The sequence below is a fragment of the Jaculus jaculus genome, chromosome 8 (genome assembly GCF_020740685.1).
Source record: "Jaculus jaculus isolate mJacJac1 chromosome 8, mJacJac1.mat.Y.cur, whole genome shotgun sequence".
NCBI classification, from domain to species: Eukaryota; Metazoa; Chordata; class Mammalia; order Rodentia; family Dipodidae; genus Jaculus; species Jaculus jaculus.
Window position 1 is genome coordinate 52,052,575 of NC_059109.1, and position 72,089 is coordinate 52,124,663.

The following is a 72,089-nucleotide window of genomic DNA, read 5'->3' on the forward strand; positions in this document are numbered from 1 at the left end:
AAAAAGGGGGGGGGCTAACTATAAGCAACCAGTAAATCAGTTTACAAATGTTTATTGCATCATTATTAAAGTGTACTCCAAATCTTAGGCTTACATCAACAACTATTTTAGAGGCTAAGATGGTACCTCATTCAGTAAAGTTATTGCCTTACAAATATAAAAAACTGAGTTTGATCCTCAGACCCTACATTAAAAAAAATTGACAAGGTGGCAACATTATTGCAATTCCAGAGCTGGTGAGGTAAAGATAATTGGGTCCTGAGGCTCCCTGGACAGGCAGTCTAGCCTATTCGGTAAGTTCCAGGCCAGTGAGAGACCATTTCTCAAAAAAGCGTAGATGAAACACCCACAGAATTATACCCCAGGATACCTCTGGCCTCCCCAAGCATGAATACACACATATACACATACATGACATACATATATACAAGAACTCACATAAAACACCTTACATATGATACATTTGTAGATTTAGAATTAAGGTACACCTCCCAAGGTGGCATTGACGGAGTCACTTAAGTGTCCTTCAGCTGGTGGCTTGGCTTGTCTGGAGGACCCAAGACAGTTTAGTCACCTGCCCATTTTCTCATCAGGGCAAACTAGAGGTGAGACCAGGTAGAACTTCTCCATCTCCATGTAGTCTCATGGTTTCCACACATTGTATCTCCAAGACCACAGTAGTTGACTTTGCATGGTGTCTAGCATGTAAGAAGATCAAGTGTTTCATGAGAAAGAGAGAGGAACTTAGGAGTTTTTAAAGCCTGAGACCCATAAACTGGCACAATGATCCTCTTGCTATTGTCTACTGGTGAAATCAGTCACAGAGCCCACCTGGACTTGGAGAAGATATGCATAGACCACACCTCTTGATGACAGAATTAGTAAGAGATCTGCAGTCAACTAACCTATGCCAAATGCTAAATCTATTGAAGAAAATTTCATGGGAATAGGGAGGAAGATAATTTGCCAGTTTGAAATCTGTATGTGTTTGCAGAACTGCCAAAATATAGATTACCCCTGGGATGGCTGCAACAGCAGAATTTTCATTTTCTTGTAGTTCTGGAGACAGCTTCTTGGAGATTTCCTTTCCTCTGAGGCTTCTTGCCATGGATTTCACATGACTGTCCTTTCACTGTCTCCTCACATGTTCTTGCCATCGTACATGCACACCTGGAGTCTCTCTCCCTCAATCCCTCTCTCTCTCTCTCTCTCTCTGTCTCACACACACACACACACACATATATATATACATATATATATATATACACATATATACATATATATATATACACACACATATATATACATGTCTATACACATATGTGGATGCATATGTTACATGCTAGTATGCTTGTGAGTGTACATGCACCTGTGTGTGAAGGCTATGGAGGCCAAAGGCCAATGTCAGATGTCTCCCTCTATTGTTTCTCTTGTTCTCTGAGACATGTCTCATTATTCTCCTGAACGCAGAGCTCACCATTAGGCTAGGCAAGCCAGCCAGTGAGCTTCAGAGGTGTCTTGTTTCTTCTTTCCTGTTGCTAGGATTCCTGATTGATACCACTATATCCAGCATGTATATGGGTGCTTGGGATCTGAACTCAGGTCTTCCCACTTGAATAGCTAATGCTTTACCCACTGAGCCACTTCCCCAGTCCCAAGTCTCTCTTCTTATAAAAGGTCACACTAACATCCTTATTTTAAACTTAAACCCCAGCTCGACTTATTGATTACATTCTGAGACACTAGCGATTAAGGCTTCAAAACACAAAATTGGAGGGGAGTGGAAAGCCCAATGTAAAACACATACACACACAGAGACAGAGAGAGACAAACTGAATGCTATTAGGAAAAACTCATTGCCTAAGAGGAAATATTTTGCCAAGATCAAACAATGAAACCTTCAGCAGTTAGAATAAGAATTACTTCTCCCTGAGAACAGATTTAATAATTTTTCCCAAGGCTTATAACTTATCTGACAGGAGGCAGAAAACAAAGGGAGGCTCAACATGGAGGCCAAAGATGTCCCCTTTACTCTTAAATTGTCAGGCTTCTCAGTCATCTTCATTAGATGTCACTGACTTCATGGGCCTCTCTCAACACCTCAGATCTCTCCTCTGTGCATTTATTTGCCCATTTCTTGGCTGACATTTGTGGTGTTCAGGTCACTATTTGGATTCTGAATCACAGTAATATTGGAGAATATGATGTCCTTGTTTCTGCCTTAGCACAGATCTGTCAAGACTTTGGGAACGTCTCCACACTAATTCTCAAGCTCAGACCCATTTTAGGACTCTGAGTCATCACATTAGTGTCCCCTAATTTGCAGTGTATCCCCCACCTTTGATTAACAGTTCTTGAATTTCAAGAATAACCTGCATGTTAGAAAGGAATTGACTTATATTCATCTAGGCCTCTTCTGGGATGCATCTGCTACCTTCTACAATGGAGGTGGCGGAAGAGAGAGTTCTCAGGGTGGTTTAAGTACTCACATGCTCCTTCTGTAACCTCTCTATATATTGCAGTCTGTTTTTGTGCTGTGTGAGATTCAAAAACAGGCCTTCCTGAAGATAAAACATGTGGTTTAATTCCAGCACATCTAATAAATATTAAGCTTCAATTATATAATACTCATAGTGTTAAGGAGAAAGAAGCAATATAGCCAAGTGAGACCATCTTTCTCAATACTCAACACAAAATGAGCATCACCCAAAGCAAGAACATATGGATTCAGGGAAGGAAAAGGCAAGAAAGGTTTAATATGGCCTGCTGCTCAAAATTACAAACTGTGGAGTGGTACAGATAACTCAGTTAATAAAGTGCTTGCTGTGTAAATATGAGAACCTGAATTCAATCTTCAGGATTCATGTTAAAAACACCCAAGTATGTGTGAGGTGGGGGAGGGTGCATACCTGCAAGCCCAGTACTGGGAGGCAGAGACACTCAGATCCTTTGAACTCACTGGATAGACAGTCTAGTCTACTTAGCAAGTTCTAGGCCATGAGAGGCTCTGGCTCCTTCACTCCCCAAAAACTGTCAACAGTACTCCTGAGGAAAAGCAGCAACCATTCCCCTGGTCTTCATTCCTTGCCAGAACCACTTACTCTTGTTTCCATAGGGCACTCTTGTCATTGTCTTCTAGCCTCCACATGCATGAGCACACATGTGCATGCACACACACTGTACAAACAGTGGTAACTAAAGCTGCTGGATTTTGATTCTTACTTTAACTCTTACAGACTATGTGATCCATGCTTTAGTCATAATAGTCATATTATTTAGTGAATTAAATAGAAAGAAGCATATAGATAATACATTCAAAAAAGAGTCTGGGGCTGGAGAGATGGCTTAGGGGCTAAGCACTTGCCTGTGAAGCCTAAGGACCCTGGTTCGAGGCTCAATTCTCCAAGACCCACCTTAGCCAGATGCACAATGGGGCGCACATGTGTGGAGTTCGTTTGCAGTGGCTGGAAGCCCTGGTGTGCCAATTCTCTCTCTCTCTCTCCCTCTTTATCTGCCTCTTTCTCTCTCTTTCACTTTCAAATAAATAAATAAAAATGAACAAAAACAATTTTAAAAAAAGAGTCTGGCACAAGTTAGCAACCAGTGGAAAGTAGCTGTCATCCTGTCTCCCAACATGGCTGTAAGAAGTAAATGACCTAGTCTTTGAGTCTTTCCTACCCCTTACCAACATTGTAACTCTAATTTTTCTTCACTCTTCTCCACACACTCAATTATTTCTTAAATATGCTGTTGTTGTGCCTGGACCAGTCCTTTCTTCTCCATGAGTCAAGTCTTGCACTTTATCTTCAAACCATCCTTTTCCCTCAATTTCATCCTCTGTTATTTTTTTACGTGGCACAGATATCACTCTTACCAGTTTCCTAACCTAGACTCAGCAAAGCCTGATTTCCCAGGTAGTCAGTCAAGTCTACTTTTTTTTTTTTTTTGCAGCCATGGCTATGCCTTGATTTCAACATTGTGAGAGGACAGCTTTCCTCCTCCATGATCCAGAAATGCTGAGATGAGCTGGTCCAGAATTACCTCACCAATGGAAAATATGAGCAATGAATGGGTGGTTTTATTTATGCCAAGTTTGGAATGATTTGTTACATACCAGTAGCAAACTAGCATATTACCTGGGGAGCTTCACACTGGCTACTTTTTTCTCCTCTGCCCTCAGAAGGCAAGGTTATATGAAAGTTAAGATGCACAGCTCCATGTTGCTTGGGTTCGCAGAGGCAGTTTGAAACAATATGACACATATGAGCAGCAGGTATTTCTAAGGAGACATTGGAAAGAGCTCTCTCTCTTCCACTTGCTCCTTGGATTGTCAGCCAACTACAGCAACCTGAGACTAGTGAAAGCAGTGGACCTGCAGCAATTCTTTCCAAGGTTGTCTTACTGAAAAGATCTGCTGAAATGAATTCTCAAAGAAGACTAGAGTCCTGTGCTAACTCCTGGTGTGATTGACACTTTCCAGAGAGCTAACTGGGGAATTTCCAATTTCTACAATGTGTTCATATCCAATACCATACAAATAACATTTAATTATTATCAATTCTATGAACTCCATATTTTCCTGATGTAAAATTTGCAGGATGGCCTGCAAATCTTTCCATCTGTGTGCTTCACAGAATATATGAAGATAATAGGATTTCATACACAAAGTCATGAATAATACTTTTCTATAAGTAAAAAGAAATTTTAAAAGGCCATTTTCCCAGACTGATGGGAAAGAAGACAACTTAATGGATGATTGCTGCATACTGTAGCTATTTACATTTCTTTGCTGAATTGAAGGAAAATAAATACTATTTAGGGATGAAGAAGAAATGTGTTGTGTTACAGAAACAGAATCCTTCAGCCTGAGGAATGTTGGTAAAGTTCACCATATGCTATAAGTTCAGGGTTTCTATAGGATTAATAAATGCCCACTTGAAAATGCTCTCTCAGTGAGCAAAGAGATACTTCCTAATTTTCTGTCTCTCACTTCCTCAGCAGTCCCCTTTGTGAACAATGGAGTTTTGCCAACAGGAACACTGCTAACTGAGGTCCTTTAGAAAAGCTAGCCATTCTTCTGCTCTTCGCTCCTTGCCAGAACCCTGGACTCTTGTTTCCGTAAGGCATTCTTGTCGTGTCCTATTACTTCCACTACTTCTGGAATGATGGCATCTCAGTGAGGTACCGTCTTCTCTCTTCTTACAAGAGAAAACAGACCTAGTTTCTTTAACCTTTCAACAGAAGCAAATTCCCCAAATCCCTCTGTCATTCTGGTGCCTTCTGCTATGCCTTCTCGAGTTCCAAAATGTCCTATTTATAGAAGGAAACCCAGAATGAGCTCAGGACTCATGATATGACCTAAACAATTCTCTTTGCATGACTAAAACAGTTTTCACTGACTTCCCTTTTACAATTTGCTCAACATATGTCAAATGGATACCCTTGAATTTATTTCAGCACATATGAAATGATAAATATTCAGACTACAGCCAGTGTTATTGATAATAAGAAATTGATGTTCACTGTGTTCAGAGACTTCCTAGAACTAAAAAGTTCAGGAATAAGTTAGTCTGAGGTTTGTGCAACATAATGATTAAAAGAACAAGTGTTTTTGAACCTGGAACAGATCATTCTCAGTGAACTTACCCAATCACAGAAAAAAATCGCCACATACTCTCACTCATCTATAGCACCTAACTTGAATGTACCCAAGATACCTTACATACCCAGTAAGCATCTCATGGACTAGACACTAGGATGTTTTTTCTTTTTAAAAAATTATATGACATTCAGTTCAGTGACTAACGAGATTGCTTAGCTGCCAATGATGCCATAAAGCAAGTGAAACCACAGCCCAGAAGAGCATGCCTTAACACCCAGCATGCCCAGTGCCAATCAGTCACTTGGAAATTTGTTGAAAATACATAAGTTTGGTCCCTACCACAGATACAGAATCTTCTTGTTAACAAATCACATAGGATACTCATGTGTACAATAAATTTTGAGTAGCATACCTTAGCACCTGTGGAAGTTTCTCTCCAGGTGCTGTAGGCAGATTAGGTCTGAAATGTCTCTGTTGCTAGGCCTTCTCTATTGTAGACACTCTATAATTTCCATTATTTGCTTTTCCCTGTGTTGGTGGTTTCTCAGAGAAATGATTAATTTTATCCAACTTCTAAGATGATCTTACATTTATTTACTTTGAAAGTCCAGACACGACATGGTTTTGACTTGTTTCACTCTCCTTTCAGCGTTTCATATTAACAAAGTTGCTTGCCACCATGTTTTTCTCTTATTCATCTTTTATTAAGATAGTTTAGAAAGATCCATTCAGTTCTTTCTCAACACTCTATGTGGTCTGGTTCAGCCTCATTATAATATGGTCTGGTTTTCTGAAATTGAGTTAACTTTTGTCCAGATCTTCTGTCTCTTGTTTAGTTGTCAAGCTCAGGAATTCACAGAAGTTATTGCAGACTAACTCAGGAGATTCCTCAGGCTTTCTCTCACTTTTCCCTTTCTTATGCTCTGATTGTTTTCTTTCTCACCAAACTGTGTTTGGTAGATGGAAGATTTCTTGAGTTCTTTTTAAATATGAGCTCAACACAAGGTTCTTGGCAATCATTGCCCATTCTTGTTCTCAGAAAGCATTCCAAATTGTGCATCGTGATTCTTTGCCTCTCCTCCTATTGCCTGTGGAGAACCATTAGAGATCAGGAAATGACTAAGAGAGCCAATCTTTCTTCCTACCTGGTCATTTCTTATGTTGTAAATAGAAAATTTTAGTTACCTGTTTTATTTAGTATCCAAAACAGTAACTATGCTAACACTATCTTTCATTCATTGTAATAACAGAGGTAATGATTAGGGGAAGGGAACATTGAAGGGAAGAGAGAAAAAAAAAACACAATAAATATCTTACAATAATGAATCAAGTGTTCAACTCTGAGATATGAGGATGCTCTAGGGAATTAGGAATGTATGGATCACTAGGCCTTATAAATCTGCCTGGCATAGAATAAATACAAGAAAGAAAGAAAGAAAGCTAGAGAAAAAGAAAAAAAAATAAGATAGCAAACACAAGTGAGATGGAAAACTATAAACAAGCTGATTTTGTAAGAATAACTGGGAGGAAGACAGGCGTGGTGGTGCACGCCTTTAATCCCAGCATTTGGGAGGCAGAGGTAGGAGGATCGCTGTGAGTTCTAGGGCACCCTGAAAGTACACAGTTAATTCCAAGTCAGCGTGAGCTAGAGTGAGACCCTACCTTGAAAAAACAAAATAATAATAATAACAAAAGAAAAACTGGGAGAAGAAAGGAGGAGTGCTATCCATCCATGTTTACATTGATATGCTGAAAAGAGTTCCCAAACCATTATTTTGGATATGATGTGCTAAGTGTTCATTTAGAAATCAGAGGAGTAGGTTATTTGAAAAGATATCTATTGTAGTTGCCTTCTCTTTGCTGAGACAAAACACTCAACCAAAAGCAGCTTATGAAAAGAAAGTTTATTTCAGTCTGCAGTCTCCAGGGAATGCATTTTCATGGCATGGAAAAGCATAGCATGAGTAGGAATCTAGCCCACATCTCTTGGTGGAAATCATCTCTGTACTGGACTTGCAGCTGGGCTAATAAACCTCAAGTCCACCCCCAGTGACACACCTTTCCCAGCCACCTCCCAAACTGCCATCAGTCGGGAATCAAGTATGAGGCTTAATCACAAAGACACGAGGCTATAGGGGACACTCTACATTCAAACTCCCACAAAATGTAGGCACCTTTTAATTTGCTAAGATAAAAAGGAAGTTCTTTTTTTTTTGATTTTTGAATTTATAGGCTCTTGTGTTATCCCTCTCTTCCCAAGGGTTCAAACATGTCTTTAGCTATATACCTGTGCTTATGCTTTCTCACCTATTTTCATAAAATTGGTGGAAAACAAGTTTTATAATTATGACATTGGGAGAAAACTGCACGTGACCATCAAACAAAGTAAAATCTTTCCTTCTAAGTATGTTAGTACATTTTTCCTTTAAGTTTGGATCTATTATTGGGTAGTGATCTTTAAGAAACATCTGCTTGTTAAATTCTCTTTGAAATGACCTTACCATTGCTAAAACTGAATGGAGTCAGATGAACCTGGAGAAGTGTAATATTCATATCACAGCTGACTAGAGTTGTGTGTGGGGAAAAAAATGACATGACCTTAAGATTAAAACTGTTGCAGGTACACTGGATGGCATCTATTTTGACAAATAAAATGACTGCAACCAGGCACTGGGTTTCAGCAGACGGATGACAAAAAGGAAATACGTTCATGAGCTTGTGAAGGTAAAAAGTCTGCAGAACTGATTGCCAGCAAGGAGATAACAATAAAACATGCACATGAGTGTGTCATTCATACACATATGACATGTGTACAAGACAAATAACACCTTCACTTTGGTCCACAAGTCACTACAGCAAATTTTATTCGCCCTCACCTCCGTCCATAAGTTTATTCTTTAGGAAAATCTCTAAGATGTAAATACTTTGGGTACAATCATGTGTTGTCTAAGTAATTCTAATCTAATCACCCATTTATATTCTAAAAATAAGCCAACAATTCAGGGTATTTACCTAAAATCATGACATTAATTTCAGAATAAAGATCTGTCAGAGAAGAAGCTAATAGTCCCTAAGAGGCCACAGACTGTTGACTATGTTAGTCAAATAGATCACATAGATGAACACGTGAAATAAGAATGTTCTAGTCAGTACTGAAGTCACTGAAGTTGTCAACAGGCAGGAGGACTTATTAACAGCATCATGAAGTGCATTCTCAGAAAACCAGCTTTGCCCACAAAACCTGTACCCCCAGACCTCGGAGGATGGTTTATGCCAGCTGTCCCAGTCTTAGGGCAGCATCTGCTGGCTAATTCATGGATGGACAAAAAGTGGCGATTTGTGAACAATATGAACTATTCTTTTGGTTGGTGTTAACTGTTGCCTCGGTGACCGACCACAAGGATGCCTAGTATTCTGTGATGATGATCCACCTCAAGTCTCCAGGAGCCTGGCAAGTCTAGAACTGTCCCTAATGAGGTCGAGGAAGGTTTTGTATGCATGTACCTTGGCTAGAGCCCAGGATGAGCTGGGTTGACTTGGGGAACATCTCTACAGAGATATGTATGAACTCAACAAGAGATTCCTGCTAATACTAATAATCCAGTACCAATAGGGGTTCCAAGGAATAGAGAGACCCTGGTAGAGAATCCGGAAGTTAAGAGTTTTTGGCCTCCATTAGGGAGGCATTCTAGGATGGGAGGGGGAGGGGAGCAGACCTTGAAGCAGCAGCCTCTGAATGTTCTAAGTCATTCTGTCTTGTAATTCTTGGTTTAATACATCATCAGGAAGCACGAATTACATTGAAATAAAGCGCATCTGCTTGGAATAAAGACTGGATGCTGGAAAGGGCTGGGTGGTCTAAAACTTAAGCGTATTCACCATATTCTGCAGCATTGCTGTGCCTCATCCCCGCAGTCAATAGCGCCACACCAGGGCCTGTGACGCGGTTGGTGGGTTCTCTTTGGTGGGAACTCTAGGAGAGTGAAATCAAGGTATTGCGCCAAAACGGACGAAACCTGAAAAGCGTCTGGGGACTTCCCAGGGCACTGGCGCTCCTCACAACGACGGGCATCTCCATAACAACTGATTTACATCCATCTTCCGGGCCTCTGCTCGGTGGCCAGCGGTGCGGGTCACGGCTGAGGGCGGGCAGCGGCCAGCTTCAGTGGAAAGATACCTTGAGCTAGCGCCTCCCCACGACCGGGGCGTTGCTGGCGCTCGGCTCGCGGCCGCCGCGCAGAGATTTCCGGAGTTGTCCCCGGACTTGGACCGAGCGCGGGCCCCTCCCCCAGCGCGCCCGCCTTCCCCTCTATGTTACACGCGCGCGCACACGCACGCACGCGGGGAGCGCAGTGGGGGAGCTGCTCGGTTGTGCCTTTCTCTTCTTGAACTTCATCTTTCCCCCTTCCAACTTACTTTCCTTCAACACGTGACCTCTTCACTTCCCAGCCTGCGCAACCACTGCTGGGGGAGCGCGGGGCCCACCGCGGGGCTTCCTGGGAGAATCCTCTCGGGATGCTAGCGGACGCAGCCCGGCTCCCGGCTAGCGCCACCGGTGCCGGGCACGGCGTCCTGGCGCCCCGAGGCCCCTACCCCACCCCGGTGGTGCGCAGGAGACTGAGAGGAAGGAAGCCAGCCCGGAGAGGACGTGGAGCCTGGAGCCTGCCTCTCCTCCCTGCTCGGCGGGCTGGCTGGCCGACCTAGCTGCGCACAGGGGCTGTTAACTCACATCTGAGAAGCCAACCCCATCAGAGCACACGCAGTCATAACTTCATTCAAGTCAGCCACTAGAGAGCTCGGCTTACACAGGTTCCTGTGGGCAACTAGTGGCTCGCCCCGTGCCTCTTTCGCCTAGTCATCAGTCCCTAAGAGGAAAAGGGAGAGTTGCCGGGCTGTTGCGCGCTTCGACGCATGCAGTTGTTCCGAAGGACCAGTCACTCACTGACTACCCCCCTCCCTCCATCCTCCACCGCCCATCCCCCACCTCACCCCCATTTGATCATCATTCACGACCTCATAGGCTGGAGACCCTTAGTCATGGTGGGGGGAGGGGAAGGGCATGAACTTTTCTAAGAAGTTTCCTTTTTACCACGGAGTCACAGTGAGTTGGTCACGTAAGCAGCTCGGGGAGCCGTCGTCTTTGTCCCCCTCCCTTCGCCCCCTCCCCGCTGAGCTTTTCTGGTTTTCTTATTAAAGCAGAAGCCTGCAGATGCTGGCGAGCAACAAGTCCCCCAGCGGTCTTCCCGCCCTAGCCTGCCTGACAGGGCGAAGGCTTCCTTACCTGGCGACAGGGAAATTTCCTGAGCAGAGCTCGTCTCTGCCAGAGCCCAGGGTGTGACCTGAGAAGTGGACCAGGGAGCAGTGTTCTGGCTGGGTTTTTTTGGGGGGGAAGGGTACCCTGAAACTCCTCACTTTCTCTGGGAACTTTCTGTGCCAGGACCTAGTGACTGGCAGTGAGGAGGCAGCCTCAGGAGCCACCGCTATATAGAGGGCAGTTGGACAGTCATTGGTAACCTCGCTCATTCACGTAAGAACTCAGAGGGAACCGTGTCTCTCAGAGTAAGGGCGTTTGTGTAAACCTATAGGTTTTTCAACATCGGTGCCAGGTTGCTTTGTCTTCTGTAGTCGCCAAGGTGGTTGAGAGTTTAAGCTTGCGGATATTGCAAAGGGTTATTAGATTCATAAGTCACACCAAGTGGTGGGCGATCCACTGAGCAAAGCCGAACTTCTCACATGATGACTTCAAACAAGACACATTACCTTCCAGCATCTGTTGGAGAGACGAGATTTTAAGACACTTGAGTCTCCAGGACAGCAAAGGCACAATGGTGAGTAGCAATCAACCCTGCATTATAATTGAAAAACCTTGACAAACGGCATATCTAGGCTCTCCCTGGCACTTCACACGCCAAAGAGCAGCAGCTACTCGGGCCAGGGGAATCGGGTTTTTTTACATAGTGCAACTTTAATTAGAATCATTTGAGATTTAACACAGCAGTGTGGAACTGCGTGGAACAAACTTGGAACTGGAGGGGGGTGTTATATGGGCTGTTCAAAGCCGATGTCTGTCTGCCAGCCGTCCTGCATTGCATTCTTTGCCGTTACGTGTATGTGTATGAGCATATTGTGTGATTTATACGTGGGCATGTCATCGACATCCGCAAGGGCATTAATTTCCATCTTAAAAAAATGCTGTTCGAGGTTGGGGTTGGGGGTAATGGCGAGGTAGAGACGACGGAGAGTTTAGGTGAGGATGGGGGTGGGGCTGGGGGAAAGAGAAATTAAGTCAGAAGTGCACATCAGCGATAACGAAATGGGTAATCCTCTCGTAGATGAGAAGGGTCTCATCAACATGTGATCAACTATTAACAGGATGGCTCTGGAAAAGCCATCCGCACGTGACAAAACGTAAGGAAGTGGAAGAAACCGTCTAGAGCAATATCAAGTATCACTTAATTAGAGATTTTTTTAGTCTTTTCCTCCTGCTGCGCCGGGTGTGTGATCCGGGCGAGCACAGTCCATTCAGCACCTTGGACAGAGCCACCGGGTTTGTCCGAGGTGGGACTACTCCAGGTATTCTTCTCCCCCCCCCAACCCCCCTTCCCGCTGCCAAGCCAACCTCGAGTCGCCCTTAAAAAGCGTCTTTCCCGAGGTTTGGCTCACACTGAGATCGGGGCTGGAGCGGAGCGTTTGGAGAGCAATCCCCAGTTTGGTCCCCTCATTGAGCTCGCTGAAGTTGGCTTCCTAGCGGTGTAGGCTGGAATAGACTCTTGGCAAGCTCCGGGTTGGTATACTGGGTTAACTTTGGGAAATGCAAGTGTTTATCTCCAGGATCTAGCCACCGGGGTGGTGTAAGCCGCAAAGAAGGTAAGCACTGGGGCGGGGACCCTGCATCCCCAATTCCTGAGCTATTTTGATACTCGATCTTCCGGAAAGGGCGCGTGGTGAAGGGGAGGAAGTGGAGGGAGAGCATGAGAAGGGGTTGTTTCTTGGTATTTGCACAGTTGAAATTGCCCTAGGTGAGAACCCTGGGGCAGAGCGAGAGGGGGAGGGTAGCTTCGTCTTCCTGCGGATATAATGAGTTTAGTTAACTTGGACCTGCAAATGCCTGATTCAAATGTAAGATTTCTCTCATTTTCTCCTCTTTCCCTCCCTCTTTCCGTGCTTTTTGCTTGTGTGTAAGATATGTGTGTGTGCGCGTACAGTAGATGCATTACTAATTATGAAGCTTTCACACAATACTCGATTTTCTAAAATTTGACTTTGTATCATTTAGAATTAGACGATGGAGGTAGTGTGTAGTGGGGAAAGAGGAGGTGGAGGCTGGGGAAGAGGGAAGGAGGTACCGCTAAATCTCCAACACAAAATGAATCAAGGTAATTTCAGCTCTTCTAGTGAGGAGGATTCATTCTCTCAGTATCCCTCCCTCCCTCTCTTTTCCCCTCCCTCCCTCCTTCCCGCCCCCCTTCTTCCACCCCGCCCCCTCCTCCTGCCTCCATCCCTCCCTCGTTTCATCTCCCTCTCCATCGCCCTCCTTCCTCGCTGGATGTTTCTTCTCTCTCTCTCTCTCTCTCTCTCTCTCTCTCTCTCTCTCTCTCTCTCCGTCTCTCTCTCCCTCCCTCTCTTTCTGCCTCTCCCCCCCACACACACACACTCCCCGTGAGTTTTCGGGCGCTGGCTTTGAGGGCTCCCGCTTTCTCAAGGGAAGGGGAGCTTCCGACACCGCGCTCCACTCCCTGCCGGGCCGGATGCCTCACTGAGCCCAGGTCCGAGTCAGTCGGGGTAACTCTGGGAAAGGGGAGGAAGGTCCTTCCGGACGGAAGAGCCGGGGCGGGGGCCTGAGCGGCTGGAGAAGAACCCTGGCAGCTCCGCGCGGCGGCTGGACAGAGCCGCTAATCAGCGGGGCACGCAGTCCACCCAGCCGGGCGAGGTCGCGTCCACGGGCGCGGGTGGAGGGCGACCGCTCTCCTGTAGCCCAGCATGGCGTGGAGATGGGGGTCTTGAAGGATGAGACAGAAGCCGGTGGGGACCCGCCCAGCCTTCCTGTCCAAGTCCACTGCCCCCGCCTGCGCCCCCCGGGGACTCAGAGGCGCCTGGAGCGCAGAGTTGCGTCGTCCTCCGGCTTCTCTTCTGGGAGTCCTGGGACCTGTGCGCCCCTGAGCGAGGGGCCCCAACCTCTCCACACCCATAACCACCCTCGCCCTCACCCCTTCCTCGGCCCTTTGTTCAGGCCAGAAAGCCTTGCCGGGTGGCTGCGGTCGCCCCCAGGCTCAGTCTTCCCAGACACCTCCGGGGATCAGGCTTTGGATACCGGCGAAGGGAGTTGGCGGGAGGGGGTGTGGGGGTGAAGGGGGGTGATTAAAGATTTTTTTCCCCGAAACTCAAGATTCAACATTATATTAGCAAACGAAAGCAAGAATCCCAACTCTGCGCAGGTGGAAATGATGGATTCATAGGCAACGTGAGGATATTGTGGAAATTTAGAAAGAAAGGGGAAAAAAAAAAGAAAAAGAAAGAAAGAAAACCAGGCACTTGGATCAGATGACGGCGATAGGCTGCTCGGCACAAGCACACAAAGGGAGCGTAGGGCAGGGTTTACGGAGGAGCCTGCGGCGAAGGGGCACAGGCTGTTCCGGGATGCAGGCGTTTTCTCCGCGGGGTCGGCGCGGAGGGAGCGCGGGGAGGGCCGGGCGGGGCCGCGCTGGGGGCGGGGGGATTTCTGATCAGTCTGATGCAATTCCAAGCGCGCAGCAAAGGAACTCCAAGGCGTCCGCATCGCCGTCGCCACCCACCCTGCCCAGATGGTGCTGTTTTAAATACGGATCTGCAGGGCTGAACGCAGAACTGGGAGATTTATTGCAAAATCCTCAGAAGGGGGGCCGGGACCGGGAATGGTGGAAGAGAATTTAAAGGTGCAAGGCCTGCTTTTCCCCAACCAAGCGGCAACCGGTCGGATATATATATATATATATATATATATTTTTTTTTTCGTCTTTCTGTCTGCTTGTCTCTGGATTCTAATTCACCAAGGAAGAAGAGGTGTAACTATTGTGACATTTTGAGGCAGTTTGATGGATTGGAGAAAAATAATCATCTGTCAATCTAAATTGCCATAGTTCCCTCTCCCCGTGTGCCATGCCTTGCTAGGGAATACTTACTGCCTCTTAATACAGTTGCTAAGGCTCCAAATGAATGCATCGTTAAGGGAATATTATCCTTTTAGTTGACTTGCCAATTGATCTGACAGTTGAACCGAGAAAATTGTAGCTATCGCTGTGGGAGACCGGGAGGGAAAATACTTAACAGTCTTAATTATTTTAACCTCGAGCTTTAAAAAAAAAAAAATTTAAGCCTGAAAAAGTGTCACGTCATCCTCTTACACATGCATCCTCCACTCATAAGGTGAAATGGTTTCGCCTGAAGTATTACGGAACTGACTGTCACTTTAAGAATGGTGAACCTGGTGTGCACTACTTGGGAAAGGCAAGGATTTTCAATTGCCCTTTTAGGAGTCAGAAGATTAGAAGATGATAAGAAAAGAGAGAGAGAGAGAAAATGAATATGAATATGAATGAAAAATTGAAACTTAAAATTTTAACAGTAATGTAGCCGACTTTTTAAACCCTTGGTTTTGTATATTAATGTTTCTATATGTGAGATTTTTGCCTTGGCCTAGCTCTCCCATGGGATATCTAAGTACTGAATCAGATGAAAGGGGAAAAAAAAAGTCTTGCCAGTACCTTTTTCAGTGTCAGTGACACTAAGACCTATAGCACAGCATTTTTTAGAGGTTAGAAGAGAAGACAGTGTCTGAACTGGCTTTACAAGCTAACACTCAAGAAATGGGGGGGGGGGGGACATCAGGATTGCATCCTCTTTGTACACAGCATTTGCATGTGATTGAAGCTGGATAGTAGTTAATTAAAAAGAAGGCCTAATCTACAGAGTCAAAGCAGTAAATGGGGACTTTCAAAGTGAATTACGAGTTGGCTTGCAAAATATTACCTGTCAGTTGTCTGCCAGTGTAAATTGGAAAGAAAGCTTTGAAAAGATCTAAAAGTAATGTATATGAGCTTCTTTCATTGGCCAGCATCTTTTCCTATGAAATCTCTAGATTCTTAATAAGAAAAGAAGCTGGTGAACTTAATTTCTTTCCCTTCCCTGGCCTGTCCTTTAGAAGAAACTTTAATACGAAACAATGTACCACCATCAAGCAGAGAGAGAGGGGGGGAAGACAAGGGACTGGGTGTTCACAAAACACATCATCAGCCACCAAACCAGCATGTAGAATTGAGTTATCAGCACTAAAACATGACTTACAAATGGGTTTCATTTTGTTATTTCTGTGATCTTGGGGACAGGTTCCATGTTGTTTAGATAACATTCTCTTCATATTGCTTGCAATCTATCAGTAAAAAATGATGTCTAACTGAATGTGATATTTTTACTATATACACTTCTTCCTAATTTGCTTTTAATTCCATAGTCTAACTATTTAAGTGATTGTAACAAATAGGAAGCAATATCATGTGTTTTAAAAGCTTTGCTTAAGACTATATTTGTTCTGAGCAGCACTGACTTGCCAGAGAACTATCTATTTTTATAGCTTTCTTTTTACTCTATGGGTAATTTAATGAGTTGCCTATTTTAATTTTACAACTGCTACCTCAGAAGTACCTTAAATTATCTTTCTTTTGATAGTGTCTTTCTCTGCTATTCTGCCAGTGCTCTGTGTGTGTGTGTGTGTGTGTGTGTGTGTGTGTGTGTGTGAGAGAGAGAGAGAGAGAGAGAGAGAGAGAGAAAGAGAGAGAGAGAGAAGGAGGGAGAGTCTGTGTGTTTTCTAGTGGGAATTTAATAAACAATAGGTTTCTTAAAATTACATACCATAATCCATGGTACTTAATAATAAAAATAAGTATTAGCACTTAGTGAAAATTTACTACTATTGAGTGCTATACAGAGAGGCATCTTAAGTGAAGATTAAATTTTTAAACAAGAAAATATCTGCCCAATACACTTTTGACTTTAGAGTGAACTTGATTTAAAATTATGAACTCTTTCATCTTTTGCGTGGAAATGTAAAACTACTGCCTTTCGGAGGAAAGACATATTCTGTAAACAATAATACCCTCAAACCATGAATCCTAATGGTGAATTCTTTATCTCTGCCTCTATTCTCACTTGGCAAGAGGTTTTTTTGGGGTTTTTTTTGTTTGTTTGATTTTGTTTTTTTGGCTTTTCACCCCCCACCAACCTCTTTTTCATTCAGACATAATTTCATTGTGTTTTACCAAGTGCTTTGAAAGCCCTTTATTGGTTTCTTCACTTGATTTCCTTAAAAATCAGGTAGGTTAGGAATCACTCAGAACCTTTTATAGAAAAAACTCACTATAGAGCTGCCCCAGGCCACACTACCTGTGCACAATAAAGTGACACAGAGCCCCTTTCTTCAAATTATAAGAACTATGATTGTTCCTCTAGAGATCATGCTGCCTTGAACCCAACAAAAGTCTCTGAGGGAGTTTGGTATTATTGCCTCCTACTTGGATTCACTTAATATAAAAAAACTATCTACAAATAATTTCCAGAATTCTCCAGAACTAATGGAAAGATTGAACCAGCCTGTAATGGAGCTTTCTTAAGCCATTCTTTCTCTCTCCCATCATCCAAGGAAGTAATCTTCCTCTGCTGACACACTGACTGTGCCACAGCCACTAATTCCCTAAAACAAACACACAGAAGATAGGCCAAAATCCAAGAAGTACATTACTTTTACTCGTGAGTCATAGAATCTGATGACCAGAGTTTTGTTAAAGTTCACTTAGCCCAGCCCATATCTGATGCAACAATTCATGCTGGCTTTCTTTCTTTCAATCCTCTGGAATTTCATCCCACTCTTGCATTCTTGGATACTTGTTTATCTAGGTAGATAGACTATGGATATCTTATGTGCATCATGAGATCAACCAGCTTTTGTCCACTCCACCTCAAAAGCATACCTTCTATAAAGACTTAACATTCATATTTTGTTCTAGAATTATTAAGTGTCTATCAATCTATTTGTTCCAGGAAACATGTTAGAATTGCAGATTCAGCCATTATCAAGTCTGAATGATCCCTATCTCGGTGAAAATTATAGGCTAGTGACAAAGACTAGCTATTGTATTAACTCTAATCTCTTCTGGATTTGTACTTGTTTCAAGAAAACACAGGGAACCAAGGTTAAAGGCTTGTTGTTAAAGGCCAGTTCAAGCTTTATTCCCAACTTTTTGCCAAAAGCTAAAAATGTCAGTCAGTCATTTTATTTCTATTTCCTCATGCCAAAAACAAAAATAATATATTCTCAGGACAAACTCATAATTTGAATCTCAGTGCCAAACTTGAATAATATAACAAATAGGAGCTATGTTAGGTGATAATCCCAGTTACTGAGGAGGCTGAGACAGGAAGATTACAAATTCAAGGCTTAGCTGGGCTGCAGAGTGAGTTCAGGGCCAACCTGGACAAATTTATGAAATTCTACTGAAAACAAAAAGCAAACAGAGGGCTGGAGATATAGCTCAGAGGTAAGTTCCTAGGATCATTCTCCATTACTACAAGAGAGATAGCCTAGATTATTTCTCCATTTACTCACAGTGAGTAGGAACAAAAAGCAACATATTTGAAATTTAAATAGAAATCTTGGTGTTAAAATCATGTTTTTAAGAATGATGACACAGAAGTTTTAATGTGAATAATGATCTTGAACTTTTAAGAGTCATTTTCAAAGGAGTGGTGTTGTAGAAAACCCACTATCATATTTTATCCATTTTCTTTGTGACAGTAAAGTTCTAATATTTTATGTCATTTCTTTTTAAAATCAAAGATGTAGCCGTGCGTGGTGGCACCCGCTTTTAATCCCAGCACTTGGGAGGCAGAGGTAGGAGGATTGCCATGAGTTCAAGGCCACCCTGAGATGACAGAGTTAATTCCAGGTCAGCCTGGACCAGAGTGAGACCCTACCTCAAAAAACCAAAAAAAAAAAAAAAGAAAAAAGAAAAAAAAAATCAAAGATGTTGCATGGTGAAATTGTCTTGCTCTCACGAATTAAGTGTGTGTGTGTGTGTGTGTGTATGAGATAATTGATAAATTAGATGGACCAACCAGTAGAAACATGAAAGGGAGCTGGTAGCCCAAGGATTGCAGAAGGTGTGTGGGCATTTTGACATCCAGGAAACGCTATAGATCTGTCCTTAGCTAACTCAGCCTAGTGGAGATAATTAAGAAAAAAATGTGGGTGTAGAAAGACTGCAAGCCCTTCCCTGGGATCGGCTAGATTGCTGCAGTAGTTCAGCCACCCACGCTGGACATGACTGCCCTTTGAGGAGGCAGCTATTGACTTTTATAAAGATGCCATATTTAAAATAACTTCTGATGCACTGAGGGATGACAGACATCTTACTTGAATGCTATTTTAGACAAATGGCAAAATATATCTCAAAGTATTAACTTTAAAAAAAACCTTAAAGACTGATTTCTAAAAGCCATCAGTTAAGCAACACGTGACCCCTCAATTCAACAATTGGATCTGAAGCTGGAAGAGAGATATAGCTTTTATGAGACATTTTAAATGAGTCTGGGCATTTCTGGACCCTAAAGGAAATGGAAGGGACTTTGCCAATGTTTTTCATCTCTGAGGAGTGTTAAAGACACTTCAAACCCTTCAGACACTGGGAAGTAGGATCCATCAGAATAAGAAAATGCAAAGATCTTAGGACTACAGAAAGAGATACAGTGTTGGTTAGCTAGACATCCCTTCAGAATATGCTAAATCCCATACCCTTCCAGACCTGAAAGGGTTGGAAGGATATTTCTCTAGCTTCAAAGAAACATATTGCTTATGTACAATCTGGTATTGGGACCACTGTAGGATGAAATACCTATGTGAGGTAATTGCACCAATGTTCTCCAAACATATGTTGCCTGAAGAGTGGACATGGCTGGATAAGTGAATGGAAAAGAGGGGAATCATCTGGAAAATTGGGAGAGAAATAATAAGCAGGGAAGTCAGGAAGGGTGAAACAATGATCTCTCTCTCTCTCTTTCTCTCTCTCTCTCTCTCTCCCTGTGTGTGTGTGTGTGTGTTGGTCTCTTTCTCTGTCTCTCTCATATTCCTTCAGGGCATTTGTCTATGGGGATTGTGATCTCTCTGCCTTTCATGCTCATTATTGTTCTGATAAGGAGGAAACAGTGATTTCCATGCTTTCACCTCATCCTGCACTACGAACTGATTTTGCTACAACTTCCACAGTCAACTTTTGAGAATTAACCTCTTATTCTTTACTACATGTTGAACTAACATGGGATTTGTAGACACTTCTGTGGCATAGACTCTTTACAATCTGGTAAATCTCTTGTAAACTCTTCTCAGAATAATGGTTCTAAATGAATATAATAAAAAGTACACAATGACAAAATCCAACTTCATTGATAAACAGTTATAAAAATCTTTAAACACAGTCTATTGTGTAGTGTGGTAACATATGTACTTTTATACATTAAGATCTAGCAGCAAAATAATTATAATCTAAAGCAGTTTAGCATTAATGTCCTTTGAAGTAAATACAACTGACATGTAATATGAAAGTATGTAATTTCTGTTGGTAATAAAGTCTGAAAATATGACCGGATAACATTTTCTACACATATTTGACAACAGAACATGTGGGAAGCATTTATTAACATAGCATTTGATTCAGAAATGTTAATTTAGCCAATGTCAACATTAGACATTTGGTTTTTCTTTCTGGCAAAGGAAATTGGCATTGGAAGAAGAATTTCAAATTTCACTTTTGCCATTAGACAAGCTACACATTGGGTAAATGACTAGCTAATGAGAAAGCCAGGGTGAGATAGGCTTGTTCCCTTTGGCTGAGCCTGTCATTACTCTCATGTTTATCTTCAGCATCATCAGCACTGCTGCACTAGGTTAGAAATTATCACTCTGTTGAAAAGAAGAGCAAGTTCCAGCTCTGGGTGTTGAGTCAGGGAGGGTTTCTCAGGTAGCTGGTACAACCTCACAAAGCCCTAGCAACTGAAAATTCAATTTTTGTCATTACCACACTATAAAAATCTTTATGTCAATAGTGAGGTGTGGTAACATCTGCTTTGTATTTATCCAGTGCTAAGTTATTTGCTTTGTATTTGACATATTATTTAACCCTCAAAGTAACTCTTAGAGATAGATTATATTCTGATTGTATAAACAAGGAAACTAGAGCTCAGGGAGTTGAAGTAATTTGCCCAAACAAACAAAACAAACAAAAATCTTAAGTGGAGAAGCTGAACTTCAGCCCTAAAGTTTCCTGGGTTTGAAGTCCATTATAAAGCTGGGCCTGGTAGTGTTGTGGGCCACCTACATGGGAGGCTGAGGCAGAAGGATTACAAGTTCAAGGCCAGCCTGGGTAATTTTGTAAGATCCTGTCTTAAAATTTAAAAAATAAACAAGTAAAGAAGAATGCAGAGTTCCGTGATAGAGTACTTTTTTAGCATGTGTGAGGCCCTAGGTTTAATCCCCAGTTCAAGGAAAGTAAGGAAAGAGGTAGGGAAGAAGGATAGGCTGGTGGGAGGGAAGAAAAGAAGGAAGAAAGAATGAAGCAAGTAAATAAGAAAACACCATATTTACTGAAAAGCTACCTACTAGGTTTGATTTGAGTATCCCATTTTCAGATGGCCTGCACATCAATTTTCTCAAAATATTCTTGCCACACCTCTTCCGAATAGCTGACAGTCTCAAAATTGGTGGCCACAAATGCTACTTTAGAACCAGCTCTAAATTTTTGCTAGTTTATGGAAAACTTTCAAATGGCTGTACTTATCACTCATAGTCTAGTGTTAGTGGTAATGAAAGGATACATGGCAGCAAAGTAGCCTGTTACAATCAAATGAAAGAATAGTAAAATTTGACTTCACTGAGCTCACTGTGATCAGCATTTTGCATTTCCACACTTCGTTGTATCTTCTTCACAGGAATCTTTCTCAGTGAGGATTATTCTTTCTCTTAGTTTTAAAGGTGAGGAAATGGATGTGTCAACTAGCTAGGTAATTATGCTAAATTAGCACAGCAAGTAACTGGCAAGGCTGGCTTCAAACCTATGCCTTTCTACTATCAAAACTATTTAATTATTAAATTAATCTGAAAATCCTTATGCACACTTAAGCGTTATTGTTATATTTTTGTCATGTCTAAAACGATACCAATACAGAATTTTCCAGAAGGAAATGCATAACCACTGAAGAGAATGTCTAGAAATCTGAAACTCCTTACCTGCACATTCTTCCACTGACTTTAATTAATTTAATTTAATCTAATTACCCAATGGATGATGTCTCCCTCCTTTCTTAACTTGTTTAGGGCAGTTCCAAGTTAGTTGACTTCTGAGAGTTATTGAGTAAGAAACATTATAAATTGTTTAGATTAGGACTTAGTGTGTTTAGAAGCCATTTCATAAGTTTGCCTTTTCTGTTACTGGCTGTGGTACTGCAGGCGCTGTGGTGAGGAACACCCTCTCCCAAAGACACACGGTGGATGACAAAACTCCAAAGTTAACATGTTGTTTACAGCTATGGAGACAAAGAGAATGGACAAGCAGAGGCTCAAACGTAATTGCAAGGCTTAGAGTCCCTGTTGGGAACTAAAATGTTTATTGGCTTTCCTTGTGCAATTCAGTGTTCTTCCTCCAAAGGCTCCACTCCAAACTTGGAACTTCTCTAGAGACAGATATCCTTTGGGAGAATGCCAGGAAATACCAGGTCTCAAAGTGAAGCTGGGGAGATGGTGGAGAAAAGGGAGTCACACATCTACTTGGGAATCTTGTTGATAAATTCCATCCATCCTTCTATAAAGCAATTTATAGGCAGTTGTGGTTTTAAAATGATGGATGTATGTATACTGATAAATCTTAGCACAGGTCAGTAAACTTTTCAGAGATGCTAACGTCATGCAAGGAATTAAATGTGCTGACATCTATAGAAAGACCCAATCCCATCTCTGCCCTCATTTACACAGGGACAGACATACTGTATTTGATATGCATTATAAAATTATGATGGGGGGGCTGGAGAAATGGCTTAGCGGTTAAGCGCTTGCCTGTGAAGCCTAAGGACCCTGGTTCAAGGCTCGGTTCCCCAGGTCCCACGTTAGCCAGATGCACAAGGGGGTGCATGCATCTGGAGTTCGTTTGCAGAGGCTGGAAGCCCTGGCGCGCCCATTCTCTCTCTCTCTCCCTCTATCTGTCTTTCTCTCTGTGTCTGTCACTCTCAAATAAACAAGTAAAAAATTAAAAAAAAATTATGATGGGGGTATACCTGTTGGATGAATTATTCAGGACAACTTCATTCCAGATATCATGTAGGTTAGTGTGAGTCTTACTGAATTCAAGTTAGGTTTATTTCATTTCTTCTAATTAGATTTTGTATGCCAACAAAATGAAGGGGGAAAATGGTTCAGTTTAGAATAAAGTAAAATCATCAAAAGTGAAGTAATATTTCATAAAGCTTACCTCCTAAGAGAAATTATATAAAAAGATAGCACAGGAAAGTACTATTACAATTTAACAGTTAAAAGTCCAAAAGTTGGAACTGGAGAGAAGGCTTAGCATTTAAGGCACTTACCTATGAAACCTAGGGACCCATGTTCAACTCTCCAGATCCCACATAAGCCATATGTACAAGGTGACACAAGCACACAAGGTCGTACATGTGCACACGGTGGTGCAGGCATCTGGAATGATATTGTAGTGGATGTAGGCCCTGGTGCACCAATTCTCTCATTCTCTCTCTCTCTCATAAGAAATTACAAAAAGTCCAAAAGTTGGAATATTAAATAAAATACAGAAAAATTACTTGTTCTTAGCTTTTAAAAAAAGCTTAATATTCTATCTAGTATCTATATAGTATTTCTTTTGAAAACAAGCTTCAACTTTAAATAAATAGTAAAAGATGTCGCTTTGATTTGAAGCCAGTCTCATTCTAAAATGATCACTCTGTCCCCAACTTGTAAGGGAGGATTTGTCAATCTGATGAAGTCTTTCTTTTAGTTTTTTCTAACAGCTGTGTTCATGTAACTCATGATTCCTGTGTTTCCCGAGCCCTGGATAATTTCACACACATGTTGAGTCTGGGGCTCCACATTTTCAGAAGAATATGGAGACCTTGGAGGAGGTCCAGGGTAGACCAGCGGAAATGATTAATGAATTAGAAGTTGGAGTTTATGAAGGAGGTTGTGAGGTCTGATCTCCTGCTATGAGAAAAGTCTGAGTGGTGACTTAATAACACCAGAAGGATAGTAAGCAGCTGTTCTCCATCTTCACCAAGGTTGGATGAAATAAAATCAGATATAAATTGCAAAAAGAATATGTTACAAACAGGAACTTCCAAGTATTAGCATTGCTGGATTCCATAACTCCTCAGAAGAAGCAGTCTGAGGAGGAGAGGATGTTTCTTAAAGGCCTGTCTTTTAAAGAATCTACTTAATCATATATAGAATAATTATATGCCTCAAACAAAAGGTATTTGTCTCATTTCTTCTTCCCCGCTCTTCACTTACCTTTTGCTTACCTTTTGAAAACACTGATGCCAACCAGCCATGAGTAATAATAACCAGTAACCATACCTAGGGCACTGCTTAAGTTTAGTGAGCCCTCTCTAGCCCCCAGGAGTGAGTTCCCTGACATCACCACTGCCTCTGGCCAGGAGAGGCATGCTGACATTCAACACACTATACACTATAGCAAACCTAAGGAAGACAAAATGGCATAATTTTCTACCCATAACTAATTCACAAATGGTCCGATGTATTAAAATACAACTCATGACAAACCCCTAAAAAGAACAGAGATGTGTTTTATTTTACCTGCCTATGTCTTAATCCATGGAGCAGTGTCTGACATGTGGTAGATGCTTCACAAGTTTTCATCGGTTGAATGTATGTAATTATAATTCAAGAACCTGAAATCGAGGAAGTGAAGCCCCTCAGACATTTCTAAGTCACACTGTTGCTAGGCAGAGGTGAAGCTCACTGTGCTGCAGACCTGTGCTGTGGAGGTGCCTCTCTTCACTACGCCTGTATGATCGCGGACCATGTCAAGGGAGTCAGCTGCACATCCTGCCTAGGGTTTTCATCACAATGATCACTTACCACATATCAGCATCACAGAAAACTCTTTGCTCATGTTCTTAATATGACTTTGTATGAGAAGCACCATGACTAGGTTTTTATTCTAAATTATTTTTATGTACTTGCTTCACTTTGTTTAGCAGTAGAAAAACTCTCACTTTAATCATCACAAAATGAAAAATATCTGGGCCTCAAAAATAAGGTGACTTTTCCTGATTTGGTTCACTGATCCTGAAACCCCGAGGCTTAAACTTACTGACACAGCCAACAAACACCATAGTTAGTTATCACTGTGGACTCTAACTTATCTCCCAAATTTTCAATCTCATACCCTTGGTGACTATGTTTACGTATATATTTCAATGTGTAAATTAATTCATTCTTCATTATTAATTTTTAAATATCCTCAAGGAAAATCTGCAATTCTGAGGAATAGAAGTAGATGATTCTCATATGTTTATTGGATTGGCTGCTGGAATTTCATAATGATTTTTCACACATTTTTATTAGATATTCAAATGAAGTCAATTTTGGACTTTCTTGTCCTACCCTCCAAATCTGGGATCTTACATCTTTTGTCTTTTGCTTTTTTCTGCCACTAATAGTTCTGCCAGATCACATAGTTCCTGTGACGGGTGTTGACCAATTTGATCACATTTGAGGATGGTATAGAGCTTTTATTTCCTTTTTAAAAACATAGTCTCATGTATCCTAGGCTGGCCTTGAACTCACTATGTAGCTGAGGATGACCTTGAACTTCTGATCTTCTTGATTCTACCACCCAACTTCTGGAATTATAGACATACACAACCATGCCTGTCGTGTGCCATGCTGGAGATTGAAACCAGGGCTTTGTTTATGCCAAGCGAGCACTCTACCAACTCAGTCGCATCTGTAGCCCAGAACTATTCATAGAAGTACTACCCAATGAACAAGGAAACAATTTTTCCCTTAAAGTTTTTCTCAGGACAGGCCTTATTCAACAATTTCACAAATTGTGAGTGACACATTTCAAGGCCAAATTCAACCTTTAAAATCACACAGCATGGATTTGAAAATATTTTTGTCATTATGTGCATGGAGGAAATTTTCTGTTTACTTATTGTTTTCCATGTATTAATTACTTTCCCCAATTTGCAAAAGTGTTTGAGGTCAATTTATTTGTTACTAGACATTTTTTTGCAGAGTATGAAGGCATGAGTAACCAATAAATTTCAGTAACCATAATTAAACATAAAATGCTTGTAGTGATAACAGAACTGACCTCACCCAATTAAAATTAGTAACAGAAAAAATATGTCAGTGTCAAATCTGAACCTACTGCCTCTGTTCCCACTGGGGTAACAAGGATAAGTTTACATTGCCTGACAAGAGTAGGTGGGAATCACAATTCTGTGTGATGCTTTTCCTCAAAGAACATTGGGTTAGGACAGTATAAAACCATAGACCAAAAGAAAGAAAGACTGAGAATCATACGGCATTAACTTGTAAGCCTCCTTAAAGTAACATAAGTGGTCAAGTTTTCCTTCCTTTTAGTGACAGAGAAGATGCTCCTATCAAAAATTCAGAATCTTTTTTGCCAATATTTCTATTATATCAGAAACTAGACTTATAGAGGAAGAAAAATGCATCTCCACGTTCTTAGCCTCACTTTTGAGCATAATAAGGAAGTAATATGCAGACACTTAGCATGCTGAAGTTCAGGAATAGGAGAATTGCAAGTTCAAAGCCAGGCTGGAGTACCTAGTGTGACCTCTGTGGGGGAGGGGGGGCACAGGGTATGCAAGGGAGAAAGATACAAAGGATAAACTTTTTGTAAAAATTTGATCGTAAACTTCCAAAATTCTGTATATATTACCTAAATAAAAATTCTCTAAATTCAGAGTTTTCTGCAACGTGCTGATGCTTGATTTATTTTGGTTTCTTTGTTTTTCAATATAAGATATGCTTGTTTGGCAAGTAGACTGAGTGGTGTCTAGCTGTTTAAGTAACACTATAATCACAAATCAGTACTCAATAGTGACAAGGAGGTCTAATCACTGGGTTTATCTGAATGAGCACCTGATCTTTTATTTCTAAGTGATGCTGCCTCTTCTTGTCCTCAGCCAATATGCACCGCACATTGGATAGTGAAGGTATAAACATATATCTGATGGCAGGAAAGAGTAGGACTGAGAGGATTGGCCACAGACTCATCCAATCACAGTCTCAGAAAAGAGGACGCTTTTTCCTTCAGCAAAAAAAAATGCTGACATGGTAATGTGAATCCAGCAGATAAAAGATTTGCCATAACTCCTAACTAAGCAGTATTTACAGTGCTAGTAACAATTGTGGACATTCACTTGCCAGAGATTTTTTTTTTTTTTTCACGAAAGAAGTAAATTACAATTGAGTTTCAAAACCTGGGTACTTTCCAACCATAATTTCTTTTACAAAATCTACGGTTGGAAAGTAGGCATCAGGTTGGAGCTAATGTAAAGTTATTTTACAGTTTGGTATAAGACTGTTCTGGTTCCTTTTAAAGAAACACAAGGATTTTTTTTATCATAACATAGGCACTTACATTATATCATAGTAACAGAAGAAATTGAGTCTTTGAGGTGGCCCAAGCCCAGCGTGATGCCCTCCTCCACTGCCTTCTGGTTACTGTGGACATTTCCTAGGCATCACACATTTCCCAGCGAGCCTCACCACCAGTGCTGCAGGGTGGCTTATATTGATCCTGGGCTCCATCAAGTAGACAGAGGGACAGAGCTAAATGTGTGACCTCTAAGAATATGCATATACTTGAATAACTTGTCTATCTAGACTAGCCCTCCCCCCCAAAAAAAATATAACCCACATTCTAAACACTTGCTTTTCTTGAAGGGGAGAAGTGAGAAGCAGAGGTGTTTGCAGCTGGATTGTGTGAACTCAGGAACATTACTCTGCACTGGGTCTCAGCTCCCCCAAGTACAGCCCAGGAGCAATGATTCCAGAGGCCCTTAGAAGATCTGGAACAGCAGTTGTTAGCGAGCTCCCTTTGTTCACTATCAACTCAGGTTAATTAAACCCACTATGCAATGACAGTATATATTCTGTTCACTGGCACATTCTTGATGACCATAGAAGGTCTGGGAAGGGAAACTGTTTATGAGTCTTTTCCTTTAGAGAAATTAATGTTGAAGTGTTTAGGAACATTCTTCTAGCAATTAATCTTATCAATTATTAAGTTAAACCCCTTTAAGGTTACAGAAAAGTACAAGGGGGGTGGACACCGGCGCGCGCGCGCGCACACACACACACACACACACACACCTGGCCTGCAGGACTTCCCGCGGTGGGCTGCGAGGTGGGGGGGATGCTTGTGTCTGAGACTCATCTTTGCATCTCCTAAGATCCAGTGTTTCCCAAGATGTAACTTCAGATCATCTGTATGCCAGTTGTTTGGGGTGCTTCTGAAAATGTTAATTCCTGGACCCTGCCTCAGTCATGCTAAAGCTTAACTCCAGGAACCTTCTCCATTCACTCACATAGGTTCTTATGATGCTACCAGAAGGGTCCTGGGCTGGGATCCCTGTAAGGTCGGTGCTGTGTTTTGCTCTAAAGTTTAAAGTCTTCCCTAAGCTTGCGGATTGGTGGAGTTTATCTAGATGAATACTCAGCAGCCGCAAGCCAGGTGGGCCGTCTAATGGGCAAAGGGGGGAGAGTAGTTCTTTGGCCCCTAGCCATGTAAATCTTCCCTCAAGTACAGGTAAAAGAGAAGCCCAAAGAGGAGGGTGGGAAAGAGGAGCTAAACGACTCGCCCCGTCCCTCCCCGCCCCGCCCCCACCCGACCCCTGCCCGTAAACTCTGGCTAAAGCAGATTTAATAGCAAATCTCCATGTATCTTTGCCGCCCGGGCTCGTTATTAAAAGCGTTGGCTCGTGTAAGTCTGCCAGGGCTGGCAGTGAAAACATCTGCAATAGCACGCAATGGCCCCCGGAACGGAATTGTTCTTCTAATAAAAGATGTATCGTTTTCAATGCGCTGGATTCTGATTCTGGTAATTCGTGCACTCGAGTGTCTATTTCGAGGCAGAGGAGGTATCATATGACAGCGCGCGCGTCAGGACGGCGTGGAGCCCTCTCGTGGACTCCCACCCGCTTTCCCATTCACCGGCGAGCGAGCAGGAGCCCTCCCCGCTCCCGCCCAGATCCAGTGGAGATCCGCGCTCCGGGGGTGCGAGCGTTGCCTCCACCATGCAATTTCCACTATCAATAATTTAACTTCTTTGCTACAGAATAGGAGATAAGCCGGGCACGCAAGGCTCGGGTCCAAACCCCGGCCCCAGTTCACCGACGGGAAGGGGAAACATAGTAAGTGTCTGGAGCGTGGGGACCGAAGTCTTCCCCCAGCAGCTGTCTTGATGGTCACTTGGACAAGTAGTGGCTGAAAAGGTGGGTTTCTGTCTTTTCTCTTTCCATTGGGCTGGTCGCTCAGCTAGCTAGCTAGCCTCTGGATCTGGTGAGGTCTTGTCGTGGCCCCTGCTTTCTGGCAGAAGCAAGTAACTTGGTGTAACGTTACCTGAGGTCATTCATGAATAAAAAATGCTGTTATTATCTTAATTGAATTCCTATTAGGCAAACTCGGGGGAGGTCAGGGCGCGAACTCTGGTTAAGCCGGCGTGTTTAAGGGAGTTGAGTAAGCCCAGGTTGACCCCACACACACACACACACCCGCGACCCCGGGCCCGGGAAAATTTCATTGTGTGCTCTCCTTTCCAAGCTCCGTGGTGCGGGAAGGTGTGACTGTGTTGAGGGGAAATGGACACCCTCTCCCACAGAACTTGGGTGCTGGGATAGCAGAGAACCAGAGAGTTGCAAACCAAGAGAGAAAGTCCTCCTGTGCGCATCCCGTTCGCACCGCCTTGCTCGCGCCCCGGCGCCCATCCCCGGGCGCGGGACAGCGTGGTCCTCGACAGCGGTCCCCAGCCGCGGGCTTCTCGCGGGCGCAGCAGGCAGGCGTCAGGCTCCGGGGACGACGGGATGGGTCCCGCGGGGCTGGAAGACGGGCTGTCGGAAGCGCGCAAACGATCCCCGCGGGTCCCTGGGGGCTGAGCCGGGGCGAGGAAAAGGCGCGGCGTCCCCTTTAAGCGGCCGCCCCGAATGGGCATCCGAAGCGCGGCGGAGCGGAGGGAGGGGTGGGGGCGGCGCGCCTGGACCAATGGAAGCTCAACCGAAGAGCTAAATAATGTCTGACCCGGGCGCAGAGCGCAGGCTGGAGCTCTGGGTGCCGCTCGCCGCCCCACGCATCCCGGGGTCCCTGGGACTCCCCGGCCGGAGGAAGAAGCCGGCCCGGCGCGCTCCCCGCCTCCTCCCGGGGAAGCTTGGATGAGACGCGGGAACTGTAGCTGCCGCCGCTGCTGTGGGGCCGGCGGGAGACGGAGCCGCGACGGGGACCGGGGAGGGGCGCGGTGGCCACCGGCGGGACGACGATGTGACTCCGCTGCCCGGACTCCCAGAGCTTTTCGTGGACCCCGAGGTAGGCGACGGCCCGGCGTGGGTCTGAGCGCGGGAGCCGCGCCTCTCCCGGGGAAAGTTAGCCGGGGCACCCAGAAGTTGTGCGACGGCAGCACCCGGTCCGTGCGGGAGAACCGAGGGGCTGGGGCGGCTCCGGGGAGCCTGGCGCTCCCGCCCCACGGCCCGTTCGGGGAGGTGGGGGACAGCGGGTACCCTCGGGGAGCGGGGTCCCCAGGTCCCTGGAGTGGGAGAGAAAAGGCCAGCTGAAGAGGCCAAGTGTCGCCGTGGGAGCTCGAGGCGTCACGGGAGCCCCGAAGCCCTCGCGCAGACCAGGAGTCTTGAGAAAGGTGGCCTCGCCTGGGGAGAGGGTGCGAGCCGGGGCGCGAACGCGATCCTCGGACGGGGCGCGCTTCGCCACGGGCTTGGGGGTGGGGTGGGGTGGGTCTTCGCGTCCTCCGCCTGCCTCTCTCCCTCCCCGCGCATCAGACCGACTCTGTCACCTGCTCCCAAGTGGTACCAAAGCGGACTGAGAGCCGCTCCAAGGCCAGAGTCAACTGGGGGAGTCTGGGGGCGGTCTCGTCGGGACCAGAGGGTCTGCGAGCGTCCCAGAGCGGCTCTCTCCACACCTCCGCCACGCCGCGCGCCTCCCTCCGAGCCTCCCGAGGAAGGAAAAGTTTTCACTGCCCCGGAGTGGGTGGGGTGTGTATGCAGGATGGACCGACTGGATTCGGTGTGTCTGGAGATGCTGAGCCGAAAAAGAGGCATAGACGAACGAGCTGAGCCTGGCAAGAACTCGCTGGGAGTTTGGGGGTTTTGTGAAGAACTGGACATTACAGACTAGGGGCTCCCCAAGGGGAAACAGCCACAGGCTGCAGAGGTGAACTGATGTCTCTGTCCCAGCAGCTTGGGTGTTGTGGATGGAGCTTGGACGTAAGACCCTGGTGTGTGCGGTGCTGGGTGTGTGTGGTGAGGGGACCGAGCTGTTGGGGGTGGGGGGGGGTGGGGAGAAAATGAGGAGGATGGGAGGAGACCTGGAGGAGGGAGGATCAGAGGAGCGGCGCTAGAGAAGGTGTAGGGCGCCCTCTGCTGGACACGGTGCGAAGAGCGGCGGCTGGGGCCTTAGGCTAGGGGGTTGGGAAATGGGAAGGGATAATTATGCAGCAGGATCCTCTGGGAGGCTCCTGGAAAGGACTGTTGAATGGTGCTTCTGACCAGCTTCCTGGGACGTGCGGCTAGTCGTGAATTGTCGCTTGTCGCGTTTCTTTGGTTCCGAAGCAAAAGGCTTTCTTCGCGTTTGGAATGGGATGCTTTGATCAATCACTGTTGGTGACGAGCTAGGACTTCCTGGATCTTGTTTTAGCGTCCTCCCTCTATCTTGCAATATGGGTTCCTCCTTATGCAGGACTGGCGTTGATAAAAGCAAAGCAAAGCAAAGGAAAGCACGTGACTGTTCATTAAGCCTTCTAGTTATCTGTTAAAGCAGAGCAGCATACAAGTGGAATGAGGGATTTGCTCAACTTTTTGAAAATATCTCCCTCCCTTAATTTTTATTCAAAATCGCTTTACACATTAGTCATAAGACGAAGAGCCATTTTGATTTTATAATTCGATTTGACACATTTTATTTATTTACGAATTTAGTTCATCTACACATCGGAGCCTTCAGTGTTTACATCATGCAATATTACTTTTAGGTTGAAGATATTCTTGATGATGTCATGATCGTTTTAATCTCCTACACATGGTAGATCACACAGGGTGTCGAAATGACACTAGGAAGTTTTGGCCCTGAGAACAGCACTTCTTTAAAACAATCACTCCTAGTCCCTGAGTTTGCATGAGACTTCTTTTTTAATGTTACATCTGAACTAGCAGCAGAGGTAACAGAAAGGAAAGAGACACTTGTTGAAATGTTACTATAATCTTTCCTGGAATTTGAAAAATGTTGGTTACCATTACTGGAATTCCAGGACCATAAAGTTGTTATCTTTCTTTTTTTTTTCTACCTTAATTTTTAAGATGGGATAAATGTTGGTAAATATTACTAGCATTATGACACAGAAAGTATAATGTGTATAGAACTATTTTAATATTAAAACATTTTCCAATTTGTGAATGATTTAGTCAGAAAGAAATTATTTCCAGGCAAACAAGACTCACGTACATGTTTTGAAACATCAACACATTTCAGACACACTTAGACATCACATTTTTTAGAAAACAAAATAACAGTAATTTTTCACATACTTCTGAAGCCTTTCATAAGCCCATTCAAGTCTGAGTTAGTAATTAGAAATCTTGTTTATTTTAAGGTGATATTTAAGGCTATCTAAAAGGATAGGCAACTTTTAAATATATCTAAATAATAAAGCACTTAGGGAATCTAATTTAGGAAGTTCTTCCTAAATGTAACTTTTATCTGCGAGCAAAAGGAATCTAGAAAGGGATCATTTGCCCTAGAGTGCATTCATTTATGCTATGTAAATTTATTGCTTAAATTTCATGATGGCCAATGTAAAGAGGGAGCCATGGGGTGTTTGTTGCTGGTTCCTTTTGACTTACCAGGAGGGAGAAATCATGTAAACGTCAATGAAAATTTCTAAAATGTTGGCTTGGAAGCCATCGGATTTCCTGTTTAAATGGGGCACCATTAGAATGCAAGCTATTCTTGGCTTCACGGAATCTTTTAAGAGTCCCAGCTTTTTAATAGTCAAAATGTAGATGATTGATAATCTCATGTCTTCCAAAAATAAATAGCTATGGTTTGTAGCTGAGCACATAGAACAGACTGAACACACCCACCTGATGGTGTACCAAAGAGCTGGTTTTCAATGTTTACATTTTTTTACATTCACCTTTTAAAACCTTCTGTAAATCAATCTCTTCCTCCCTCCTTTCTGCCAACACCCCCCCCCGCCCCCTCCCCGCCAAACACACACATTAACACAATCAACAGACTTGGGTCTAATAGACTTCACCTTCTAAGCATGGAGAAAATCAAAGTGAAGATGTACACAATGTGAAGTCACGTACAAGTGGTTCATTAACAATTTACAATTTAGGGATTTAAATTCCAGAGTAGTGCAAAGAACACGTTTGGACTTCCTGAATGCAAACAGAGAATGGACAATAACTAATTCCAGAGTCTTTTGAAAGCTACTCCAATGTCAGAAGTATATAGAACTGATTTTATTGTAATGTTTAAAACATTCCCTTGTGTGGAAGGTTTGGGTTTGTGTGAGGGGCTCTTCCCGCCCAGTGCAAGTGAATATATCCCTCTAATAGGGTAATTGCTCACTTGCCTCAACTTGTTTCCAAACAATTGCTATGGAGCACTGGGTTTCCACTAATTGCAAAATTGCTGCCTAATTGAAGGACTCTCAGCCATCTAGAAGCAGCCATTCAACCACTGGCAGGCTCTGTGATGTCAAGCTGTGAGTTGCATTTTAACAAGGAATCAGAAGAGAATTTTGCGGAAATCTAGGTTTGAAATGTTGGCTATTGTTCAATGGAGGAAGAAATCTGAACGAGAATCACACAGCTACGTAGTGATAACTTTATTAGAATGAATAATATTCACAGGTGAGCTTTAGAAGTGAATGGACAGAGTTTCTGGTTATTCTTTCCCCATTTATTGAGTGTGGAGCAGTACATGGTGTTGACAAATGAAATCCATGTGGCATTTGCATGAGGTGCGGGGGTGTAACTCTGGGGACTCTTAAGGTTTTTGGTGCTTTTTAGCTTAGGCGTGTGCATCCTGAAAGTTCCTTTAAACTTCCACTTAAGGCATAGAATTATTTAATTCTAAATAATGTTATATTACATGAATCACTGCATTTCCATAATATTTATATTTATATTTATATTTATATTAAAAGCCTAGGAAAAGTATGGACCCAAGCATTGAATATATGCAATTACTATTGACATGCAAAATAATAGAACTGTTGACACTGAAAATCTATTTAGGGAGAAGGAGTAGCATGTTTTCCAAGTGGGACAGAACATGCTGTCTTTACTGTAAGACATGAGTACTTGATAGATAAGAAGTATGGGCACTTTCATTTACATGTAAGTTCAAATGCAAACTTGGAAACACTATTAGAAACAAATTTGACCAAATATACTGGCTGGCTAAAGAAGTAGCTCTTGACCTTCGGTTTCATCTATACATTGCCTGAAGTTGGAGGATGGGCTGCATTAGGTGAGTTAGGAGGCAGGATATGGGATGGGAGAGTGATTGGGGGCAGCAACATAAATTTACAAGCTTCAATGACAGCCATAATAAAGTAAAAGTTTATTTCTAAAGAGCCCAAAGAGTTACGAATCATATGCAGTTTTCCCCAAAGGTTCACTTGAAAGAACTTTTCATTTGTTGTCATGGTATATTATGTCCTGATTTTGAAAGCTTGCAGAACCAAGTAGCTTTTACATGAGCTTTCATCTTGGTTCATTTGGTCTGACTGAAACTTTATGCCGGCCTTCTGTGTTTTTGATATGCCTCTGCATTTGTGGATGGAGGAGGACAGGCGAAGCAGGCTTCCATGATTCAAATGTAACCAATAAATGTAAGAATCAAATGATTTAAACAAGATTACTATACTTTAAATTTGCTTTTTAAAAAAATGTACAAAGGCTTACTTACTACTATGTATGAGATTAAGATGTATATAACAAAAATTTACAGGAAGCTTTGAATTAATTTAAACAATTCATCAAAAATTGAAGTAACAGTGCCACCTAGAGAACAAAATCAACCCTCTTTACCAGTCAACCTGGTTCCATAAAAGCTATTTTCCAAGGCTACAGTTTCCAGGATTTCCTTGCCATTTTAAGCAGATTTGGTGTGTATGGAGGAAAGGATAGAAGGGTACATTTGGGGTTGTAGGTGAATCTTGAAATAAACAGGTCCACAATTGAGCACTTATTCTCAGTTCTGTTAGTATTTTAATGTAGACTTGGTGCCACAGATCAAGGGCTGGTCTTCCTAATATTTAGTATTTTAAGGGTATTACTGTAGCACTGAGTACAAAGGTTCTGATTTCACTCATTTGCCACAGGCAGTTCATTACCCTTTATGAGTTATAAGAACACAAAATGAATGGAGTAGGAAGACTTTAAAGAATGCCTTTCATCTCTGATCTAATTTTAACTTTAATGATTTGAAAAGATTTAAGAAAAAAATAGAGGGTAATATATGTAAAATGATTCAAAATACCAAGAAAATGAATAAAAGAGAAGTGGAAGATGATAAGGATCATTCAACCTTGGAATTGTTAAAGATACACATCTGAGGCAGTATCAAAAGAGTAATGAGCCAGGGTCGTGCATACATTCAGAGGTAGGAACTCCATGAGTTCAAGGCCACCCTGAGACTATACAGTGAATTCCAGGTCATCCTGAACTCAAGTGAGACCATACTTGAAAAATCAAAAAAGAAAAAGCATAATGGAGTCAGTAGCCAATGATTATAAGTTGAGTCAAATTATGTCACTGACAGAGTTTGTATTTCATTTATATCTGTATATTCCCACAGTATCTCTCATGGGCTGGTGGCAAATGAGTCACATTACTAAAAGTTGTTAAAGGATGAAGAGAGTCATTAAAAGTTGCTTTAGATTTTTTTTTAATTATTTATTTATTTATTTGAGAGCGACAGACACAGAGAGAAAGACAGATGGAGGGAGAGAGAGAGAATGGGCGCGCCAGGGCTTCCAGCCTCTGCATACGAACTCCAGATGCGTGCGCCCCCTTGTGCATCTGGCTAACGTGGGACCTGGGGAACTGAGCCTCGAACCGGGGTCCTTAGGCATCACAGGCAAGCGCTTAACCGCTACGCCATCTCTCCAGCCCTTGCTTTAGATTTTGACTAGTTACCTAGACAATGAAGGAATTTAATGTCTCTAGAAAAAGTGTTTATTTGTTTTGCTGATAGAATGACAGGAATTGGAGGAAATATGTTTAATAATACCTGTTTTCCCACATACTTATTCTAAAAGTTATTTCATTTTAAAATTTCTCATACATAATTTGATTCACTCATGAAATTATGTTTGGAACATTTGAAATGTTAAAATTATTTAGATAGCAACTATAAAATTACGGGTGGATTTATTTTAAATGTCTTCATATTTTTGGATGCCAGTTGGAGATGCCGGTTTCTATGTGTTTCAGGGACTGAAATATAGTGTATATTAAATTTGTGCCAGACTCAAAACAAGTAGCCTGGCCAAAGAAAGCCATTGTACTGTATACACTTTCTAGTATCCATAGAAGCAACCACATGCTGAAAACTGTCATATTAAGAAAAGAAAAAAAAAAGAGAAGAAATCCTCTCCAAAGAGAGTGTGAAGAGTGAAAAAGATGCTCACTCAGTGAAGTTGTTGCCACATGGCACTTGGTCCCATCAGTGTGGGACTTGGAGCTTCCGTATTAGCAGCGGCATTTTTTCCAGCCCCCCTGCCTTTAAAACCTGAAACTAGGCCCAAATGGAAATCAGTTTCTCTATCCTTTCACATGTTCACTTATTTCGTGAATGTGTTTTTGAATACAGACAGCATTCCTTTTCATGATGTAGAATTTCAAGATGGAGAAACCTACAGTCATGATGCAGGAGGGAGACTCTTGGCTGAGTCCCAGGCCACATTCCTAGACCACACTCTCCAAGGTGTTCTCTGTTATGCAACACTGGGGAAGAACACCCAGCAAGAAGTGTTGGCTGGTGATGTGTCTGAAGGCACAGACGATAGACTTATCATATCGAATCAGAAAGCCAACAGGGATTTCAGACATTCTGCTGAATGATAGAAGCTAGTTCATTTGCATTTCCTTAAACGTAAAAATTCTGTTAGGAAGTTTCTAAAAGCCAGATGCATAAATACACACTATAGCAGGGAATTGGTGGTATTGGCTTGGGGGATGGTTTATCAGCAGCTTGCAAAAACCAGACCTAAATATTGTAAATGTCTACAGGTTCAGTGTGAGCCAGTGGTATAATCAGAGACTGGCTGTTTATATAACTACTGAAACTTTGGGCTTGGCTAGCAGAGGCATAATACACACATGAAGATGCTCTCTTCTACTTACTTGTGAATTCAGGAGGTGACTACTTGACTCTCTAATCTTGGTGTGGATTTGTCTGTGGTATTCCTAGATCATGCAATATGCCAATGTAAGTTTCTGACATCAACTCAGAAATATTTACCTTCTCATGCAAAGAAACAAACTTCTATATAATTCTTCTGTGGGAACAAAAAACACCCCACATGATTAGTATATGGAAGTAGTTCCTACTTTCCTTGTAACACCAAACCCATGCCCATTTCCTAGCCTTTTCTCTCTTGAGTAGGCCAGTCAGAGTAAAACTGGGAGAGATTACATTTTTTTCTGTTCTTTGAGACAAACTCAAGACAAATACATGCCCAATATCCCCAAATTGGTAACTACTGCTGCTGTGAATTCATGAGTGCAGTACCATGTTATGTTAGATGACAGAGGTCCACAGTACTCCTACCTATTCCCAGCTCTTTATGACCCCACTTGCAATTGGAGATACAAATAGAATAGAACATGTGGAACTCTTGTTCTTGAACTCAGTGGTCGTCAGAAATTCCTTTGAAAAAATTTAAAATATAGATACGAGGGCCTAGACTCCTAGCTTTGGACTGAGAATGTGTTGTGTTTAGAAACCTACACAGATGGCTCTGCAGTAAGACAACTTTGAGAACTGCTGGTATAAACTGAATATCCTGTAATTTCAAGACTCACAGCACTTACTTCATTGTCCAAATACTTGGATTAGAACATGGCTAGAAGGGATTTGTACCCTTGCAAATAATCAGATGCCCAGAGACCCTGACATGGGAGGCCTATTGAAGATTCCTCTGACCTGAAAGGCATTTTCTATCTGAGGTCTTCCATACGAAAGCTGAAGACACCATCAATATTTCTGAACCTGAAGATGGAGTTTGATTCTAGGAAGGTAATGGGAGGGACTGAGTGTAAAGTGTTTAGAACAGTATTTGCCACTCCCATACTTTTTTATTAGGACCTTCTAACTCCAAAAGAACACCTTAGATAATTTATTTTCAAGAGTAAAATGCTTCATTAGCATGCCTCAGTCCAATTTACTTTTTCTTTCTCTTTTTATTCACCTAAATCATACCTGTTCCTCAAGACCCAGCTGGAATTTTGTTTCAGCTAGAAAGACTCCTGACCATAATGAGCATGCCCAGTTTGAGCTGTTTTCTGTATCTCCCAGTACAGCGGTTAATTTCCTAATCATTAAATCATGATTGAGCAGCATCTGTGTCAGAATCTGTGGCTAGGCACTTTGGGCATAATATCTAGGGAAGATGACCTGGAATGTCTCAAGATAGTCTATTGACTTCTTTGAAACATTTCCACATAGAAATTTCAAGCTTGAAACATGTGTTCCTGGAGCTAATGATTAAATTTGATTCCAAACATACTTTGTACTTGCTCTTTGATCTTGGAAAAGTAACATAAGTTCTCTGGGCCTACAACTGTGTTGAAGGAAATCCTTTTCCCCATTCTACATTTCCTCAAAATGGCTGGCTTCTCAAAGAAGAGGACACTGTCTGAGGAACACTGTACGCACACCCATCACCATTACTCCATAATCAGATTCATCTAATTGATACGACCCATTAACAGGAAGTCCCAGAGTGCATGGTGCCAGTTACATTGTGCTGGAACCACGATCCAGGCACTTTATACAGGGACCCTCCCTAATCAAAATACAAAAGAAGGTTTCATTTGCTTTTTCTGGGCTACAAGTAGCTGGTTTCCTCTCTAGCATCTGGATAACAGGACCAAGTTAAGAGGCACTGCCAGCAGACTGCAAGTTAGAGCACCCCGTGTCATTATTTCCAGCCCCTGGAATGTTTCACTTCAGTAAGGTGAGGAAAGCAACGCTTGGGTTTCCGTGATTAGTTTAACATCACAGGACAGCTTTGACCATCCATTTAGTGGGAAGTCTGCTTACCAGATGACTATACATGCAGAGATGAGAAGGATTTTGGAGAGGAGAAGTGCTTTTTTAAAGAGTGGTTTTTCATTCAGTCTTTAACTTTGGTGTAAATGCTCCTCAGGGGAACATTTTTAGAAGTGTTTGATGTTTATATCTGATTTTTGGAGGTAAGTTGGAGGCCAGCTGTGTGTCGCAGGCAGAGTAACGGCTATCCATTTGGATCCTTTATTCGACAAAATCTCGTGTTTATGTTCAATTCTGTATTTTTCAGTTGCTCTCATACCTGTCTCCCCATTTCGTCTGCTAGACTTTACAGAGTCTGTAACATATACAACTGCAGATGACCACATTTGTGATCATTTAACGACATGTCTTACTTTTAAAGCCTGTCTTTGTCAGCCTCTTCTTGCTTTTTGTTTGTGTTTGGATCCCATCTTCTGGAAGGTTTCTTCCCTTTCCACTATTGCAACATCTCAGACACTTTTGTAAGTGCTTCTCATGCTCTTTCTCTGTTGCACCATGGTCTGCTCTTAACCTTGCATTATGCCCCATAGCCACTGGGGAGTTTGTAGGTCACAAAACCCTTTCCCATATGCCAGTGGTTCTTCGAGTGATGCTATGAGTCAGAGTAATGATTCTTAAGGGTCCTTAAATTTGCCTCCTCATGAATTTAACAAGTTTGCTGGTACAAATGGTCAAATATACATTTCATGGGGTTAGCTTTATATAATGGGAGAGAGGAAGGCTCAAATGCAGGGAACGACATTCTATTCAAGAGTCCTACCTTGTACTATAGTTGGAAACTGAGCTATTTCTATTATCTACCCAGCTTTGAAAATTATATATATAGCAAACTTCTGAGAAAATAGTCTTTTACTTTGTCCTCAGTTTGCAAAGGGATTACTGCACCATTCTAACATATATGAATTTGTACTGTGTACTTGCATTGGTACATTGTTCTTAGCAGTGGAGTTGTATATCTGCAGGAATGCTCACTTATAATTTTGATAGGTTTTCCCTAATTGCTCTCCCAAGGGCTGCAATTGTTTGTACTTCCACCAACAGCATATGAAAATATCTGTCTCTCCATAGACTCACAAACACTGTGTGAGGTGAGATGAGAAATGGGAGGAAACTTCTAAGGAAACAGTCATTTACTTTGTTCCCCGTTTGCAGTGGGATTACTGCACAGTTCCAATGGAAACGCTACCTCACTATGGACATGGGCTCATGCCAGCTCTAGTGACACAAATGGAATGGACCCGCGTTGCCACTTGCAGAATTTCCTGTAATGGAAAGTTGAGCATGCATTCATTATTCACCTAACTAGCAAGGCTGGCTCTAAAGAGCTTGAGTGTTTACTGGAACAGAAAAGGAAATTGCCCCACCACAATGTGCTGGACTCGCCTGGAAGTACTCTCTTTAGTTATTATTTCCAGGACTGAGTTTAAGATGTACACCTGAAGGCACAGAGAAGTCCTGCATTAGAACTTTTATACCCAAGGGATGTTCTTTTCAGCAATGATTCGACACTTCCCCCAAGACTTGTAATTAAATAATTAGTCCTTTATAAGGTAAACTAAAATGCCAGGGTACAATGTAAACAGCGAATTATGATGCAGCATTGCTAGACTTCCTCCCTGATGTTGCCAGGCAGTTCCTGGCATTATGCAAATAGAGAATACTAAGAAAAGCCCAATTTATGACCTGGATTACACATCCACATTGTGAATAGCATGTATCTCAGGTTATCCTCCTGTAATTGTTTATTATTCTCATTGGATTCAGTTCCACTGAATAGAAAAGTATGGCAAGTATAGTTTGTCAAAGTGGCAGTTTAATACAAATAGACTTTTATTTTATTTTTAAAGTATTTTATTTATTTATTTATGAGACGGGGGAGAAAGGGATGGAGGATGGGCATTCTAGGACCTCTTGCTGCTGCAAATGAGCTCCAGACACATGCACCACTTTGTGCAACTGGTTTTACATCAGTACTGGGGAAATCAAGCCTGGGCAGCAAGCTTTGCAAGCAACGGCCTTTATCCTCTGAGCTATCTCCCCAGCCTACACTTTTATTTTATGAGACAAGTTCTCACTGTTTAACCCTGGATGGTCTGAAGCTTGCTATGTAGATCAGGCTGTCCTTGGATTTGTGAACAATCCTCTTGCCTCTGACTTCTGGATTTTATGGCAGGTATGAGCCATCATGCCTGTCCAAAGGGAGTTTTTCAATGGAATTTTTGACAGGGATACTTCAAAAGGGGAAACCACTTTTCTTCCCTGTATGAAAAAGTCATACTTGAAAGCTCAGTAATGAATATACCTGGTCCTCACAAGAGATCCTTTCTGGATATAAAGATAGACTGCCAGAGCTAGCTGGCACCCCACTGATGAGCACACACTTCCCTTTACTTACTCATGCTTGTCAAGGCTTTCCCAACAGGCATTTCCAGTTTTGTTCTCAGACTCCTTGCAGATGCTTCTCTGAAAGTCTGCTCCCCACCCCCAAAGTTGGTGATGGTCGCAATGAAGGATTTCTCTCCTTTGTGCATTCACCATCTGTATTTTTTGCATCAGCTCAGCATGGCTGTAAGGTCCTCTTACCTTTGTTGATCATGCCAAGTGCCCCTAAAGTGCCAGTTGAATGATAGACCTATCCCAGGTCCTTTACTCCTTGGCCTGTTTTGACTCCATTGCTCTTGGCAGTCTCTGAGAGTGCCCCTTGCTCCCTTGAGGGAATAAGAACAGACCATGTCTCCTATGATCTTTGTGGTCTGAGCTACTCCTTGAGAATTCATTTCAGATTATACTGCTTTTCTTCACATCTCAGCCCTATACTATATCCTCAAAGAACAGGACAAAAGTCTCAAAGAGTATGACATAGAATACTAGACCTCTAGTCATGAAAGTGATTATGTTTGGGTGTTACAAAGAAAGATTTTATGTCATGGTTATGTTTTTAAAAGGCACTATGCACTTGGGTCTTGATTAAAATCATTCTTACTACACATGAGTTATCAGAGGGTTATTTGGTAGCAGGGGTTACTGGTCTAAATTGCATGTGATTCTGTTTCAATGCCCAAAGGGATCCTGGGGGAAAATATGTTCTGACATCTCCAACAAATTACCTTCATACATCATTTTGACTCTCTGCCCTGTTAACTATACATATATGGTTGGTTAGTATCTTGAGGGAACAATTCCATGTTAAGGACAGGGTAGTAACAAAGAAACATACAGGCTATATTAAACTTCTGTGGAATTTGTCTTTAAACAAGTTGCATATCAGAAATTATCATGTGGAGCTTTGCTGAAATATATAAGAACCTGGCACACCGTGTCTGCAAGACATCTTCTCCCAAAACACCTCCTTCATAGTTGATGGTATATCTACATATGACCCCATATGGAAAGAGGCATCAAGGCTTTGATTCAAATTTCATCTTCATTAAGCTGAGAACATGGTCTTAGACAGTTTGCTGCACCCCTCTGTACCTTAGAAGCCTCAGCTGTCAGTGTCAGTCAGATTATCCACCTCATAATTAATGAGTGAGTATTGGCCACTTGGGGGGGGGGGCATTTTTAATACAGAAAGAAGCTTGGTATTACTTGCCATTTATACAACTGACCAGAACATTTTCCTTTCACAGCACTGCTGCCATCAATACTGCTTTTAGTTATAGATGCTATTTAGAAATCCAGTCTTCATCCTATTACCTGGATCACATGTATCAACATTTGAGTTTGCATGTCATCTATACAAATCAGTGTTTAGTGAAGAGAGGCAGGCCCTTATACTCATGCAACTAGAAATTTAAATGTTCCCATACAGGTGCATTCTAGTGGCCTAGATGGATATTTTTCTGACCATTCATGCAAATCGTTTTTCATCTGAGATATACATAAACTCCCTTACTGTAATATTCAGATAAACAGCAACACTTGGAAGCACTGAGAACTGGAGTAGGGCAGTGGGCAGGAAAACATATTTCATTTTCCTCCTGTATTAAGCTACAAATAATGAGTGCTTTCCTATGCGTCACAGTAAGTAATTAAAATAAATTATAGAGTTAGATGCAAGCATAACCCGAAGGACAACTGAAAGTGTGGAAGCACCAGTTTTCCCCATGTGCACTGGCTAATCCTTGTTAATGCTCAGAACATTGAGTTTCTACAGAAATGTTGCATGTCCACACATGTTTAGGCACCTACCCACACACTCTTGTGTGGTATGACTGTGCATCCCAAGAGAAAAGCTGTGGTGTGTGCTGCTGAGTTTCAATGGAATGGAACAAACTGATTCCTGAAAATGGTCTCATAAAGGTGAGCAACAGGAAGCTCATTACCTTCTCTTGCTAATTTTATCCTTCCCCCAGGATGTCATGATAGGAGTTTGAAAAGTAATGCTATTTTATTTTATCTCCAAAGGCAACTTATCTTCCCAATTTCTTCCTCCTCTTATTTTTACCTCTCTTGTTTTTATAATGTTAATGTTCTATGTACTTTAGAAGATAGGGTCTAATAAAAAAGTTCCCTTCTTTAGGTAGAATTTAGCCATCTCATTTTAGTCCTTCCGAACTAATGCTACTCAAACCTACTAGTTTGGCCCAAAAATTATGTACAAATATTCTTTCAATAATGAAAATTGCTCTGATAACTAATAAACTACAAGAATACATTGGCTATGGAAATTTTCAGGAGCATCATGTGTGTTAAGAATAGGAAGGGCGTGCATACCACAGCTCTGGGTCCATTAGCAATGCAGTTATGTGGCAGAGCGTCTGGTGAGGTGTTGCCCCTCAGCAGTCAGAACCTGCACAGCATCTCAGAGACAGAACTTGATGTGTCCAGCAGTGTTCTATAAACAGAAAGTTGATTAAAATAACTAATTCTAATGACAGAGACAGAAATAAAACAGGCTCTCTTAGCTTTCTTTTACTCTCTCTTGTTTTAAAATTTTGATGATTCTGGACTGTTTTCAATCAACATATAATGGCAAACAACACAACTTAAAGGGAGATTCCCGTTATCCTCAGACCTGAGAGTTACCACATGTTCTCCCCGTAGGGACAGAGACTGCAACTATATTGTTCCTGCATTATTTTTTGATACATAGCATATTTATTTTCATAGGTAAGAAAACAGCACCTTGCTTTGTTCTTACAACATGCCATGAAAGTAGGTGCACCTTGTGTGTAGTTTGGAAGAGGCTGTGGTGATGTCTATAACTTTCAACCTGCTGTTGAAGATAAAACCCAACAATACTTGAAATACCACCTGGGAAATAAGGCTCAATGTCACTTTTGTAAATGGTATGCCACACTGTCATGGTTTCTTGTGTTAGTCATCACGGACTTTTGTACACATAAATTTGGTGACTTATTGGTGTTTGGAATCTATCCTTGCAGTCTTTTATAAGAAGCCTCGATGTTAGAGCATTTTTCACTTCTGTTTACAAAACTGTGTCAGCAAATCCCTCATACTTTTGTTCAACTTTAAAACTATAGACATTTCTTTATTTTAAACTTTTCAAATACCATGTAGGGTACTATAATCTTGAAGCAAATGATATCAATTATTTGATAACAACTGAAAAATTGGATTACCTGCTGAGCATTTGCTATAGAGACAGATGTGGACTGGAAGAGGGTTTCTTGTCTTTGATACATACACTTCTATATCTTAAGGTTTTGTCACAAGTGCCACTCAATTTTGTGAGATATTTTATCTTATTTTGAATTCCCTGACACTTGACTGGACATTATAGAAATCTGTTGGTTTCAGAAAAAGTCTAGAAATCCAAAATCTGCTCTTGATGGGTGAGTTCTCCCTGCCTCTAACTATTGCACCACTTCAGAACTCACAAGGGCCTGGCCCATCTGGATGAAAATAATTTAACATCTGGCTGAAGCATCTGGAAATCTACTACCTGTTATACCTGTTATAGCTAGTCATATCAGTTCAATATGATTCTGATGAGTGGATGATAAAAGGTAGTGTTGAGTGATTAGGGAAGCTAAACATGTTTATATGTCATACGAGGAGCTCACATTTCTGAGCAGTACTCTGTAAAGCCTTATTTAACCAATCTCACTTACAGATATTCTGCACTTTATGGAAAAAACATGGGGAAAAGCTATTGGTCAAAAAGAAAACCCAGGTTTTGCATGATACTATTACAAAAGCAAAGATACTTTCCCACATAGTGAGTGTTGGATCAACTATAACAGGTAACTTATTACATGCTGAGAGAGTACCATATGCTTAAGTTGACTTTGCCCCTTTCATTCTGTATCTTGGCTGCTTTTCTTTTTAGTATTTGGTGTACAGCTTCCTGACTTGGATGAGTATATGAGTCATCTGAAAGTATGTGAAACATTTTGAAGTGTAGGGTCTGATTGATTGTGTGTGAGGAATAGAATGAGGGTGGGAAAGCTGAACTGCTGGCTTATAAGCTCCTCCTAGCTGATGTCAATGTTGCTGGCCCACTGAATACACTTTGAGGAAGATGTAGGGGCTCATTTAATTTCAGCTTATTGAGTATCATTTCACACTTATATTTCCTGAAAACTATAATGTTAGGCTCTATTAATCTCGAATTTTACTGGAGCATTTTCATTAACTATTTTGAATTGTATTATCATACTTAACTTATAAATGTACACTCAGAATATTGCCTGATGCTTGAGACTTAAGGCTACATAAAATTAATTTTATTCTTGAAATTTTTCTACAAATTCAAAAGTATATACTGAAAAATTATTTAGTTATATGTAATTTATTTGTGTCTGAGATTTGAAATCTCCCTGTTGACCATTTCCAAAGTCATGATCCCTTATGGAAAATACCCTTATGATTAAATATGACTTTCATTTGATAATTTTCCTGGTTGTTTGTTACACAGTAAGTTGCTAAAACTTCATGGAACTAATTGGAATTATCTTTTTAATTAATGTCACTATTTGCCATGTATGTGAATTTGGTAAATAATGCACTGATAAATCTTACTTTACTTTAGTACATTGTAACAAATCCCAACTAAAATTGTAAAGAAAACAAAGACTCCTAATTTTAAAAGGTTCTACTTCTTGACTGTCAAATGCCATTTGGTTCTTATACCTAAAAATAGTCACTGTAAAGATATTTAGAAAAGGATTTTTTGACAAGTTGCTCATTGTATATGCAAGTGAGTTGGGAATGCTTTGTGCTGAAACTAGTCTGATGTGGAATCATGTGCTGTTCTGGGACAAGAAGGCCGAGGAGGATAAAGCATTATTTGGGCTGGCAGCTCTGGTGACTGTGTATTTAGGGAGCCTCTACCGGTTTTGACCCTGGGTTTCCAGGGTCAGGGATGATGGCAGCACAGAGGACCCCTTGTATGGTGGCAGCTGTGCTCAAGGTTGGTAAGGCAGGTAGAGGGTTCTGCCTAAATCTGGTCCTTGTAACAAGATTTTTAAAAATTCTTTACTCCAAAATTCCAAACATTGTTTTAGTATACTTTAAGATTTACTGCTGTTACTTTAATTAGACCTCCCCAAATACTATTCTAATAACCTCAGCCCAAAGAAAATGAGTCATTCAGTATCCAGGGAACTTAGTTGGTGTAATGTGCTGTACAAATTGCTCTAGGTGGTAATTCAGGAGAGAATGCCCAGTCTCTAGCTTTATGAAGCAGGTGGTCTAGTTTTACTCCAGAATAAAGGCAGGCTTTCTTCCAATATAAAAATCCTTGGTCCCTTTGAAAAAAAATATATCAGGATTAGGGGAATAGAGGGATGTAATTGAGGATCACCACTCTCCATCAAAGATGCATATAAATTTGTCCACTAAATTAATTATTTGGAGAATTATACATTCTTTCCTCAAGGTAGTTACATGTATGGATAGGAACCAAGACTCATCAAAATCTATAGCCCTCTTAGGAAATATTAAGTAATGTTTGTGTCATTCAACATAATGGGCAAACCAGTGGATCTGAGTGCTCTGGTAAGAAGGACTATTTGATAGCAAGCTATGTTAGCAATAATCTTCAGACAGAACCAATAAAATATATAGACATTCTATTCTATAAGGAGTAATTAGAGTATTAGGTAAGTTGTCTCACATGATTATGGAGGGTGAGAAGTCCCATGGGAGGCTGTCTCTGCAAGCTGGAGATGCTGGAATGCTGGCAGCGTAGTTTGGCCCAAGTCTATAAACACCTGAGAATCTGAGGAGCCACTGGTACAAGTCCAAAGAGCTTGGAGTTCTGATAGCTACTGATAGGAAAAGAAGAGTGTAAGTCAGCTCTAGGAGAGACCAAATTGTTCTTCCTCTCTTCTTCTGTCTGGGTTCCAACTGATGGTAGGGATGGCTCTCACCTACACCAAGGGCAAACTTCTCCACTTCCTCCACCCATTTGCCTACCAATCTCCTCTAAAAACAGCCATAATTCAAAACAATACATTACCAAGTTTCCTAGACTTTTCTTATTCCAGCAAAGTTAACTCCTAAAACTAACCATCATAGACATATACTTGGACATCCTGAAACATAAATGGTATAAAATTTACACTTAAAACTTCTTCAAAGCTTGGAAATATCTACATTATCTGATAATATTTTTATGAAATATTTACTAGTGTCAATAATAAATAATAATAATAAATAATAATAATAAAAATAAATAATAATATTAAAATATTTACTGGTGTCAATCAAATGGTTACCCAAATAAAAAGGTACCTGTAATGATCATTGTATTTTTCCATTTTGTTTATGTTTCAACTTTCAGTCATTTTCTTTAATGCGTGTGTTAATGCTTTAATGCTTGAGTGTTTTATTGTTTTGCTAATCTTGGATTAACAATATGTGTATAATCTGAAAATACTATGGAAATGATGCACAGGGATGAAACAAACTGGTACTTTAGTTTAAGGCCTAGTTTCCTTTGGAATCCAGGTACTGACCTTGTTCTATCAGGGGAACCACAGCAAGTAAGTGAGTTGATTAAAACTCTGCTCCTCTTTCTTCTTGCACAGAATGGGGATAATTATAGTTACCTGCACCTCTAGGGTCCTATGAGTCTTAATTACTTAATATTTGCAAAGCATTTGGAAAATTTGAATTAAAAGTGCTGAGCTGTAGACCCAAAATTCAGCACAGTTATAATTGGAATGAAAGTTTGGAATCTCACCTCACCTCCATTCTTCTATGTCCTGATCTTTCTGCCAACACAGAGGTTACTAATACTTGTTACTTGGCTGTAACTATTTCTGCATGTGTGTGCTTTCCTTTGTCATCATGCTTCAGTGATGATAGATAGATAGATAGATAGATAGATAGATAGATAGATAGATAGATAGATAGGCAGGCAGGCAGGCAGACAGACAAGACAAACTTGTCATTCCACACTTACGTCACTACTTAGTATTTTAAAATTATTTATTATTTTTATTTATTTGAGAGAGAGAGAGAGATTGAGAATGGGCCTGTAGCCACTACAAATGAACTCCAGATGCATGTACCACCTTGTACATCTGGCTTATGTGGGTACTGGAGAATCAAACCTGAGTTCTTAGGCTTTACAGACAAATGCCTTAACCACTAAGCAATCTCTCTATCCCTAGTATTAATGTTTTTTAAGTGCAGTACTCATTAAGAATAAAATCAGTAAATTCATTCATGTCTTCTAGCATGGCACTCAGAATTGCCTGCATGTGGTGATAAACTGGTTTTAAAGCATCTGGCTGACCAGAAACTCTTATTGGCTAGAAGCACTCATAAGAAAACATCCAACCTCTTTATCATCACTCTCAGAACTTCCTGAAGTTGGGCAGTTGTTCAGGCTTATTTCTGACTATTTCTAGCCTAGCACTCTTCTCTCCAGATATTTATTCCAATCCTTTCCACCTCCTCACAATTAATTAATCTACCATAATCTGCTGTTGTCTTTTCTAGATATATCCAATTCTCTTAAATCTTATTTACTAAGATTTTCTTCACTTCCTTACCTGGGTAGAAGCAACTTATTTCTCTTTCTGGAATTTAAGGGTCATTTGACCTCAAGTTTTTGTTACACATTTATCCTATCTCCCTCCTAGACTATATAAATAGAAAACAGACTCCTTGTCTGATAACTGAGCAAATGAAAACAAGGCTAATATGTGTATGTGGTGAAATTGGTTGCAAACTAAATATTTTTTATGTTATTTTGCAAAATTTCATTAAGGCAATCTTAGATTTGCATGTTGTATGTTAGGAATTAAATGCTAGTTGATTATTTTGTGAACAATATCATTGTCCCTGGCACTTACAGGACTGTTTAAAATGGTCCGTCATAGCACTAAACTACGTTGTATTTGATTACATGCTTATACATAAAACCCAAAGGGACCAGAACACATAAAGCTGTACTCCACCAGCCCACCCTACCTCCCAAATTTCTGAGCTGTTAATTGGTTGCCCTTCTTAGTTTTGGCCATAGAAACTTGTTTTAACATGCCTAAATTTCTGAAGAGTTTTCTCTTGGAAGGCCATATTCTCTAACATGCCATCTAACATGCCATAGTGGGACCTGGAAAAGTTAAAGGACCTCTGAGGCCACAATTGTGTTAATAACCTTTGCATTGTTGTGATAAAACACTTAAGAAGCCAACTTAAAGGAATAAAGATATTATTATGGCTCATAGTTGCTGACTTTTTAGTCAATATTGGGCTGACTCCACTGCTTCTAGGGCTATTGTGAGAAATTACAGCATGTGGGCCCCATTTCTATCATTTCTATCACCTCCAAATAATTCATTTAGTTATATTAGTCTATCAACAAGTACATCTATTGATGAGATCTGAGCCCCCATGATCCTATCACCTCTCCTCTGAACATAGCTTCAATGGGCAACAAGCTTTCAACACAAAGGGGGAACAGTTAAACCATAACAAAGATTAAAATTAGTTCTACAAAGTGAAAGCTTAATGGTGCTGCCTTTAGAAAGCTGACCTCCATGATACATACAACTGCAGGTTGTTTCCATATTTTATAAGATCCTTCTTTGTCATAAGCCCTTTTCTCTTCCCTGCAATTAATACTCTACAATTCCAGCATGGTAGTAAAGGCTTGGATGAGGAGACAATGATTTGTTAGCTCTGGGGCATTTGACAGGTTACTCTTTTTTTTTTTTAAGTTTAATTTATTAGTTTTCTTTTCAGCAAATACAGGCAGTTGGGTGCCATTGTTTAGGCTCATCTATGATCTACCCCCTCCCATTGGACCTTCCTTGTTGATGTAAATGGGTCGTGCATTGTAGAGTTAGCCCACAGTTATTGGTATGATAAATGTCTCTGCAAATCATGACCCAACATGTGACTCTGACATTCTTTTTTTTTTTTTTAATTTAATTTATTAGTTTTCTTTTCAGTAAATACAGGCAGTTTGGTACCATTATTTAGGCTCATCTGTGATCTACCCCCTCCCATTAGACCCTCCTTGTTATTGAAAATGGGTCGTGCATTGTGGAGTTAGCCCCCAGTTATTAGTATGATAAATGTCTCTGAAAATCATGACCCAACATGTAACTCTGACATTCTTTCCACCCCCTCTTCCGCAAGATTTCCCTGAGCCATGTTGGGTTCATTTTTGGTCTGCTTCAGTGCTGAGGTGTTGGGGGCCTCTGAGGCTCTGGCTCTCTGATTTGGTAGGAGTTGATTTTTCTCTGCATTGATCTCCTTCCCCTTTGTGCTGGTATCCAGTTCACAGGAAAACAACACCCTTGCTTATTTCACCAGTTGTCCTTAGTTTCAGTTGGGCCCCTTCTGAGGTATGTTGGGGCAGCTCTCTTCTTAGGACCTGCATCTATCTGGAAAAGAGAAGCAGATTCTCCAACGGAGAGTAAGTTAGCACCCGGAAAATTGAGATAACACTTACTTTTTTGATAGACAGTTTGGTAGGTGTAGGCCCTCTTGTACCCCGTGATTGATGGTAGCTTGATATTGTAGAGTGGGCTTGTGTTTGGGTATGGTTCTGACTTGTTTCCCAGCTCCAGCTAAGGGTCTAGTACCACTGAGTGGATCAGTTAGCCAAATCAAGAGCAATTGATTCCTCACCATGGCTGTGTACCACTATTGCACTTGTGTGGGTATCACATCCGGTTAATTGTTGCTACTTAGGTTAAACAATGTGTTGCTTGGACAGATCTTGGTCACTTCCCCCAGTTGCCTATGTAGCGCCTTCTGGCACTAGACACGCTGACTGTCTGGGGACTGACTCTCTCCTGGCTTCCAGCCATGTCATTCCATTTTACGTGTCAGCTGCGTATGGAGTCTTCAGCAATAGGGTCTTACCACTGGCCTTTGGTGGGTCATCAATTACTCTGACAGAAGTCTGTCATTGTTTTGGGAAACCTTGTAGGTTTCTCTGATCAAAAGCTCATTGTGGATTGTAGGCCCAAGCTGGAAGTGGGGGTTACAGGTCAGTGTCCACTAAGAAATTGAGGAAAAAGATAACTAATATACAAGAGTTAGAGAGGAGAGAGATAGAGGGGAGAGGGGGAGAGGGAGGGAAGGAAGATGTAGGAGATTTAGGTCAGTCTTGATCCTACCCTCTCCAGTGTCTTGTGGTTCAGGTGTTTCCTGTAAGGGACTAGTGAAGGTTCAGTCATTTGGTCTGTCTTTTAGGAAGTAGAATTTTATGGTACCATTGCCGTTTGGGTCCGGATTACTGTTTTCCACCCTTTGATTCCCTCCCCGCCCTCCCATCCATCTTATTGTCTAGTCCATGAGGTACTTGCTGGGTATGTAAGGCATCTTGGGCAAATTCAGGTTAGGTGTTGCAGATGAGTGAGACTATGTGTCGATTTTTTTTCTGTGATTGGGTAAGTTCGCTGAGAATGATCTGTTCCAGGTTCAACCATTTTTCCTCAAATTTCTTTATGTCGTTTTTCCTTACTGCTGTATAGAATTCCATTGTGTAGATATACCACATCTTTGTTATCCATTCTTCTAATGATGGACATCTGGGTTGATTCCAGCTTTTAGCTATTACGAATTGAGCTGCTACAAACATGGTTGAGCAAATCTCTCTGGCTTTTGGTTTGAAGGTTTTAGGGTACATGCCCAGTAATGGTATAACTGGGTCTGTTGGTATTGCATGCTCTCACAGATATTCTTCTTTTTGAATCATTAGGACTTGGGAGGGTTGCTGCAAATTAAACTTCCATGATGATTGTGTTAATGGACAGAATATTAATTTATAGATATGGTTGGGTTGATTGTTGCGAGCCATGAAATTAAACTATTAACAATAAATTTACTAAATATAAGTAGACATAAATGAATGAACTACTTAGCAAAACTGTATAGCCTCTTTACCTTTTGGATGATAAAGATGTATCTCAAGATAAAATATCTGAAAATTTTCATGGAAGTTGTGTTAGTCTTTGTTGCCATGGTCAATATCTGAGAGAGAAGCATGAAAGGATTCCTCCATTCATATTTACTAGATCTTTCTGCCCAAGGTTGACTGGCCCCATGGAAGAGTGACATGATTGAGAAAAGCTGTTTACCTCAAAAGAGGCAAGAAGCAAAGAGAGAGGACCAGGGACGTGATACCCTCTGAAGATATGCCCCATTTGACTACTTCATCTAGATAGAAACCTCTTCCTAAAACTTTCACCACCTGCCAGAATAGCACTACTTACTTGACACATATGAATAAATGGGGACTATTTCACATTCAAAACACATATCTGTTGTTAATATTTGAAGATTTTTTAATAAGTATAAAAATGACTAATTCAAGAGCTTAGGAGAATAATAAAAAAGAAGCTAAAAGAGAAAATGCGAAAATTTTCTACAATTATTATTACTACCAATGCTACTCCTCTTAGTCTCCCATCAATGGTCCATTAGAAAGAGTTTGTTAAGGTGTTACTTACTGTTTAATTACTCAAGTAAGGTTTTACCCCATTAAAACAACTCATGAATTCATGTGAGGATGCTAAATGCCATCTATTAACTTCCTTAAAGCTTATAGTTTGGTGTGATTACAGCATATAAATTACCTAAGAATTTTAGTGCATTCACATATGTTGCACAAATGTTGAGGCTTCTTATGAAAAATTATGTCAGAACCCTTTTCTGTGCTAGTACTATGTGAGACATAAAATGATCCCTTTCCTTAGAGAACTCACTTTCAACTGAGTACTGCCAACTAGCAAATACTGATAACGATAAATAAAGAGGGAATTAAGCACCAAATAGGAGAATAATGTGGAATGAAAGATTAGAAAGAAGGCAGTATGCGCTAAAGTAATTAGAAAAGATGGCTTGTGTGATGTAATGATTAAAGAGGGTCATGAAAGATAATCAAGATTTAGTCCAATAGAGGTGGAAATGATCAAGGTCTGCTTGAGAGGAACAAGTCACTTCCATGATGTATGAGTGCACTAAGAACTCTGGTCTGTGCAGGACAGAAGTCAAGAAGCATTGAAAAATATGAGAGAGTTAACAAAATAGGGTCAGGCCAGGTTTTTGATAGGTATCAAATATCAGCTGGAAGAGGCTAGATTTGATTGGGTAGGACCAAAGGTACTCGAAGTTTTTGTGTAAGAGAATAAAATGAATGTTTCTCCAGGAGCTGAATGGAGCAGAAAGGCTGGTCAGTAAGCAAGATGACAGTATAGTCACAAAATAAGATAATGGATGAGGCAAATAATGGTTGTGAGGTGGGCAAAAAGATATTGATTGATAGGAGAAATATTCTGAAGAAGACAAAATATTTTTACTGACTAGATTTGAAGGCTATGCAAGAAACATGTCCTCAAGCTTTATTCTGAAATTTCTAGCCAGTGCCAAGATTACCCAAAATGTTAAGAAATCATTGTTATAAACAAAGTACATCCAAATTTGGTTGCACATGTAATCCCACCACTCTGGAAGCTAAGGCAGAGGATTGAGTTTAAATTCAAGGCCAGTCTGGTCTACATAGCAAGATTATTCAACACATCTCAGCAACTAAACAAAGTAGGAAGTACCACTGTGCTGACAAAAATATTTAGTTGCTTTTCAAGGCCCTTTTCCCCCAAAATATTATAAGCAAGTAGGACAAGAGAAGCACAGAAGTACTACACAGAAGGCAGAGTTGAAGGTATGAGGTTAGTTTGTACTACCAACTTGCTGATTACTGAATCTATGGAGGAACTCAGTTTTGAGCAATACCTATGTGTGGACTTAGAACGAAAGCCAACTAATATTTACTCAGATGTCAACTGTTTCGTTGTAATACTTGCTTATGGAACTGATGAGAAAATAATATAATAAAGCATTAATTACTCTTATAATCAGATAAATATAAAGATAAATGAAACCTGTGACAGGCTGAGTAAACCTCTTCAAGTATAGAAAATGACTCATAGATATCATAGTGATAACAGATTTCCTACTCTGCAGCTAAGATGTCTCAATACTTCTAGTCATTGTTAAGTACTTAGTATTGGCACTTAGTAAACACTAAACTTACATTCCATTAATTCTGAAATTCACCTTTTCTCAGTTTTTTACTTTCTTAAATGTGTTTGTATTTCCCTGTTTATGCCATCATGTTATTCTTGGCTAGCCAGTCATGACATAGCTGTTGTTGCATTACCAATTTTCTGTTTAACATTTGCACAGAAGTTACAAAGGATAAATTATGAAAATAATTCTAAAACAACTCTTTCAATAAATAAACAGTAAGCCATAAGTTCACTTTCACATTTTTGTATTGCAACCCACAGTGATATTGAGCACTAAAAGTAATAATTATAATTACATGTGGTCCAGTTTTAAGTCATCTCTTATACTTCTTAACTAATTAACTTGCATCTGTTTCTTGGTTAGTTTTCCTCGAAGGATATTTTTGAATTCTTTAGAAACATCTCTCTTCAAACTTTTGTTAAAGACACAAATATAAAACAGATGTGACTTAGTTTTGATACATGATCAAACTTTTCACTAAATTTCATTTCAATCCATTTCTTTTAATTAATATAGTTTTTCAAAAGCTTAATCATTTTGTTCAATATGTATGCAAAAACCGTGTGGACATTTTGTGGGTAGGACAAGTGAAGCTAGGACAAAGCTCCAGGCAGGACTTCCAGTTCCCTTGGGAGCCTTGAGGGGGACACTGAACTTCATGCACAGGTTGCACTACACTAATCTCCCACCACTGCCTCAAATGTGAGTGCAGAATGGTGTTTCTCCTCTATTCTGCTTGGGCATATGTAGCTCTGTGGATGACCACCTCTTGCTGTGGCTGGTGTGTGAAGGCTATGCAGATATGAAGCCTTCAGGTGCTGAGGGCACTACCCCTTAGGAAAACTAGTATCAGGATAAGCTGACACCACTATGGGGTGTGAAGGACCCTGGCTATTTTCAATGGGAATTGGCTTTGCTCACCATTCAGGCTTCACATGATATCAAACACCACTTCTCATCTCCCTGCTCAACCACCCTTCCAGCCCAAAAAATGTGAGCATGTTTTCCATTCGTACAAGGTGAAGGTGAATTTATGAGGAAATTTGTATGTAGGGATGACATAAACCACTTGGTGATAGAATATGTCATCTCTTTCAAAAGTCAAGAATAGAAACATTTGATCCTCAGCACTAGAATTTTCAGCCATTTCTACACTAGGACCTATTGGTTGCAGGTAGGTTGTTTTTGTGTTTGGCAATACTTCATGGGCAGAAGTATAATTCCTTTCCTATCATTTTGCCCAGCATAATGATTGGCATGTGTGTATGTATGTTTATAAATCCATGTTCCAGAACTGAGAAAAAGTAATAAAATTAGAGTGTCACAGATAAGGGACACTACTCTTTGCTACTAAGAGGCACAATGCTTCAGGTAAGTAACTCATAAGTCCTCTACCACCTGATGGTAACCTTGGTTTGGTACATAGGTATGTTTTAATTTTGCTTGCTAATGCATTATACTTGACTTTGTAGAGCATGCTTATAGATGTAAAGCCAAATTTCAAGCACAGCCACCCTCTAGCAAACAGGAAGGGATTTGATTTTGTGGTGTGCTGTTAAGGGACTCCCAAAGAAACTTCAAAAGTGTAGAAAGAGCACTAGCTTCCTATTCCAAAATGTTTAAAATAGCACTCAGCTTTTAAAGGTGTGATAAACTCAGAGTTACACACACACACACACATACACACACACACACACACACACACACACAAACTACATTCCAATAAAAAGAGACAATAAAAAGAGAAGTTAATCTTTCTTAGCTAAATCAGTATATTAGCCAGATGAGTCAATGGATGAGGGCTTTTAGAGAGATGGTAGAGAGATAAATGTGCAGTCTGCATATGGGAGGCATTTGAAGTTGATTTAAGTGCCTTTTAATGCTGACTTTTCCAGCCCCAGGCATAGACATCATTAGAATGAACCTATAGACAGTGATTTCTAAGATCAGGCACGTTCAAGGTGGTATGGCCATGAACACTGGCTGAAATGATTTCTGTTTAGAAATAAGCAAAATGCTTCCAGGTGTGACCACCCAGATATAGAAGAACATGGTGTTGGGACCTCTGGGCCCTAATATGCCCTTTCTTTATGATGCAGGCATGTCCTGTGTGGCCTTAATATCCTTATCTCTAAACCACAGTGGCCCAATGAAATTATCTCTCTTCTTTGTTGCAGTAAATAGTGTCTGTGGGAGAAAAATGCCAAAGTAAAGGCTCCTCTTCACTCTCTGCCTGCTGCCCTTTGTGCTGTTCATAGCTGGAGATCCATCAGACCCTCAGACCTCTGCTGTTTCCACACTGCTAACTTGAAAGACAGATTACTATTATGCTTGCATTTGTTGCTTAGTAACATTTATGAATTTGTTTCCTGTGACAGTGTGAAGAGAGATCATTAAAAATTAAACTTAGGGAACCACTAACACTGGAGGAAATAAGAGACGTGGATCCACGATTTTTTCACTTGCTTAGAAACCATTTAATGTTAGGCTTATACGCTAATTCTTGGGGAAAACATTGAGTGTCTCTGGTTTACATTAAGCCACATATAGCACACTGCTGACATTGATTTGTGTCTCATGCAGCTGGAGTTGATCATTAAGACATAAAAATCCTTGACCCTGCAGAATGGTCTGGAATTACAATCAGATGGGCCACATGGTATCCCTGTGAAAGAAAGCCCTAACCAGTTTTGTGTCTGTCTGTGCTTCCTCCCGACAGTTCCACCAGGTGAGAAGAGTGATGACCATCCTTTTCCTTACTATGGTTATTTCATACTTCGGTTGCATGAAGGCTGCGCCCATGAAAGAAGCAAATGTCCGAGGACAAGGTAGCTTGGCTTACCCAGGTGTGCGGACCCATGGGACTCTGGAGAGCCTGAATGGGCCCAAGGCAGGTTCGCGGGATCTGGCGGCATTGGCTGACACTTTTGAACACGTGATCGAAGAGCTCTGGGATGAGGACCCGAAAGTTCGACCGCATGAAGAAAACAATAAGGACGCGGACATGTACACATCCAGGGTGATGCTCAGCAGCCAAGTGCCTTTGGAGCCCCCTCTGCTCTTCCTGCTCGAGGAATACAAAAATTACCTGGACGCTGCAAACATGTCCATGAGGGTCCGGCGCCACTCGGACCCGGCCCGCCGCGGGGAGCTGAGCGTGTGTGACAGCATCAGCGAGTGGGTCACAGCGGCGGATAAAAAGACTGCAGTGGACATGTCCGGAGGGACAGTCACGGTCCTGGAAAAGGTCCCTGTATCCAAAGGCCAACTGAAGCAATATTTCTACGAGACCAAGTGTAATCCCATGGGTTACACCAAAGAAGGCTGCAGAGGCATAGACAAAAAACACTGGAACTCGCAGTGCCGAACTACCCAGTCGTACGTACGGGCCCTCACTATGGATAGCAAAAAGAGGATTGGCTGGCGGTTCATAAGGATAGACACTTCCTGTGTATGTACATTGACCATTAAGAGGGGAAGATAGTGGATTTATGTTGTATAGAGTATATGGAGACAAAAATTATCTATTTGTATATATACATAACAGGGTAAATTATTCAGTTAAGAAAAGAATAATTTTATGAACTGCATGTATAAATGAAGTTTATACAGTACAGTGGTTCTACAATCTATTTATTGGACATATCCATGAGCAGAAAGGAAACAGTCATTTGCGCACAACTTTAAAAAAAAAAAAAGTCTGCATTACATTCCTCGATAATGTTGTGGTTTGTTGCCGTTGCCAAGAATTGAAAACAAAAAGTTTAAAAAAAATAATAAATTGCATGCTGCTTTAATTGTGAATTGATAATAAACTGTCCTCTTTCAAAAAAAAAAAACACAAAAAAAACACACAAAAATTTGAACCAAAACATTCCGTTTACATTTTAGACAATAAGTATCTTCGTTCTTGTTAGTACTCTGTTTTACGCTTTTAACTTCTGATAGTGTTGGAATTAAAACTATGTCAAGGTGCTGTTGTCATTGCTTTACTGGCTTAAGGGATGGGATGGGAGGGGTATATTTTTGTTTGTTTTGTGTTTATTTTGTTTGTTTGTTTGTTTTGTTTTTAGTTCCCACAGGGAGTAGGGATGGAGATTTCTTCAGATTCTCATCTGGTTGACATAAAGGCTGCATGTGTATGTTGTAAAGCTGGCAGGATCCGTCAGTGGCTAGAAAGCATATACAACTTAAGGCAACTGAATCCAAATACTCCACTTCCCATGATGCACCTCCCATATCTCCCAGCTTATCTTTGGAGTCCTTGTCAGGGGAGGCTTCTTTGATTACAAAGACCTACATTTGCTCAGAACACATCCTTTCCCTCCCTTTTCCCCTTTTAGTCCCTTCTGTGTTTTATCTTAAGGAAGAAAAATAAATTGTGCGCTCTGAAATAATTTTCCCACTATTGTGGACTAATGACCAAAATGTGTCACATTGTGGCACTCAGAGAATAGCAAGTTTGTTCCTCCAAAGAGAGAGAGAGAGAGAGAGAGAGAGAGAGAGAGAGAGAGAGAGAAATAATAAATACCCCCCAAACAGAATTTTTTTTTAAAAGGAGTAAACATTTGGGTAGGTCATGGTAAAGTTTACCAATATGTTTTAAATAAAAGTTAGAATTCTGTAAGCACCCCAGAACATTTAGAGCAGAGCAGGACACCACGTTGCCCATGCAATGAGATGAAACAGCCCTATGGAGGCTAGGTAGATCTGACATGCCATTTTCTGGCAGTGCAGGAGGAATTTTTGAGTGGCTATCCTGAGGTCTAGGTGGAGGTGGGGAATGGTACTTGAAACATTCCAACAGGAGGCCTCAGAAGCACCTTTCAGAGTCAGCTCCGGAATGACATGTCAAGTTGCCTGGACCTCATGCTTTAAGTGCCTACATTACCTAACAGTGCTCAAGAGGTTTTCAATTGGAGAACCACACTCAAGCCCATTTATTCTCTCCATCCCATTCCTGAATAACCATGCATAAAGTTGGATTAGCTGGGATCAGGTTCAGATGAATATGTGGCATTTGTGGTCATGTGACTGATGCAATGTCATAGATGTTGGCTTTAACACTTGCTTTGAAACTAACCTTGAAGAAGCCAGAGTTTATCTTTTGAGAACTTTGGTAGAAAGAAGAGAATAGGAAAACGTCCCAAGCTCAAGTGGCAAGGTCTGACAGCAGAAAACTCTTATCTAGAGACAAGCCTTGAGAAAGTGCCTTGCTCTATGAAAGAGGCAATAACATGATAAAACAAAAAACAAACAAAAAAAGAGATTAGCTCCTAGAGAAGGCCACAGGTAGCCTCCAGCCCATTGTGTCCAGTATGAACAAAATCCCTCCTGTGCCTCTTCCCTCTGGGTGGGGTTAGGAGGGGTCAGTTGGTGGCCTTACAGTGTTTGTGGCAAAAATGACCCAGAGAAAAATTAGTTCTAAGGCCCCATTACCCATTGAATCTACTTCCAAACATGCTAAAGTTAATTACTACTACCTGGTATATCAGAAAAAAAGCTGCAAGCTAATTGCTGCATCTTAGTTGGAGGAGGGATGAGCAAAAGTGGATGTCCACTGTGACTCAGGGAGTGAAGATGCCATCAGCAAACAATTTCTTTTTGTTCACTTTCCTTCAGAACTAGCATGACCAAATACCTGTCTTGAAAAGAAAGACTTTATGTACCATAGATTTGTTTTATGCTGTTTGACAATTTTCATCGTTCTGATTGTTTCTAACCTTGTAAGGAATGCTGGGAAGATCTGATATATGTTAACTTTTTGCAACTTCTTTTTGAAAGACAACATTTATCAGACAAACAAACAAATAAAAAGTCCCTATCACAATCCTTAAGTAGAATAAGGGCCAGATCTCTTAGGTGGTTTCACAGGAGACATTCAGCAATTGTGTGGTCAGTGGCTATCTCTCTTACCCAATAAAATAAATCATAGTCACATGCTTGGTGGTTTATGTTGACCTAAGATTTATGTTTTCAAACATCTCTTTGTTTCTGTTCATTCTTGTTCTGTTCTGTTCTGTTTTTAAAGTCTTGCTGTGGTCTCTTTGTGGCAGAAATGTTTCATGCATGGCAGCAGGCTTGTTGCTTTTTTTTTGTAGTGATTCCCATTGAAAACTGTAAGTAAATGTCTGTGGCCTTGTTCTCTCTATGGTAAAGATATTATTCACCATGTAAAACAAGAAAAAATATTTATTGTATTTTAGTATATTTATATAATTATGTTATTGAAAAAATTGGCATTAAAACTTAATCACATCAGAAGCCTATTGTAAATACAAGTTCTATTTAAGTGTACCAATTAACATATAATATATGTTTTAAATATAGAATTTTTAATGTTTTTAAATATATTTTCAAAGTACATAAAAATCTGGGGGTTCTGGGTTTTTTTCTCTTCACTGTAAAACAAATATGAAAACGTGTTTGATTATAAATACATGTGTTCCTTGCTTTAAGACCAACTTGACTAGTGGTAGCAGCTGAACAGTCCTCCAAACAGGATGCTTATTTCAAAGCCTGGGGAGGCCAATCCTGCTGTCTGCAAGCTTCTGTGAAGCTTGAGGATTGGGCCTGTCTTCTGTGGTGGAAGACAGGAGTGTCATTTTCTAAGACACTTGAAACTTTTCCCTTTTGAAGTGATACACTTTCATCAAATACCAAACCATGTATCCTAGCAACATCAAGATCCATGAATCAGGGCTGGCTGGCTCTATTTGATTATAAAATAACTGTTTAAAAAAAATCAAAGTAGGTTTACTTAGGGATAATGAGAATAAATTGGCTCAAATTTAGAAAGTCAATGAGTGAAAAAAAATGATAGAAATTCAATATTTGGAGACAGGTCATGTACCCTGAGTTTGGAAGTGATGCCATTTGCAGTATGTATTTGTATCCATTGCACTGATTTAATTTTTGTATGTGGAGCACACAGATTTGATATCATAGTACCCATGATCTAACAGATTGCTAGGATTTCTAAAAAGATTGGCCTCCGTGATGGCTGCCAAGCCGCTGGGTAATTTAGTTAAAGTGTTTAAAGTTATCACTAAATCTCAGGGAAATAAATGGAAAGGTTTTAAATTAGAGAAAGGGCCATTAAGGGAAAAAAGCATCTGTTCCTCCTCTTCTGACTCCCCATCGCAGAACGTGGTGAACTATATCTGTGCAATGTGTCATTTCTATTTCAAACATACACACATGGTTTCCTCTTGTATTGTCTTATAAATAAGGATCAGGAAAGCCATAACAAACTCTGACTTGTGTTGTGTATATGGAAGTACAAATTGAATGAGATAAATTACTCTAATCTGTCGGATGCATTTGTGGAGCACTCTAACTTCTGAGAGGAACTCTTAGCTGCCAGTCATGACAGCCCAGTTATGCAATTAGTTTTAGTATACTTCAGGCTTAACCAATTTTTTTTAGCTGACAAAGACCAAAATGTTTCTGAAAGGGCTGAGTAGTAAAAGAAGTGAGAGTTAAATGAGACATCCAAGTTGCTTAAAGGAGTTGGGCCTATATAATGAAGTTTTTCATTAGTACATCAGGTAAGATCAAAAAGCATCAAAAGTGTTTAGCTAACATCAAATGTCACCTACAGCTAGACTTTGGAAAAAAAAATGAGGCCAGAGAAACAACAATAAAAAAACTGGAGGTGTTTACTGAATTAATCTGGATCTAATAGGATAACCAATGTGGACTGTATTAAATAAGTACTCAGCTGTAGTTGTTTAATTATTGAGAAGTGTTGAAATAGTTCATCACTTTAATTTATTGTTTTTTACCTCTAGGATCATCAGACTCTCTTTTCAGTCTTTTTATTAGCTATGTTTATTCTTTAAATGATATCACAACTCTGGGTAAGAATTTGAAGTAAATCTTAGAATGAATCAGAAAAATTGTCCCATACTCACTGGCATGTTTATCAGACCCTAGATAATAGGTTACACACCTTTGAGACTGCACTAAAGGACCTGGGGCCTTGCCTCAGTTCCACCAGCACTGCTGGCAGTTAGCAGCCTTTCCTGTTGGAACATTAAGCCTGTTCTGTAAGTCAGTTAAAAATAAATGTCTGCATTTTCGTTAAGCCATTTTAAGGATACTAGTTATATGCACATAAATATAGATAGATGAAGTATGTAGTCTGAAAAAATGACCCTTTATGAATGTTATCTGGGCCATAAAGCATTGACCAGCAAAACGAGTGTGTGATGGCACCTGGGTTGTTCTTTTAGCTTCAAGTTACATTTTGTTTTAAAGATTGGTGTTTTGGCTTAGGAGTTTGGAAGGTCAGGAGCTGGAAATCTGATTCTTGCTGGTTAATAAAGTCAGGTGGTGGCTGGCAAACTCTCACTGGAAGGCCAGCGTAGTTACTGGAGTGGGTTCATAGCTATTCCAACACAGCCGCACGCTCTGGCAGTCCGGTTGGTAAACATCCAACCATATGCCTACCACCAGTTTTATGATGAGCATTTCCACCTATTCTCTTGTCATGATTTAATGTAGCAAATCACTTGAAGAATGTGTTGAAGCATTAACAAAAACTGCTGTATTATTTTATGCATGGTATGGCTCATAGGCAAAGAGAACTTATTTGATGGGATATAGGCTTAGCCTAGGCCTTTTCTTTAACCTCTTTTATAATTTGGTGTGCACAAGTCACCATGTTCATAGTCCCTTATCTTGGCATTTGTTTCTCTGAATAACAACAATCTTGTGTGGTTGGTAATGACAATCACATTTACATGGAAAACTAGTATTATACTTAATCCTAACAGATGCATGCACACAAACAAAACACAACCTTGGCATTATTTATATATTTAAGTGTAAGTTGCTTTCCTTTTATAACCTGGTAAAGTAAAGAGAATACTTTCTTTGAAAAAAAGCCCCTCTACCCCAGGCTGGAGAGATGGCTTAGTGGTTAAGGCACATCCCTGTGAAGCCTAAGGACCCAGGTTTGATTCTCCAGGTTCCACGTAAGCCAATGCACATAGTGGCACATACATCTTGAGTTCATACACAGTGGCTAGAGGCACTGGTGTGTCAATTCTCTCTATCGCTCTCCCTCTCTCTGTCTCTAATAAATAATGACAAATAAAATCTGAAAAAAAACCAAGCCAATCCAAAAAAAAAGTGAATGGCAGCAATGTCTGAAGCATGAAAATGCCCATGTGGTGCAAACATTGAGACAGAGCTGTGTGCTCTATGTGAGGCAGGACACGAGGAGCTGCTCCAGTGTGGATGCAAACACTGAGATGAGGTGTGTGCTCCGCGTGAGGCAGGACATGGGGAGCTGCTCCAGTGTGTGTGCAAACACTGAGACTGAGGTGTGTGCTCTATATGAGGCAGGACACAGTGAGCTGCTCCAGTGTGGGTGCAAACACTGAGACAGAGCTGTGTGCTCTATGTGAGGCAGGACACGAGGAGCTGCTCCAGTGTGTGTGCAAACACTGAGACACAGACGTGTGCTCCACGTGAGGCAGGACACCCGGAGCTGCTCCTGTGTGGGTGCAAACATTGAGACGGGGGTGTGTGCTCTACGTGAGGCAGGACACGAGGAGCTGCTCCAGTGTGTGTGCAAACACTGACACTGAGGTGTGTGCTCTACGTGAGGCAGGACAGGGGGAGCTGCTCCAGTGTGCGTGCAAACACTGAGACTGAGGTGGGTGTTCCACGTGAGGCAACACAAGGACCTGCTACAGTGTGCGTGCAAACACTGAGACTGAGGTGCGTGCTCCACGTGAGGCAGGACATGGTGAGCTGTTCCAGTGTGCGTGCAAACACTGAGAATATGGTGTGTGCTCCATGTGAGGCAGGACACGAGGAGCTGCTCCAGTGTGGATGCAAACACTGAGATGAGGTGTGTGCTCCACGTGAGGCAGGACATGGGGAGCTGCTCCAGTGTGTGTGCAAACACTGAGACTGAGGTGTGTGCTCTATATGAGGCAGGACACGGTGAGCTGCTCCAGTGTGGGTGCAAACACTGAGACAGAGCTGTGTGCTCTATGTGAGGCAGGACACGAGGAGCTGCTCCAGTGTGCGTGCAGACACTGAGACACAGATATGTGCTCCACGTGAGGCAGGACACGGTGAGCTGCTCCAGTGTGTGTGAAAACACTGACACTGAGGTGTGTGCTCCACGTGAGGCAGGACATGAGGAGCTGCTCCAGTGTGCATGCAAATACTGAGACTGAGGTGTGTGCTCTACGTGAGGCAGGACACGAGGAGCTGCTCCAGTGTGTGTGCAAACACTGAGACTGAGGTGTGTGCTCCACGTGAGGCAGGACATGAGGAGCTGCTCCAGTGTGTGTGAAAACACTGAGACTGAGGTGTGTGCTCCACGTGAGGCAGGACATGGGGAGCTACTGCAGTGTGGGTGCAAACACGGAGACTGAGGTGTGTGTTCCACGTGAGGCAGGACATGAGGAGCTGCTACAGTGTGCGTGCTAACACTGAGATTGAGGTGCGTGCTCCACGTGAGGCAGGACACCAGGAGCTGCTCCAGGGTGCGTGCAAACACTGAGACTGAGGTGTGTGCTCCACGTGAGGCAGGACATGGAGAGCTGGTCCAGGGTGGGTGCAAACACTGAGATGAGGTGTGTGCTCCACGTGAGGCAGGACACGAGGAGCTGCTCCAGTGTGTGTGCAAACACTGAGACTGAGGTGTGTGCTCTATATGAAGCAGGACACGGTGAGCTGCTCCAGTGTGGGTGCAAACACTGAGACAGAGCTGTGTGCTCCACGTGAGGCAGGACACCCGGAGCTGCCCCAGTGTGCGTGCAAACACTGAGACTGAGGTGTGTGCTCTACGTGAGGCAGGACATGAGGAGCTGCTCCAGTGTGTGTGCAAACACTGACACTGAGGTGTGTTCTCTACGTGAGGCAGGTCAGGAGGAGCTGCTCCGGTGTGCATGCAAACACTGAGACTGAGGTGTGTGCTCCATGTGAGGCAGGACACGAGGAGCTGCTGCAGTGTGGGTGCAAACACGGAGACTGAGGTGTGTGTTCCACGTGAGGCAGGACATGAGGAGCTGCTCCATTGTGTGTGCAAACACTGAGATTGAGGTGCATGCTCTACGTGAGGCAGGACATGAGGAACTGCTCCAGTGTGTGTGCAAACACTGAGACTGAGGTGTGTGCTCCACGTGAGGCAGGACATGGTGAGCTGCTCCAGTGTGCGTGCAAACACTGAGGCTGAGGTGTGTGCTCTACATGAGGCAGGACACCAGGAGCTTCTCCAGTGTGCGTGCAAACACTGAGGCTGAGTTTGTGCTCTACATGAGGCAGGACACGAGGAGCTGCTCCAGTGTGGGTGCAAACACTGAGACTGAGGTGTGTGCTCTACGTGAGGCAGGACACCAGGAGCTTCTCCAGTGTGCGTGCAAACACTGAGGCTGAGTTTGTGCTCTACATGAGGCAGGACACGAGGAGCTGCTCCAGTGTGGGTGCAAACACTGAGACTGAGGTGTGTGCTCTACGTGAGGCAGGACACCAGGAGCTTCTCCAGTGTGCGTGCAAACACTGAGGCTGAGTTTGTGCTCTACGTGAGGCAGGACATGGGGAGCTGCTCCAGTGTGGGTGCAAACACTGAGACTGAGGTGTGTGCTCTACGTGAGGCAGGACACCAGGAGCTTCTCCAGTGTGCGTGCAAACACTGAGGCTGAGGTGTGTGCTCTACATGAGGCAGGACACGAGGAGCTGCTCCAGTGTGGGTGCAAACACTGAGACTGAGGTGTGTGCTCCATGTGAGGCAGGACATGGTGAGCTGCTCCAGTGTGGGTGCAAACACTGAAACTGAGGTGGGTGTTCCACGTGAGGCAACACAAGGAGCTGCTCCAGTGTGCGTGCAAACACTGAGACTGAGGTGCGTGCTCCACGTGAGGCAGGACACGGTGAGCTGTTCCAGTGTGCATGCAAACACTGAGAATATGGTGTGTGCTCCATGTGAGGCAGGACACGAGGAGCTGCTCTAGTGTGGGTGCAAACACTGAGATGAGGTGTGTGCTCCACGTGAGGCAGGACATGGGGAGCTGGTCCAGGGTGGGTGCAAACACTGAGATGAGGTGTGTGCTCCACGTGAGGCAGGACACCAGGAGCTGCTCCAGTTTGTGTGCAAACACTGAGACTGAGGTGTGTGCTCTATTTGAGATTAGACCTCAGGAGCTGCTGCAGTCATGCTTGTCTGTTGGGTTTTCTTTCAAATATTTCCTCAAAAACCAGTATGTGGTTCACATACAATATCTGAAATGACACAAAATATTTTTGTTTGTATGCTCACATTTTGGGAAATCCCATACCAAGCACTAATTCACATTGAATTTATTTTGTTAAGATATAAATGCTCTCAATATTTTTTAAAAAAATTCTTTTTAAAAATAGCTTCATTTATTTATTTTTGAGGAGAGATAGAGAAAGTATGGATGTTCCAGGGCTTCTTAATAGTGAAAATGAACTCCAGATGCATGTGCCACTGTATCCATCTGGTCTTATATGGGTATCAGGCAATCAAACCTAGGCCACAGGCCTTGCAAGCAAATGCCTTTAACTGCTGAACCATTTCCCAGCCTCAAGAAATACTTTTTAAATTGAGATTTTTGACCTTGTGATTAAGGGGAAAAGTACAAATATGTAAAATTGCAATACTTACACAGCACAGACCTTCTCCAAAACACAATAGACACCATCTACTTGGGAATGGTGGTACCCATCTTCTTCTCCTTTTGTAGTAGTTCAGTGGTTCACAGGGTGTTGTCCAACCACCAACGGCAGCATCTCTTTTTTTTTTCTTTTTGGTTTTCTGAGGTAGGGTCTCACTGTAGCCCAGGCTGACCTGGAATTCACTATGGAGTCTCAGGATGGCCTCGAACTCACGGTGATCCTCCTACCTCTGCCTCCCGAGTGCTGGGATTAAAGGCGTGCGCCACCACGCCCGGCTATCATCTCTTGAAACTTGTTAGAAACGCAATTCTCACTTTCCACCAGGGGAATGAGAAACTTTCCAGCAAGAGCCCAGCAATGTGTATTTTATTTAACAAGCACTTGGATGAGGAAGTGCCCATTCAAACTGAAAACTACCGGAAAGGGTTATTAAACAGCCAATTTTCTGTGTTTCTTTAGAAAATAGGATATTAGCATAGCCTAAGAATCTGAAACTGATTTATAATCCTAGTCATGCCACTCCCTTTTTCCATACCTTCAATCTACCATTCCAACCATCTAGATTTCTGCTTCCTAAAGCACAAGAGCACTGGATGCTCGGAGGTAGAACACAGTAGTGCAGGGATGCTATAAAAGCCTACGGAAATGTGTGCCAGAAAAGCTCACCACAGCTTCTAGTCAACATTTTGTTGTCTTTCATTTCAAAGCAGCAGCAGTGGCGTGTACACCCCTGAGCATGTAGTCATTTGTAACTCATTTTCAATGACTACAAGAAGTGAGAGCAACATGAAGCAAATTAATAAAGACAAGATGATTCCATCTGGGGATCAGGGCTCTGCACACGCCCACATACCCCTGTGTCTATGAAGTACAACTACATTGGTCATAAGTTATATTAGTACCCTGAATTGATCAGCCATTAACATCCAGCTGGAGAGCCCTAGGCTCACTCCCTCCCACCAAAATAACCACATGACAAAGGACTTTCCCACCTTTTCCTTGTAGGAAATGGTTTCTGAAACTAAGGACCTCTTCCTTTCTCATGTCATTTCTGAATGTGTGGATATCTCTCTCTCACATTCTGTGTGTGTGTGTGTGTGTGTGTGTGTGTGTGTGTGTGCGCGCGCGCACGTGCGTGCGCACATGCGCATGCACACACACGTGCACTCATGTATACTTTAGAGTTCAGGCTGCATTTGAAGATATTCTGTGTGTAGAATGGAAGTAAGGATGTCCAAGGTTATTTATCACACATTAGGCAGTATGGACAACTAAATTTTAGCAAGATTGACTTAGGAGCCAGGAGCCTGTTTAATTCAGTTGTAACTAGGCTGGCCAACACAATTTTGGTCTCTGAGCCTCTAACTCTTTGTCATGAGTAAAGGCCAATGTGAATACCTTGGAATTAATCTCTGGCCTTAAGATCCTGATGCTCTATTCCTTTTACTTCATTGTCTGCCATAACAAGAGATTAAAGATGTTTTTGAAACACTTAAATGTTGGGTAGCATTCTGAGATAATTATGTCCTGTCCCTCCATTGTCTGTGCCTTCATTACTTGGTACTTGCTACAAGATTGAAATCAGGAGTACTTTGGGTCAGGATGAGGGCTGTGATAAGTGCACCCAGGAAGGGTTTTTACTTTGCATGAGTTATAAAGATTTTACAAAATCTATCAATAAGGCCACCAAGAAAATGCATTAGCAAAAGTACTCTTCTCCAAGGTTTGGACTTTTACTATCTGTTACTGAACTTATTTTCAAAGCCAGGTAATATTATTTACTTATAAATCATTCTTCATAGGTAAGATAGGCCAAGGGTGTTTGTTTAACTTGCAATCAGAAAACACTACATTGCTAGACTGTTTCCCAAAAACACTGCTTGGAGAACTCAAGGAGAATGGGCTTGTGTCTTATATCTGTTGAGAATTATAGCTTTGCTTCATCACCACCCACACCACTACAGAGGGAGACCTGGAGGACAGGGCACTGTATGACTAATCATGGAAATGCCATCTGAATGAAGCTTTGGTCCACTTAAACCAAGCTCACTAGCCTGCCCCAGCCTGGAATGCTCATTACTAGCCAACTGAGTTTGGTGTTTTCCTGGCCCAGAGTCATTCAGGCCTGAACCACTTGGAAAGCTCTAAATCAATCTACTTCTTCTTCACTTTGTGCCTGGCTTCCCTCCTGATGCCTTGAGGTACTGTTTCCACTGGAGTCTACCTCATTGCCTCTCATAGGGCACATACAATGGGGACTAAGCTTGGTCTCTGGGTTTGAATCCTAGCCTTACTATTCTCTAGAACTGTGTGACTGTGAGAAGGTCATTCATCTCTGTGTCTCAGTTTCCTCACCTGTAAAAAGCAGGTGTGGGAATCAAATAAGCCAATACAATAAACTCTTGAGAAAATAAAGAGCTTGTGGTAGGCATCGCAGAAGGAATCCCATATCGTCTGTGTCAGCATCCAGGGCTACTTTCTCTTTTCTAGAAGGCTCAGAGAAACAACTCCTGTTTATCTACTCTCAGTAGTTTTTGTCAGACAAACAGTGGCCACTACACATACATTCCAAATGAAGTCTATTGGCCCTAGGTATGCAACCCAGCTGAATGGCAGTACTGATGTCAGGGTGGAGTGAGCACACTCACCAAGTCCAAAAGAGCAACAGGATTATAGTCACAATCCTTAAAATAACCAGGGAGTATGAAGAGGACCCTGACTCAACTTTCTGCCCCATAATAAATGGGCATCCATCCCATCCCATGATGACTATGTCTAACGAGTATGAGTAAGAGGGTTCCAGCACTCCATGCAGATCAATGCACATCACAATAATCCATGACCTAGGTGGCAATACCAATACCGTTTTCTTACAAATGAAGAATCTAAGGCATGAAGAAAATAATTGACAGAGGACCTAGTGCCAGTAAGTACCAATGCAGGGGCTGGAATCCATGCAGCCCACACCTGGAGTCTCTGTGCCCTAATCACTGCCAAGTTAAAAGAACACAGAGGCAGATGACACATGTCAACATTTCAACATGGATGATGGAACGGGGAGAAAATAAAAGACATCAGAATAGAAGAGGGACGCATCATAAAGAAGAAGGGGTTTAGGAGGAAGGGGTGGGAATGGGGAGACAGTAGAAGAGGATTATGATCAAAATGCATTAAAATTGTCAATCTAAAGTATACAAGTGAAAATAAATAAAATAACATGAAGGGCACTGGGAAAATACAGAAGCATAAACAAAATGAAAGATAGGCAGGTATTTGTCAAAGTTTGAACTTGCATGAGAAAGGAAGAGAATTGGTGGTGCTCATCATGCCTAGCCTTTGAGACAGTGCTGGCATGCTCTTTCCAGGGCTAACATATGGACTGGCTCAATGCACAAAGTTTCCTCCCAAAGTGGACTCAGCACTGCTATGTGTTGAGCAACTCATGGGCAGACTTCCTAGAGCTTTGAGCCAGCTGTGTCAAATACCTAGAAATGGGGCAGTTGTAATCTCTTCAATTCGGTTTCAGATCTGATGGGCTTCCTGTGAATCACTGGGATTAGGTCTACAGTGCATTCTGGAACCTCTTCTAAAACCCAGGAATGCACAGGCTTTCCTAGGTCCATATTTTTGTTTATGTGGTACAGAGGATTGAATCCAGAACTTCACACATGCTAGGTAAGAACCCTACTTGTTGCCCTTCTGAATAATACTTTATAAGGTTCTTTTGTATTTGAGATTGCTGGGGAAGAGGAGGAACAATGACCCATGGGTGAATCCTAGTTGAGCTTAGCTTTAGCCTCAGACTCTTTCACAAGATAATGCTTTGTGCAACTAGTGATGATTGTTAAGAACTGATAAAAATGTGAACCTGGTTTGATTTTCTAGCTTCCTCATTTCTTGAGAACAGATCCTCTAGGATGGTGAGATAGTTCAGACCCCAAAATCAAGGTGCCAAATATTGGATATGCCTCTGAAGCTGAGCAGAAGCAAAGTGTGAAAGGGGAGATCTGTGCTATAGACTTATTTCTCAAAAGTGGTGTCCATGGGCTTCAAACAGATAATGTGAGAAGCCAGCAGTGGACGATGCCCCAACAAACTGGTTGAACACTCACAAAGACAAGAGTTTGACAATAGATAATATAATATATTCCCTTCTTGTACTGGCTGCCATGCTAATAGCTTTACATGCTCTGTACATACTCATCAACCCCATGGCTGACAAGGAAACTGACAACACCAGACCCTAAATCACTTGCCTAAAGTCACACCATGAATCAACAACATGGTCAAATTCAAAACCACATTTCTATTACCACAGTCTTAACCACCAGACCAGTGGCTCTCAATATTTACCTATAACTTTGGATCACATATAGAACTTAAAAAATCTATGCCCCAGTTCAAACACAGGTGAATTAAATTGCTATTGCTGAGAGCAGACCCCAGAACCTATATTTTCAAAAGTCTTTCCTGTGGTTCTTTTGGTTGGCCAGGCTGGAAGTGCAACATTATATTTCTCTGCTCTGGGTACACAGGTGTCAGAGAATGCTACCCACAGGAAGTAAGGCCCAGACCTAATGGCTAGGACCAGGGCTTTGGATCCTAATGACTAGAAATTAAGTAAGCAGGACCTTGGTGCTAGGGAAAATATTGAACAAAAGTAAAAAAAAAAAAATGGCTATAGAAACAAGAAAAAAATAATTT

The 72,089-nt window shown here is 41.8% G+C and overlaps 1 protein-coding gene across 3 annotated transcripts; it reads left to right on the forward strand.

Annotated features, from left to right (window-relative positions):
• The first annotated feature begins 11,240 nt into the window (after positions 1 to 11,240).
• Positions 11,241 to 58,567, forward strand: Bdnf (brain derived neurotrophic factor). Of its 3 annotated transcripts, none has more exons than XM_004660846.3 (2): positions 11,241 to 11,430; positions 57,442 to 58,567. In XM_004660846.3, exons 1-2 carry the CDS (start codon positions 11,428 to 11,430, stop codon positions 58,204 to 58,206), a joined length of 768 nt encoding a protein of 255 aa, XP_004660903.1. In that variant the 5' UTR covers positions 11,241 to 11,427; the 3' UTR covers positions 58,207 to 58,567. The 3 variants fall into 3 exon arrangements, with proteins under 3 accessions (XP_004660903.1, XP_045013015.1, XP_004660905.1); XM_045157080.1 differs by lacking the exon at positions 11,241 to 11,430 and adding an exon at positions 12,045 to 12,175; XM_004660848.3 differs by lacking the exon at positions 11,241 to 11,430 and adding an exon at positions 29,122 to 29,176.
• The last annotated feature ends 13,522 nt before the right edge of the window (positions 58,568 to 72,089 follow it).